Source organism: Mya arenaria, chromosome 15, assembly GCF_026914265.1.
Source record: "Mya arenaria isolate MELC-2E11 chromosome 15, ASM2691426v1".
In the NCBI taxonomy this organism is placed as follows: domain Eukaryota; kingdom Metazoa; phylum Mollusca; class Bivalvia; order Myida; family Myidae; genus Mya; species Mya arenaria.
The window spans coordinates 2,978,878-3,050,966 of NC_069136.1; positions in this window are offsets into that span (position 1 = coordinate 2,978,878).

The window sequence follows — 72,089 nt, forward strand, 5'->3', positions numbered from 1 at the left end:
TTAGTTTTGTGACAATTTGACGAGGCGTTAGGAGCCTTTTTCTGATTTTGTTTTGTATATATTTCCTAGCACTTTTTGCTTACATATACCAATTTGAAAGCAAACACTAAATTGTTTCTACATATTCAAGCATAAATGTATATCTGTTTTATACAACCTATATAAATGACGAGCAAGCGAAAGAAACGAGAAACTTAGGAAAGTTACCGACATTTTGTTCATACTACACCCTAACACATTAAAGTAATTTTCATTTTGATGGATGTATGCACTTAAGGCTAAGCACATTCGTTTTGACCTACATACAGAACATACATACACATGTGTAAGATAACATATCAGACATATATATTGGCTAGACTTATCACACGCGACCTACATATTCATCCGCATTGTTTGTAAACAAAATGGTTTAAACGCCAACAAATAATTACCACAATAATGAAGCTGTATGACTTCCGGGATACAAATGGCTAACGAATCATAGTGTCAGAAAGCATCTTGTTCGAAAACTTTCTGATAACAATATTCCGCCAACCAGATAATGCAGGCCACAGAAATATCCAATCAGTCAACAGATACAGCCACATTATTGACAAACAACACGAGAACATTTCAAACATTTCCATCTTAACAAACACATGCAATGGAATTAATGTGTTCCATGTATATGCATGTTGGAACTGAATCTGTTATCCTGGGAGACTTTAATGTTAATATACTTAATAGATGTACTCTTGTTGATCAATTATCATCATTCACAAATATGTTCCATTTAAAACAGCTTATACAAGATCCTACAAGAATCTGTAAAACTTCCTCTACATGCATAGACTTAGTCTTGGTATCAGATGTTGATAGAATTACACATAGTGGTGTCATTGACTCATCTATTAGTGACCATTCTGTTGTTTATTGCACACGCAAGAAAACTACTATGTCTATTGGTAAACATAGCAATGTTCACATCAGATCCTTAAAAAAACTACAGTAAGGAAAAGTTGAAGCTAGAGACAAAGCTTTTTATGTTTTTAAGAAAAAAAAGAACTGAAGATAATTTTAATGTTTTTAAGGAATTGCGTAATAGAACTCAGTTTCTCATTCATAAGGCCAAGAAATGCTATTTTTCAGAAAAACTTGAACAGTACAAAACCAGTCTAAATCTCTCTGGAGCACACTTAAACAATTAGGTCTTCCTTCTAAGAAATGTAACTCTTCATCAAGTAGCATAGGTCTTAAAATTGATAGACAGATTTCTTTTAATAAGCTTACAGTTGCTGAGAAGTTTAACTTATTTTATACTACAGTTGCTTCTAAACTTGTTGAAAAAATTCCAATAAGCTTGAATAAGTATGGTAAAAGTTTTGTTAGCAAATATCATATTGATAAAGGTGTTAATCATAATAGCTTCTCATTTGCTATTGTGTCTAAAAATAAAGTTTTAAAACATTTAGATAAACTGAGTGCAAATAAGGCTACAGGTTTAGATGGCATTCCTGCTAGGTTTGTTAGGGATAGTGCTTCTATCATATCTTGTCCCCTCACTCATGTTGTGAACTTGTCCATTATCCAGGGGTCTGTACCTGATGACCTCAAGTCTGCCAGGGTTATTCCCCTTTATAAGAAAAGTGACAAGACTGAGGTTGGGAACTACAGGCCTGTTTCAGTTTTAAGTATTGTTTCAAAGATATTTGAAAGGGTCATATATGATCAGATAGAAGGTTATTTAAATGATCAACAACTTCTCTACAGCTACCAATCCGGTTTTAGGCGTGGCTTCTCCACAGACACATGTCTTACCCATTTATCTGATTACATTCGTTTTAAGATGGATGAAGGTAAAATGGTTAGAATGGTTCTACTTGACCTTCAGAAGACCTTCGATACGGTCAATCATGGTATTTTACTGATGAAACTTGAGGCTATAGGTCTCCATGCTGACGCTGTTAGATGGTTTCAATCCTATCTCTCAGATCGCCATCAGATTGTCGACGTATCTGGCACATTGTCCTCCGAGGCTACTGTCACATGTGGTGTCCCTTAGGGTTCCATCCTTGGCCCTCTTCTATTTCTAATTTTTGTTAATGATATGGCCGCTGTGGTTAGCAATAAAATATTACTCTATGCTGATGATACGGGCATCTTAGTAGCTGGTAAAAGCATATCAGAAATTCAATCCATTCTTTCAAGTGACCTGGAACTCATTAGTGAGTGGCTAGTGGACAACAAACTGTCCCTACACCTTGGCAAGACAGAATCAGTATTGTTTGGTTCAAAGCCCAAACTTAAGTCTAATCCCCAGCTTAATGTGTCTTGTAATGGGGTGCCAATTACTCCATCAAGTTTGGTCAAGTACCTTGGTGCTAAAATAGATCAGAGTCTGGCTGGTGAGTCCATAGCCAAGTCCGTTATTAGTAAGGCAAACTCCAGGTTGAAGTTCATATACAGAAAAAGTAAATTCTTAAATATGCACACTAGAAAACTCTTGGTTATGTCCCTTATACAATGCCACTATGACTATGCTTGTTCCTTTTGGTATCCAGGTCTTACCCAGTCACATAAAAATAAACTCCAGACTACCCAAAATAAGATGATCAGGTTTGTTTTAAAGATGGATAACATGTCTCATGTTGGTCAAGAGCAATTTCTAAGTTGAGGTTGGCTACCCGTGTCAAAAAGGGTAGAGCAAATTATGCTTTGTCATGTCCATAAGATAAAAAATGGCCTTGCCCCTGAGTATCTTGGTGAACATTTTAAACCGCTAAGTGATGTGCACGGTTGCTGTACAAGGTCTAATAAGGTAGCTCAGCCAGTGTCTGATCATTTTGCGGATAGTTTTACCTTTGTTAACACTGGTCCTTTCTCCAAGCCTAAGGTTGGCAGTTTTGGGGCAAAGACATTCACAAATAATGGCATAAATTTGTGGAGTAGTCTTCCTCAAAATATAAGGAATATTTCAAAACCTAACCATTTCAAGTCTGCCATCAAACAGTACCTATTGCAGTTTTAAAGATCATTTTAGATTTTTATATTTAGCTATCATAATAATTTCATTTTTATTAGCATGTAGGGTTCTTATTCATACGTATTTCTTTATATCTTATCATATCTCATTGTGATATTAATAGAATAATTTTTTTATTTTTAGCTATCATAATAATTTCATTTTTATTACCATGTAGGGTTCTTATTCACACGTATTTCCTTATATCTTATCAAATCTCATTGTGATATTAATATTGCTTTACAGTATTGCCATTTTGAATGGCATTTTTTTATTCCATACATTATGACGAGTCTTCTGTTACAATACATAGGCCATGAATGCAGTGTAATAGGCTATGAATGCAAAGTAATAATGTTAATGAGTTCTGTGATATAATTTATGCAATTAATTATCTGTGATATAAGATTATAACTTGTCTAGATTTATTATCCTTGTACTTAACAATTTTGCTAAACTACATGACTATTCCATGGTTACTGCCACCAATTTTTCAAGGACCACAATGGAAATAAGTGAAAATCATTTTTCTCTTTTTTGTGTCATCCTTGGTATTGTGTGTGCATTTCATGGTTTATATTGTCTATGCATTGATAATGATATGTTATAATTTGTCTGCATTATGACGTGCCATGTAATGTTCATGTCTTTTTACCGAATAAACCAACTACTACTACTACTAATATGCTATCAATGCCATTTGCTTGCCAGATTAATCAGCTGTCGGTTACCAAAAACACAAATACGAATTCCGCAGCACATGCTTCTCATTACACATCCCATGACGGCTAGAACAGCATGTTCTCTTGAAACATACTTGGTGGAACTTTTTCAACATCATCATCCATGCAGTACAGAGTAAGGCTTCGCCGTAATCATCTGCATGTTGTGAAAATCCATGTACACTAAGAAAATGCTGCAAAATCATCGTAGAAAGCGACAGCGAATAACTTTTAAATCCGTGCACACAGTAAAACTTGTCAGACCGATGAAGGTCACATAAACCGCGTAAACGCATTTACTCTCAGTGTGACGTCATCAAATTGTGTACTTATTGTTGTTTTTTTGGTTAAAATTGTTCGTTATTCTAGTTGTTGGATATTTTACTACACATTTTTATATTTGTGACTTGTTCAGCACTTTATCAGAGTTAAAACTCGATAGCTGCTAGCTGTTTTTGTCATTTTCATTTGGAACTATTTATATTGCGCATCTTTGACATTCCACTTTAAGCACTTTGGCTGTCAAACAATGGGTTTAGAAAGTGGAACTAAATTGGTTATAAAAACACCGTTTTAAGCATGTGATAAAAAAGATCTGACACTCGTTGTCATTTATACAAGATTTTTATTAAACTCGTCCATGAAAGTTGTAAATAAGCTCGCCAGAGGCTCTCTTACTAACAAATTTCATGAACTCGTTTATTAAAATCTTGTATTAAATGACAACTCGTGTCAGATCCTATATATATACACAACAAGGTTATATACACAACAAGGTTACATTCACAACAAGGTTATACACACAACAAGGCAATATACACAACATGGCTAAACACACAATAAGGTTACATACACAGCGGGGCTACATACATTATCCGTTATAGGCCGTGTAAAAAATGTGTTGTTATTAATGAGTGTAAACGTTTAAATGTGTACTGTTATATATGGCCTAAAATTATATTTTATATTTTAAGTTTGTTATTCCAATAATAATTTCATGTCGGTATCTTGATTTTACGAAGGGTCTGATATCTTGCAAGATTTTATTTTGCGAATAATATATATTCTTAAAAATAAGGCCAAGGTTTCTTGAAGGGGTCTGTTTGTACTACTCGACAATGTAAATGAAAAACTTTTTATTGCTGTCATTTATGTTTTCTATTTTCTGATGGAATCCAAATTCAATTTACGTTTTGGTGCAATCCGGCTTTCCTAACCTTCGCATCCGTATTAGACATATGTCATATTCAGCATGCCAAAACCTTAAGATTAGATTTATCTGATAGTTTGAATAGCATTTAATGTTATAAGGATTACAAATCTTGAGAAGCCGCTCCTTAAATCGAACAGTTTGATCATTTTCTTAAGAAACCTTATCGATAAATGATGACACGTTTAAATACTGCATGGGAATAATATTTCAAGAAACCCTTAGTAATCAATCAATACGTTTTACCATGTCTTTATACAAAAGCGTTGCCTGCTCGTAATGTAAAATCATTCAAATATTCATGATAATACCGGATAATAGTAGAGCTCCCTCACAGCAGACCTATATTGCCACGAGATTCAAGTTCTGTAACGGGAATATGACTGATTAGTTGTGTCATAGTAGCATTTAACTAGTATCCGAGATTATCCTGAGATCACATAGTAAACAGTAAATTGTAAATTATGATTTAAATGGCACCGAAAATGGGTTAAATCACTTTTTTAATAATATGTTTAATTCGTAAACAATTTGAATGAAATTTGGTCAAGTAAAAGATACAGACACATCTTATTATCATAAGCCATATTAAGATTTGTATTTGTAATCATATTGTAAACCAAATATCTTAAGTCACGGCTTAAATGATGTTAAAACCATTATATGACGTCGTCTAGTGTTATTTTTGTTCTCTCTAAAGAATAATGGACTGTGTATAGTACTTTATTTTAATAAACACTTCATTGTTTTAAGAATTAACTACCAAATATGCTACCAATAAACCGTCTTTCAACAAATGTTAACAAGTGCGACAGTTCCTTAGAATTCAACATTTAAGTTCAACAATAATATTTAAATTCGCACATGATTTTTAGTACGCAAAAAATTGAATGAACTGTTCGTCTTTTCGTGACCTCTGTATGCTTTCACAAGAAAGGCCTTGGTCATGCATATGTAAAACACACGAATTTAAAAATCTGGAAACTTTTATCTGATTAACGCAAAATTGATTACAACCAATATCATTCAAAAGTATGATCGCTCAGTCGCGAGTTTGCAAATTTTCAAAATTGCGGGCCATCGTTCATACCGCATGAACGCGCGAAAAATAAAAATTAATCCTTACGTGTATGTCAGTTGAGTATTAGTTGAAACACACAACGAAAGGTACTTTAAAATTAAAGAGCAACAGTGAAATGAACAAATGTTAACACCTGTCAAAGTAAACAAACATTGTTGTCACTCTGAAATAGAACAGCACACAAGTTTATTTCCACACATTACATTACACATATATACATCAATGAAGTATACTATGATAGTCCATGATAATTTCCATTATTTAACACTTTCTTGGCGGTTAATAAATATATTTTTAACTGAGATATCTTAAATATATATATTAAAAATAGTAGCAAATGCTAATCAAAACAGTTATTACAAACGAATACTGTAACAACTATTTAACTGCTGTTACTCAAACATTTAAGTTCCATTTTATCAAACCTGCTTCTATTTCGATACACAATATGACAGTTTTTATTGTTTGGTAATATCGTTTAAATACTATACATCTGCACTCATTTAAATATTCCGAACCAGTTTTAAGAAATCAGTTTCATTTATGATTGATTATTCCGTCATTGGAGTCTGGCGAAGTGTCCGTCTTGGGAAATAAAATCGTTTTAGTTTATGTTTTGTGCCAAGTAAGTGAGAAAATGGAATCCATTTCATTGACAGCATATTCAAATATAAGGTTAACTCAGGACGAAGTATAAACAGAATCCGCATTTTTCTTAAGATTATTAAACATACTGCCTAAAGGAATATTAATTGAAAAACAACGCGTGTTGAATCTACCACATTTAAATTTTTCTCATGAATCTGACCGATGTATGAAGACTGATTACAACTTTATTTTCGGAAACTAATCGATCAATGCCAATCCATATCTATTAATGGTTTCGACAAATTAATAAATGAATTGTTAAAACTTTGCAATCTGTGTTTTATACATCAGAGCTTCAAAATCTCATCATCTGCAGGAAATTAAACATTTGTGACGGTCTGCTTTAACAAGACCGGACCGCGTTAAGTCTGGACTGTAGTCCGGACATATAATTGTCAAAGAAACAAGGTCATCAGTCTGACTAGCCCGGGTCATGCAGAAAGCCCTAGAGCTATCTAAATAAAACCGATATAAGGCATCTTAAGTAATTAATACAGACGCCTTATTGAATCTAAACAATGGGGTAGTGATTCAAATTTACAATTCCTGTTTGAATGTATGCATTGAGAATAACGTCAATGTATTACGTTGAAAAATAACGATGGTGCTGTATTATGCTGTGTGCTGACACCTAATCCTAGTAGTAGACGTTCTACTCGTTCTTACATTTATAAATTACACAATGATTGTAGAAACAGATACAGATTTGACGGATTTAGGACAGAACGGCAGGGTAGAGCTGAAGGTAGCGTGATGCCGAAATGTTACAAAGCTGTTGTTTCAAATACGTTATATAAATATTTTCATCTCGCTAATTTAGAAAATATCTGTTGTTGTATAAATGCCTCTAAACGGCCAACAGTTTGGAAGAGAATATCCTCAACATTTCATCAGTAATGCAAGGACAATTATATCGGCAATCCCAGAAGCCTATTGTTTTAACTAATATCATGTTTAAAGTAGAATAACTTATGAAGTCATTGGAATATGTAACTCATATTTATAGGATTTATTTCGAGTCGCCATTCTATACTCTCTTTTTTCAACGAGTTCAGAAAGAATATTTCAGTAAGGGAGTCTTTTTCGAGGCTACTAACATAATTTCCCGACGACTTGAAAAACATCTTTTATTTTATGATGACGAATGCCATGTTCTTTTTATCACATATTTTTCCAGAAAAAATGCAAAAACGACCTTCCAGTTTCACCTGCTCGAATGATGAGCTTAAATGCACACTTTATCGCGCTACATGCATTACATAAAGATTATATTTGTCGCTGAACCGTGCAAGTATATCTAAACTTAGTCAGATGTATCCTGCAGTAGCAGTCATACTTTAAGCTCATTTTCAATAAGGAAAGTAGTTCGTTATTTACGCTTAATAAACATATTAAGGGTATGTATCATTCTAGACAGTGTTTGATGCGTATATTGAATTTAATGTGATTATAACCTACCGAACAATATCTCACAAAGTATATGGCTTTCAGTTTACCTCAATCGGCCTTAAACAGAAGGGAAGATTCAAATATATCAGCCTATATGCATAACTTATCGGGATTTAGTGTTATGTATGTGTATGGCATATTTGTTTTGTCACTTTCTCTTGGCCAGATTGCCGAGTTGCCATTCTACCAGACAACATTTGACGTTTTACCACTTGAGTGTTACTATACGTGTTGAACAATATTACAAAATAAGACCGTGTTAGCAATGTTTTGTAGTACATACTTTTGACGTCAACAATATGATTTACTTATATTGAATTCTGTTTAAAAATTATTGTTTGTTTTAAAGTCAGCATTGTGTAATTTTATAACATGCTAAAGTTGAGAGGTTGTCAAGTGACAAACTATATCTAGTCATATATTGTATATGCATAGCGGTTTGGTTTTTTTGAAGGATTACCACAATAAGAATATCATAATAATAACTCTTACAGATACCAGTTTATCTCTTTTACAAAAAAACAGGGGCTCCAAGACAATTCACCTATCAACCTGCTTCTCCAACCAGATAATATATATGCTCTTTAAAACCATTGCTGTTTACCCTTGATTACAGAATTATCGTTTGCTTTAATGAATCACATCCCCCGTCGCATCGCAAGAGGCAAGACCGATTGTGTGTTATAATGCAACATTCAAGAGGAAAAGTCAGACTTTTATGATACTTGAGAAGGTATCAAGGAAAGTTCAATGCGCAAGATGAAAAAGCACAGAAATTATCAGGAATTCATTAACCCAGAATTGTTCAGTCAAGAAAAATTACACCCAATTTTACGCAATATATATTTTGGATGATAAAGTGTAAAGGACAAAATAGTAGTTGTATGTATCACATTGTACGATTTTACCTCACTGAAATACGGGCTTGCTAGCTTTTCCTTGGCAAAAGAGGAAAAAACTTCTGCAAGCAGTCTTCTCTGAAATATGGGGTCAAGTTTTAAAAACACAAATACACAAAGAAAATACACAAAAACATTCAGTATGTGGCCTTTTATATTACTAATAAATCTATTGAAACTATATGGACAAGCTTACTAGCCAAACGTTTAACAAAGACCCTGTTTTAAGGCATATTACAAAAATGGATTGCTCAAGTTTTTCATTACATATTTGTCGCATGTGAAAACTATTTGCCCAATATCAAAAACTATGTAATAATATGTATGCGTACTTCTTGTGCCCAACGGATCCCAGGTATGTGTATGTGATACCAGTTTAGAATGACATGCTGCAAGAAAGGCCATGGTCATGCATATGCAAAACACACGAATTTAAAAATCTGGAAACTTTTATCTGATAAATGCAAAATTGATTACAACCAATATCATTCAAAAGTATGATTGCTCGGTCGCGAGTTTGCAAATTTTCAAAATTGCGGGCCATCGTTTATACCGCATGAACGCGCGAAAAATAAAAATCAATCCTTACGTGTTTGTCAGCTGAGTATAAGTTGAAACACACAACAAAATGTAATCTAAGAATAAAGAGCAACAGTGAAATGAACTAATGTTAACACCTGTCAAAGTAAACAAACATGGCTGTCACACTGAAATAGAACAGAACATAAGTTTATTTCCACACATTACATCACACATATATACATCAATGAAGTATACTATGATAGTCCATAATAATTTCCATTATTTAGCACTTGCTTGGCGGTTAATAAATATATTTTTAACTGAGATATTTTAAAGTAACAATAATAATAGCAAATGTTAATCAAAACAATTATTACAAACGAATCCTTTAACAACTATTTAACGGCTGGTACTCAAACATATCATGTATCATATAAAGTGAAGAAAAAAAATTCTGAGCAAATGCTTCATAGTCTAAAATAAAAAAGATTCTTTAACAAATCAGTATGATCTGTGTTTAGCAACTCTATGGTTTTAAACATATTTGGATTAATACGATACTATCTAGGAATATTTTTAGATCTAATTTTTGTACACAGGCTGCATTCAACCAAGAAATAAAATTCGTCTTCTAAGACATTCCAATGTGAGCAAAGTCTTCGTTCCAAATTTGCATTATTCCACCTACCAACTTCTATATTATACCAATGCGACGATAATCTTAACATGCTTAAAACAATTCTGAATTTCTGTACATTAACACACTTTAGATAGGGTTTTGATTCAAAATCAGAAATGTTGCTATAAAACAAAGCTCTTGACGAGCCTGACAATCTGCTGTTTAAATTCTGAACATAAACGTCTCGTATTCTTTGCTTCAAAAATGACACAATACTTGAAATATCACCAACTCCTTGTGCAAGCCAGACGTGATGAAACCCCATGTTACTCAATATTGTTAAAACATGTACAGTTTGTTTAATTTGGGAATTTAACAACATCATTAATCATTTCATAATAGATGGTTCTAACATATTTATCATTCGGCATACTTCAAACTTTAAGCCAGTATTAAATAATATTTATAATGCCTTGCCACAGAATATATGTCCGTCTCGGCATATACAAAGTCATTTTGTGTTGATGTTTTAACCGAAACTACATATTGTATGAATTGGGTTTGTATCCTTTCGATTGGCAATCGTTTTGAAAATCCTCCAAACTTCTGAACCATATAATAGGATACGTCTTATAAGTTTGTCAAAATAATCCAATTTATGTTTAGATGTTATATTAGTTGATATGTTTAAATATTTTCTTAATTTAAAAATTGCTTTATGTGCTTGACCAGATAACGTTTTGGTAGCATGCATAAGTGAACCCCCTTAAACTAAATAATATACCCAAATGTGTAAATTCGTTTACAACCTCCAATGGTGATCCCTGATTGAAGATTTATAGGTAATCTACCCCTACTCTAGAAACCAGTATCTTTCTTTTGCTTTTATTAACCTTAAGTTTCCATTTGAGACAATATTCCTCTAATATATTAGTATTCGCTTGCAGTTCTGCTGCTTAATTAGCAAACATTACAATATCGTCCACATATCAGAAAAGAAAGAACTTTAACAATCCTGTGTCGGCCCCTTTGAGATATAATACTTCCTCTAGATCGTTAAATATACAATGAAAATAATAACGGCGATAGACATTCGCCTTGACATACACCTAAATGACTTCCAAAAACTGCACATAACTCAATGTGGTGTTTAACTTTATAATACACATGCATATATATAGACTTTATAACTGAAAAGAGATTGCCCCGTAGTCCTAATATATACAGTTTATACCACATATTGTCTCGTACTATGTAATCAAACATATGTACCGATATTAAAACATAAAGTGCGATATACTATCTTTAATTAACAGCTATTTGCAAAAAATACCACTTTTTGTAGAACTGTTTGATTATTATTGTGTTCTTTAAAAGTTACACAGAAATTATAAATAATGAATACGCAAAACAAATTAACAGATATATAGGATTGTCACAGTTATCACTTTCAAGTTGTGTATTATATTATGGCATCAGATGCTTTAAAACACATGTTTTTTACCGGTAAAACAACTAAAATATCTACCTGTTTCAACTGCTATGATGACCATCAAGATACCACAAACCACCAAATCCTAATGCCTACAACGGCCTGACATTTCTCTGACATAATGGATAGTTTTCGTTATTTCATATATATCAATTCAAAATGTAACCTGACGATATTTATCATTAAAGAATAAAACATTGCATGAAACAACTGCCGTGTTTTCCTTCAATAATATTTATAACATATATTTACATAAGTGTACGTATCAAATAAGAAAATAAAATATGAAAGCAAAATGAATGACATGTACAATAACAATTATAGACAAGTGTAAATACAAACCTGCATTGGCATCAAAGCATTAGCTATTGTAGCTACAAGGTAAAACCGCTAGAATACAGCAGCTTACTTAATCCTTTCTCAGATTAATGTAAGACAAATATTTATGCGCTGGCCACAATGTTTTTTGTGTTAAGAACACTCGTTACCCATAAGGCCATCAACACATGGACCAATTTAGGATTATGTTGCCATATCAACTACAACGTAAAGGTATGAGTTTAAGATGTACTTAAAGTTTCCCCAATTTAGTGTACTTAACTGATACTAATCATTCAAACTCGTGTATTATTGAAGCTCTAAACTTATAGAGATGATATAACGTGATATCCATATCGAGGCGCCTAGAAAAAATTCACTTCGTCTTGCCCGAATCTTTTTCATTTTATGTTATCTGCTTATCTTATTCTCCAACTCTTTCCTTCTGTTCTTGTTTTAAAACAGAACGAATAAAAGTCAGATAAATGAGACATTTTTCACAAGCACGACAACGGAATATACGATTTATTGGTAACTAGTATCTCAAGAGACAATATACAAACTATTGTAAGTAATTATTTTAATGGGGACCTGTGACGTTAAATAACTCCAACGTTTAAGCTATACAAGTGGATCTTTTTTACTTAAACTGGTATTGTTCCCGGTAGCTTCTATTTTTTCCGCGAGTCCTGATATCTTTGTCACGAACCAAGTGGAATGAAAATAGATATTTCTGGCGTGACTTTCATTCCCGCATTGTCATCTTATTGGTCGCAGACCTGCAGAAAGAAGGCCAAGGCAAATAATTGTTTATTTATTTACAAAAAAAAACATTCAAGAAAAGATGACATGTTCATCGTCTAACTTATTGCATACCCTACATAATACCCTACCCTGCGTTCTTCTATTGGAATATTTGTCCATCATCCGGTCGCAACAGAGAGCCGGTGTAATGATGGTCGTAATTTAGTTAAAGCTATTTGGTATTTCTTAATGTTAACACTCTTCGGCTTTGTATGGAATTCAACATTAGCAAACACTCTATAAATTGACGCTCTAGTTGAGTTCTTTAATCTACTATACCATTTTTTGACGACGCTGGAAAATATGGATGGAGGTGTTTGTATGGCACACAACTTGGGCTATCAAAACTTCCTGAAATCCATAATTATATAACAATCCTTTAACATTTACTGGCCGCTGTTGTTGTTTTATGGTGTGTTTTTTAATTTCATTTAATCATCATTTTACATAGTCTCTAGATGCCTATTTTCATCACGAAATAATATTTTGAACCAATATTTTAGAATATATATATATGTATATATAGATGCACTCTTACTCCCAAATGAGATTTACCACAAATACAAAGATTGTTTGAATATTCCAAAAATGATCAATAAATGTAGAAAAAATGTATTTATGATCGATATGGAATTTAATTTGAAAGAAATTACTATTAAACACGGTAGTTCTACCTTGAGAGACTATTGTAAACCACAGTAAATATTTTAGCATTCACCAATCATTTAATATATTTAAGCTTCCTGCTATTAAAAACACGGCTTCAATCTTGTTAACAGTAAAACGTGTTGCCCATAAATGAATTATTTAGTAAATAGATAAAGGTATATCAGTCAAATTTGATGTTTTTTTTATACATGTGTATGTATTGATTTTGTATAAAGAGTGTAACTTTAAATTCATACTGTACAAATCTATTCTTCCAATTTCACCATGATAAACAAAATCATTGTGTATCGAGGTTTTATATTCCCAACATCCTTCCTTAGTGTTCATACGTTTGTCGCAGTTCATATACAAAGTATGCTGATTGAATACTTATCATGGGAAGTTACAAGCACCTTTTAACAGTATTTTCGTGAAATAGAAGAAAGTGTATATACTTGCTTTATATAACGTTCATTTATTATCATAAGAAATATTTCAAGTACAAAGGTTTATTCCTATTGTTTGGCGAATTTGCCAAAACAACAAACATTAAAACAAGTTATTCATCCAAGTATATTGCGTGCGTCAGCAGTTCGTCGTCGATAAAACTATCAAAAGAGAAGAAAACAATATAACTATATGAATTGTTTCTAAATAAAAGTAGTGGACCGCATATGTTTGAGAGAATCACTTGTTTAACTAAGCATGCAGTGATTCCAATTTGGATCAGAGTGACACAACATACGCCCTCAATAATTTGTTTACTTTTTCTCCGCGCATTAACTCACCGGAAAAGCAACGCCGGATCACAATTTCAACTTCTGCATGCATAACTCGGCGTATAGCTAGCAGGATATATATATCCTACACGAACAGTCCCAATTCAGGTCAAACACCAATCATTATATCAAACAAGAATTGAAAGTACAAAGCGCATCATTAACTATTCAAGAATATGTTTAATGGCATTGTTTTGCTTTTTTGACCGACCGTTTGCGTTCACTCCAAGGTGCTGTTGTTCTTAAAATATATGCTATTGATACTACACGGAGAAGACGAAATACATAACAAAATGCACAACTCCCCAATTAAAATGATCACCTTACCATAAATGATGCCCTTAGGAACCGAAGAATTGCCAAAGAAATTTCTTTTTGTGGAAATCAATTGAAATAGTAGTATCATATCAGACAAGACCGGTTGTTGGATATAATGGAGCAGTCAAGTGAACCAAATAGACTTAATTGCACTCAAGATAGAATTTAACTGGAGTGCGCCGGATAACTCAGAGGAAAAAGCAGGAATTGATAACTAAATTTTCGTTTTAATTATAACTTTTTATTTCGCTTTTGCTATTCTTTATGTGTGTGAACTCAGTTAATGCTACCATCTTATTGTGATAAGCTCCAACCGTCTTAAAGGGACTGTACACCAGATTGGCACCAACAAAAGTTTTTTTCTGTAACGAATCTCAGGACAATTATTTAATAAAACGTTTTACTCTTTGATATCATAATTGTAAAGAAAATACAAAAAAAAATCGAGTCGGAGACCGGGTTCGAACCGGTGTCGCCAAAATTGCAGTTCTGTTGTAGCCACTGTGCTACGAAGGCTCACTCTAAACGGTTGGAATATTTAAGCTATATAACTAACTTGGTAATATCACGTGATAACATCGACTAGCCAATCACGCATAAGGAATGAATTCTACAAGGTTGACATACGTAGTACGACAAAGGAAAAATACGATGAAACTGCGAAAAATAAATTAATTGTATACTATGTGATACTTCAGTTAGTAAGTTTCAATGCATTGTAGACATCGATACCAACTTTATGTAAGTTTTCGACAATTTTCTTTTTTTTTTTCGCTATTTTATCATACGGAATACAACCCTTTTAAGAATTCATTATTTGTTTATCGTTTAAACCCCGTTTCGCATTTTTATAATGAAAATATATTCGAAATAACGTTCGTTAAATTAGCTTTGCCAAACTAATATAAATAACTCGCAGAGCACAATTGTATCCTTGAAACATTGAGAGAGGTGAAACAAAAATCAAAATTAAAAACGATGCCCTTAACAACGTTTTAAATAAGACATTAATGTGAACAAAACAAAAAGGAAAAAAAATAAACATTTAAAAAGAAAAAAAAAACGTATCTTTTCTGAGACAGCAATTCGTCGCTGATAAAACAATGTAAAGAGAAGAAAACGGTATAACTATATAAATTGTTTCCAAAGAAAAGGAGTGGATCGAATGTGCGTGAGAAAAATCACTTACTTAACTAAGCATGCCGTGCAGCTATTCCTTTTTGGATTGGAATGCCACAACATACGCCCTTAATAATTTGTTCACTTTGTCCCCGCGCATTAATTTTCTGAAAAGCGACGCCGGATCACAATTTCAACTTATGCAATGGTATTTAGAAGTATTGCGCAATGCGATATTTATCTTTCACAAACAGTCCGAATTGAGGTGTATGAATATCAAACAAGAAGAAAGCAGTAAAATAGCGCATCAATAACTTTTCAAGAATATGTTTGCTTTTTCGGGTTTTTTGGGTCCACTACGCGGTGATCTTCTTCCGAAAAAGCTTGCTACTGAAACTGCACGAACAGAACAAATACTAAAATGCATAAACCTCCTCCTAGAATAAAAACTGATCTTACTGCCATTGATGTTGCCCTTGGGAATCGAGTGATTGACACAGGAATGTCATTTGCGAAAATCAATCACTAGTCTCATATAAGAAAACACCGGTTATTGGATATAATTGAGCAGTCAAGTGGACCAAATACGCTTTTTCGATGAGAATCTCGATATAATAAAAGAAAGATCATGGCACCGAATTAAAACGAAAAGAAAACTTAACAGGAATTGCTAACTTAAACCATTTTCAGTTGTGATTTGTTATCACTTCAGGTCCAATACGTTCTACGACCGATCTGTTTTAAATGTTATGCCTTTAAAAAGTAAAAACATATCGAAAATATCACTGGTGAAATTAATGAGTGTGCCAAAATAAAAAAATAAAAAATTCGTTTGGAATATTTTGCAATGGAACATTTTCCCTGAAACTGACTCCTATATATATTTATATACCTAGAACATGTTTCTAATTCTTTGTATACCTGGATACCAAATGGTAGCGATAGGAGAGACTTTCAATGTTAAGGTTTACGAAGCCTTTCTGCTCCGTAATTTCACACCAAAATAGATAAAAACTGTGCTGTTTGAACTATTTATCACAATGATATATGAGCCTTATATAAAGTAGATTGATGCATTGTGTCCTATTTCACCAAACGACTGTTAATATCTCATAAAACTGATCTCATCACCTAAAACATTTAAACGACATACTTCGTATGAGAAACTTTACACGTATGCAAAGTATGAACACTTGTGAATGATGCGGCTTCTTTGATAAAAATTGACAGATCTTAATTTCATTAAAAATGCTAAACGCCGTTTCATACAACATGTAATTATTATTATAAGACAAAAAACTTTATTAATCGGTGTAAGTGGAAATAAATTATGAATTTGCATTATTTAAGGATTATAGTATTTTAAACCATATGCTTCAAACACCACAATGGTTTTGTTACTTTTGATATTTGGAAACAGTCAAGTTATCTATGGATGAAAACAAAATGTTTTAGTGATTTCCTTGAGTGTCCTTTATAAATACCGTTTGACCGTCGTTCCCAAATGCATCATTCTTATAGCAGGCACGGTTTAATTGTACCTCTTGCTGTTGCAGAACTTTTAAAGGACGCAGCAAAAAGAAAGTTTATATAATTCCAGATCACAATTTATGATCATATTCGCCCTAGTAAAACACTTGTACGCGATGATTCGTCATCCTGGTTCACTTGTTAAATCCGGTACGCTATAAATAAACATCTTCAATCGATTAAAACTATGGTTTGCGATTAATGGCGATCTTGACCATCTTTTAAAGGCACCGATACGTTATAAATAGACATATCGGCTCTGATAAAATTCCGGTACGCCTTGAATGCCCTCTTGTAAATCCCGGTTAGCAGTAGATGGCCATGTTGGCCCGTATAAAACATCACTACTCGATTTATGGCCGACTTGACTTTTCTGGCACCCAGAAATGCAATTAATGGCCATCTTGTGGACATATGGCAATTATTGCATCACGTAGCGTCATCACGAAACGGTTTTTATATAGGCCAAGACTCAAGGAGAAGTCGTTGATTGTTCTTGTCTCTGCACATGGACTTCTGTAGACGGTTCATCCGTTTTAGTGCCAATTGCCGGTTGTTTGGCAATTCAGGCCTATCTTGAAGAAATGGCAAGGGGGCTGTCCACTTTTCGCCAACCTTGTGGAAATGCTTTCCATAATTTCAATAAAAGTCTTATCATCTTGTGACATAGCAGGTTTATTGTCATTTTCAGTCCTTGCAAACACGGGGTCTTGACACACCTGGCAGGTAGGTTGTTCAGTGATGATTAACCGATTTTCACATGGTGGGAAAACCGATGTTCTGCACGTAGATTTTATTCACATTGACAGTCCGAGAGGCATGAATATTACACAGACAAATTTCACCAATAATTACACATCCAAACCTCAATTTCTGTGCATATGGTGCTCCATTAGTGCCAATACGTTGATCCAAAATGTGGTGTGCTTCGATGAAATATTGTCCAAGGAGAAGAAGAATCGGAGCATTTTCTTCAACACGGTGTATGAGATGAGCGACATCTTGCAGGTGGTTGTGGTGAGAAGCAACTTCAGGCGTAGGGATTTTTTCACGGACATTCGGAATCTGATTACATTCCAATAATGGCAGCAAGTGAAGCTGATTGGCGCCATCCCTTGATTCAATATTACAGTCCTGAGCTAAACGAGCTGAATTGACTTTGCGCATGATGTCAAAGTATATTCAATCAGATCTGAATCAAAGTTCATCAAGTCGAAAAATTGCGACTTTGCCAGGCTTCTATTGCTTTGGTCATCAATAATTGCGTATAAAGTCACATAATGCTTGGGATCACCACGCTTATACACTTTCACCAGTACTATCTTGGCACAAGATGTTGACTTTTGACTATCACAACATATCTGTGTACATTTGCTCACTGCTTCTGGTAAAATGTCATTCGTCTCCCCGCCATGAGAAGCAAAGGGTGGGGCATTCACATGAAGGGCAGTTGTATGATTGGAACTACCACAATCAGCACAAAATATCTTAGCGTAGCATTTTGAACCCTTATGTTGCGTCGACAAACAACACCTAAAACACAGATTGTTCATTTTTAAGAATGTTTTTCTCTCTTGTATATGTTTAGTCCTAAATGCTCTGCATTCATTGAGCGTGTGATTTGTTTTATGTAACGGGCAACAGATCGGTGCTCTGAATTTCAGTTTTCTTAACAGATACTTGACTCATCCCATAAGCACCCCTGACAGTGTTGGAATTTCTTGTTGCACAACTAGTCGTGCCGAGTTTAGTGAACAAGCTCGGGTCGTTCCTGGTTTTGCTCAGGTCTCCAATGAATGAAGCAAAGAAGGTAAATGGAGGAAATGTCACGTGGTAATTAGCTTTGTATGTTGACGCACGTGAAACCCATTTCTCTTGTAAATTGTATGGCAGCTTGTCCAATATTGGTGAAACACCAAAAGACGAGTCATAATAAGCAAATAAAGTGGGATATTGTTCATTTTCCTTGATTGAATCTATTTCAGACACAATGTCTACCAACTTATTAAGTGGTTTGGGATCTTTATTGGTAATTTCAGGTAAGTCGAACAGTTTTGTTTCTATAGCTTCGTGCACTAATTCTGGAGACCCGTATCGTTCATTAAGTCTATCCCACACACGTTCCATATCTTTCTGAGGGTTGAGTGGATTGGCTTCCCGTATGCCCTTTGCGTCTCTGACAGATGATGGCCCGAGCCATGGTTAACAAGAAGATCAAGTTCATCAGATGGAAATACCTTAAGCTCAGTAACAATGCTTAGAAAACTGGTTTTCCACATAAGTAAGTTCTCTGGTTTGTTATCATACTGAGAAAATCTAGTTGACAATATGTCTTTCTTCAATAGAAATTGTGTAAAGTCTGACACTGTATCATTAGTTGGAGGGGATCCTGCCGGGTTTTGTCCTGCTTGGTTTTTTACAATTATCATATTAAATGGCCGTTCCTGATCAAAGGTTGTTTTATCTATAAAATCTCGCACTCTGTCCAAAGTGTCATCAGGAAGTTCTGGTGGTCTCTCTGACCGCTGTGATCTGCTATTTACCTCAATCGATCTAAGCGCACCTAATTCAGCCCCTGCAGCGGCAGCTTCTTTCTGCTCTTGTATCACCTGAATGTCTGATTGGAGGTATAGATTTTTCCTGGCAGTGGAGGCCGTCGCAATTGCTTGTTCTTCATCTAGGAGAGCCTTATGCTTTATAAGCTCTGCTTCCCGCTAAACGAACACAACTTTTGCCTTAGCAGCACCAGCCTTTGCCTGTTTTTCTTCTAGTATCGTGCTGTGCCTTTAGTACAGGAATCAAGGTTAAGATAATTTGTTACTTGTAGAAAAACGTGCAAATCAAGTAAGGACAATGGGCGCAGACAACACACGGAGCAGGCAACATATGTAGCGGAGAACAGTTGACAACACATCCTCCATTTTACTGACCCGGGTCATTGGGAAAGCCCTTAATATATCTACATTAAACCGATATGAGGCATCTTAAGTAATCAATACAGACGCCGTATCGAATCTGAACAATGGGGCAGTGATGAAAATTTACAGTTCCTGTCTGATATGCATTGAGAATAATGTCAATGTTTCTAGTTTAAAACTAATAATGTTGCTGTATTATGCTGTGTACTAACACCTAGTCCTTTTTAGACGTTCTAGCCGTTCTTACATTCATAAATTACACAATGGTTGTAGAAACACTTGAAAAGTTAGCGGATTACGGACATAACGGCATGGTAGAGCTGAATGTAGCGTCATGCCGGAATGTTGTAAAATTTCTTTTTTTCATTTCAAAGAAATACCTATCTAATTGGTTAAATATTAAAAATAAATTATAAAGCAAACATGGTATTTGGACAAGGGACGAAGCTCTCTTGTAAATAATTGGATATAATATAGATGTATTGAGTGTCATGTCAAAACATATTGTCACCACGTTTTGTGGGAAAAGTCGGGTTATGGAGTGGACATGAAAATGTGATGCAGCTAAATACGAAGCATGGTCGGATAGATGTATTGAGTGAACTCCTACGAGATGTTTTGCCTATACATATTGGGGGCGTATTATCAACGATCGTACGAAAAATCGTATCGTAAGTGTTTACGACAGGTTTACGATTTTAGCTACGAGCGTCTTATCAAGCCTGTCGCAAGTATATCAGTATTTCGTAACCTTACGATAATCGTACGCATGCGCAGTTAAAGTTAAAGTTAAAGCGAGCTCTTCAAACGGAGGTATTTTATCTGATGTATGGTGTCTGCTGTCAGTTTTAACTTGGACGTAAGCAAGTTGTTAAAGTTCTGTCATAGGATGTCTTTAAGCGGAAAAGACCTGTTACAATTTTCAATGTACTGCACTTTTGCATAATGCTACTGTGATAATCTAAGTTGTTGACATAATTGTATATTTGTTGTGATAAAGAGGTTTTATTTAGGGTTAGGCCACTCCTTTTTTATTTTTTGGTTTACAAGAATTTTTGGAAAAAATGTCCACCGGGTGGTCGAACAAAAAAAAAAAAAAAAGGAAAAAAAGTCACAAAACATACTCTTAAAGGGTGAAAATGAGAGAACAACATAAAGACGTTGAAAATTTATATCATTTACTTGACATTTTAAATTATAAACTGCTATTAATGCATGTTTTAATACACTCAAAGTTTCAAAGTACTAATTAAAGACACAGTTTAAATCGTACATACTGTGCATATAAAACATCAATGAAATTGACTATAAAACATGTTTACATGTATGGTAAACATGTTTTAACTACACTTTTTATCAAAGTTACATTGAATATCACTCAGCAAGACATTTGTTTAGCTTTAAGGGTATGCTAAAGCAAAAGTGAATGCAGAACACTTAAAAACTGACCAATATTAAATAAAATAAAACAAAAAGAAGGCGCATTTTACACATTAAAATACACAAAAATTGCACTGTATTAAAATACATTACATTTCTTAACATTGTTTCAGTTATTTCAATATTGGAAAATGTCAATAAAGTGAAATAATTACCAATTTTGTAAATAAGGAAATAACATTTTATGAAGACATTTGACCTTTAATATTGTGAAAACAATTCCTAAACAACTTAAAACCAAACTACACCTAGATTTGAGTTTTAATAACCCTTACCATGCGGGTTCCTAGTTGTGTGTAACCCGATCCATGCTAAGTCCGAATATTTTCGGACCAGGATATTTACCATGGGATGTTCACCAAATCCATTTCAAATTCAAATCTTGCAGCAAATTACCACATCAGTACATAAAAATCACATAACAAAATAATAAATCTAGCATGTGACTTAACTTTATGTACCAATGATAGTAAACTGACAGAGAAATCCATAATTATGTATCGGATATCTTCTCCCAACTCGGCCATTGTGTGTATACATGCGTTCACAGAGCATCTATGATTCATGCTTGTTCATTTTTTTTTCATTTTAAAGAGTATTCCTTGGTTACAACAACAAATCTCATTAATAGTGAAATATCAAGTTCATTACAAATTGAAATGGACTTATTCAAAATAGTTTTCAGTGTTGTTTTATCTAAATATTTTGCACACAACTCCCGGCATTAGTAAATGTCTTTGACACATGTGTTAAACTCTTTCATTGTTTTAACTCAACTATTAACCCAAACATGAATAAACATGTAATCTAGAATAAACACAAGCTTTATATTGACTATATGACAAGTATTTCCAAACCATTCTGTGATTTAAAATTCATAAACACCACCGACTGAACTTGTGAAACTAGGTCACCGGTGTCGACTTAGCAATTTTACTTTCGATTTTACCACTCACATTTAGTGCACTGTTATTTGATATTTAACCATAAAATGTTACAAAATATTTTTCTCACACATAAGTCACAGATATTTGTGTCTACTAATTCGATGGCAGCCGCTGACACTTATTTTTTATCTATACACAACAATATTTTCATGACCTAAATTGGCGGAAAATAACAACAATCACGTGACAGTTATTGTTTGTGTCGGCTGTTAAATTTGCCATTTTTTTGCTATTGTTATTTTACCAATTTCTGCATGTTTTAATTAATTATTTCATACAAAGAATGACTGCTATCGTCAATTCCACCATTGCCAAAGGCGCTGCCATAACAGTTGACTGGCTCACATGCTATCACTATAATTTGGCGAATACAGCTACGGAACAATAAACCAGTCGAGATTTACTGCATTCGTACTCTTATCTGTTCGTTTTCCTTTCGTTTCGCACCAAATCAATACGGTCGGGAAAATAATTTTGAAAAAAAAAGTGAAATTTTTATTTTTTTTGTACTTTTCGGAAAATTAGACCCGCCGGTTTTGTAAACCAATTTATATAAAAGTAGTGGCCTAAGTAACGCTTTTAGCCATAAAACAGGATTTATGAAACCAAGCTGATTGTTTGTCATCATTGTTACATTACTGGAATACAGATATAAGCAAACAAATTGTTCATTTAAATACCAAAACAAAAATAAAGAAGTTATCAAAACGGTAAATCTGTGAGAGTGCAGCTTTAAGAAAATGAAGAAATGTTATCCCAAATTCATACATTTAAACACTTTTAGGTTATTTGAATGAACACATCTCTGATAAGTATGAAAATTGATCCTAGTTGTAAAATAATTAGCAAATTAGCTCAAATCTTAGGTTTGCAAAATTGCATGGTGGAATAAAAATTATGGCTTTAATGCGTTGTTTTAAAACGCCGTCTTGTTGTATGTTTACAAATGTGTTAACATTGCGGATATGCCAGCATTAAAAAGGGACTTTGGAAAACGAATGATTTGTTTTGGCATTTCTTTGTTCTTTGTTCCATTTTGACAATTCATATCAATTGCATAAATTACATATATGACTTTAATAACAGTTAATTGTAATACTTGTACAAAATGATCACTCTGATAATCAGGGCAACATGTTCAGTCCATTTGCAACCAATAACTTCCAGGTAAAGGTCACAATACTGAATATTTGTTGTTTACTTTTACATCACTTAGTAAGTGCACACATTCATTTGTATTATACTTTGCATCATGTATTAACACAAAGCGATCACAAACTATTTAAATTAAAGGAAATGGAATAAACAAACTACGTTCAATTTCACACAAAAGTGTTCACAACTCGTCGTCGCAGTTCTTGCACCTGCAAGCCTGGTTGTCCCTTCCAGGCCTCCATAGCATATTGGCCTGGGTCCACTACTTGGGCATCGTCCAGTGTCAGACCCCAATCCAAACACATATTGTGCAACTTGGCACATGCCATAAAAATTGCACACGACTTTTCGGGACTGTAACTCAACACACCGTCGGTTTTGTGGAGACATCTGTAAATTGTAAACATAATGGTGATGTTACGGATCGTAACAAGAAACAGTGTCGTATAAAATGCATTAGTAGATGGACGAGTAAACATGAAGAGTGTTCAAGTCTAAAATAAGGTTCAACTATAAAGTCTGTGTTCGATGAGGTATATGGTGGAAGGATTGAGATAACCCACCGAAACCTTCCTTTCAGGATTCCAAAACTCTGCTCAATAACCATCCTTCCCTTGCTCTGCGCGTTGTTATATCTTACTTCAACATGCGTTACGGGATTAGCAAGCGGAGTTAGCAGGCTGGTAGTGAGTGGATAACCGCTATCAGCCAGCAGCATCCCTGGCTTCTCACTATCCATGTGTTCCTGTGGTAGATAATGGACAAGAAGTGGTTTTAAAAAAATCAGTATGTTTTGCATTTCTAAGCAGAAAATAACGTGTGTCACGTAAACTGTCAAAATATGTGCACCTAAAAGTTTGAGGTTGGTTAATATTTAAAGGATGAACAAGTACAGTAGTCGAAAGAAATGTTCTTAGGAGATTGGTGTGCAGCTTTCATCAGAGAATTACCTTTTTCCGTCGGACCATTTCTCAATTTCAATTCAAATTATTGAAATAAGTTCCAGTATCATTTAAATATAAATGAGTACGAAATACTACTATTAAAAAATAGGAACTTTCAACCCATCAGTAAATATGCATGAAGTCATATAGTCATTACTTATACGTATTGCCTACCTACGATATTGGCAATTTTGCATCTTTTGTAGAAGCCAAGTTTCGCTTCTGCCAATTCTTGTTGTGTTCTTGGAAATCTGGCAAAAGAAAGTGTTTCATTACTACTGCGTTAAACTCAAAACTATGTTAATCTATACTGTGATTACAGAATAAAGAACTCTGTCAAATAACCTGTGATGTTTAAGGTCCATCCACACTGCATTGTGCATTTTACTAGTATGATGGCATATAACGCGCTTCGTAATTTAAGGTATACGACAAGGGTCAAAAACAAAAAAATAGACGAAGAAAGGTGGGGGGGGGGGGTATTGCACACAAATAACACAATGATTGAGTTATATCCTTTAAGTAACTTACCTTATATTGTCAATATTTCGATTTACAGCGTCTACAAACTCATGCAACACCCTTGACGCTGTTTGCTTCGATATGCCGTGCAGGTCGGCTACCTCTGATAAGAAATTTCCTTTAGACAGAACTCTAAGCCCAACCAGCACCTGTTACACAAATTAAGTAGTTTGCATTTTTACAGAAATATTAAATTTCAAAAAGAGCTTTTCGTAGCAATACATATTTACGTTCAACCCCTTTTTTCACTAACTTGTTTAGTACATCTGCTTTATATGAAATGTATTTTTCCAATACCTTATTGAAAAAGACTATAGTGTATGATTACTGAAATAGGCTATCGATGATTCTCAATACATGACGTCATTGTTATTGACCTCATTTTATCTGGAACTTTATGGCTGTATATATTTACATGTTTGAAGGATTTACGGTGCATTTCATTTCTTGTGGCGAGCCCTGCTGATGTTTGCTGGACTCGCCTTCTTACTATTACTATATTTCACAATTATCGGATAACATGGACAATGAAGGTATGTGGTTTTTGCAAAGGTTTATTTAAAATGCTGTGTCATTCTCATTTCGTTTTGAGGTATTCATTGAACTTGTTTTATTGCTCATATACATACAGTACATGCTACCTGGTGTATCTTTATATTGCTCTATTTGATACATCATTAATAATACTTATATAAATGCATTGAGTTAATTCAAGCACTCAATGAAATTTTGAATAAAGTATATTGATATAATTGACGGTCTTTTTTTAAGAGTACCAGTACAGTTTTACCTTCGTCATAGACGATACCGATTGTGACCTGTTTGTAGGAGGTGAAAGGTCATTTCTTAGGTTATCTTCCAAATAAATAATGGCGATTCGTGAGAGTCTATATCGGTCCACAACCTCCACATCTGACAGATGATCTAAGGATGAAATGCGATCCTTGAAGGTGCGTTGTTTTCTTCTTCTTTGGTCGAAAACAAACAACGCCGCCATATTTACGAAATTTACGAGAGCGTTTCACCTGTCGTAACTTTAACGCACCAGTTAAGATAATCGTAAGTTTACGAATCTTAGTAAGACGCGGTTACGATCGTAAATTTGACGTACGACAAACTTACGATAATATTTGCGCGTACGATCGTTGATAATACGCCCCCTCTGCCACCAAGTTTTGTAATAAAAAGGTAAGAAATAATCAAGTTAGAGAGTGGTCATGAAAATGTGACGCCAAAGATGACCCAGAACAACGCGGGACAAATCAGACGACATTATAAATCTTTCATATGTGAAATGTTTTTTTTTATTTAATACGAGATAAATGAAAACTAAGTCACGTTCAATACAGAATAGGAAATGTATAGCTCTAACATAGTAAGTAGAATATGCTTTTTGGAAGATAGTGTGCATATATGATAGATTTCGAGTGTAAATCGATCATTGAACGGTTTTAAATATGTGTTGATCTATGTTATATCTTCCGATCTCAAACATTATTCCTTTTTGATACTGCGTGAATGCACGAAAACAAGGGATACTAATAGGCCCAAAACTCACAAACAGTCATTACATACCTAATGACAGGATCAAGCTAAACTCATTTTGTTTTTATAATTTGTGTAATTGTTTTATTTAAAGGAGTTTTGAGACGTGATAGGAAATGCTCTTAAAGATATAAACGACATAGTCCTTTTGTCAGATCAAAATTAAGGTAAATTGGGTAAATCAACTAAGATACATAAAATAAGATATATGTTAAGATATCTAAATACATTGGGGGAAAAGACGGTATGTATATGTTACATATCCTTATCCCGATAAGATTATCTGGTGGTAGTACATCTTTGGTAAAGAGAGGTCTTGCGTGCAAGGGAGAGGTCACTAGTCTTACAAATTATACTATTCTGATATACCTTTTCATCAGAATGGTAGTACAGACGCCCTTAACATTTTGTTCAACGTATACTCACGCGGCACACCATCTCCTGATGATTATCGTTGCTGAAACCGGGCAAGTACATTTGAAAAAGTCAGATGTATCCTGCATGAGCAGTCAAAATCTAAGTACATGGTCAATCAGTCAGTAGCGCATCATAAACAGTTTAAGGGTTAAGGGTATGTATCATTGTAGACAGTGTCTGATGGATATATTGCATTCAATGTTATTATACCTTGCCACATATATCCTACAAAGTAGATGGCTCCCATCTGACATCAAACAGCCAGAACAGAAGAACGCATCTGTCAGTCGTAGGTCAAAGTCAATATTTGTTTATTGTCGGATTCCATGTACAATTTAAAACACAAGGTATGTATAGCTTTTAACCGTCAAAATCCAAAGCTTATTAATTATTTAATTAATATCTAACGGGTATGTAGGTATGTGCATTCCATGTTGCTTTGTTTGTTAAAATTGTCTTGTATTTGGTTGAAATTTTACTAAACATGTGGAATTTTACAGGCTAATCAGGAGGAACAATTCTAGATCCGTCGCGTGTGACTTGCCAGGAAATTACTATTACTATTTCAAACATTTGAATATCAGTTTTGCAATTTTTGTTGAGAGACCGTCACGTAACAAACCGTATACAGTTTACATTATTTAAGCATAGCGTTTTGATGTGTTATGAGATTTAAGTAACATTATCACCATAAGCATAATTATATAGTCGTATAAAATAAAACGACTGTAGATACCGTTGGGTATACCTTTTTACGAAAGGAATAGCGGGGGTGACAAGAGAAAATACCAACCAAACTTCCAACACTACAAGATAAATGCATACTCTCAAAATCATTGTTGTTACACTTGAAAAAAACGTATTTCAACCGCGAAAACATCACATCGCCCGTCGAACCGCATGCGAAACCGTTTGTTTGGTATAATGGAGCAGACAAGAAGACAAGGCAGCCTCTATATAATACTCGCAAAAGTATTAAGGAAGATTTTATGAGCCAAATGAAGAAGCACAGAAAGCTTCTACAGGAAGTCATTAACCCAAGATATTTTAGTCAAGCAGAATAAAAATAAAATCTAGTGCACTGTACATTTTGAAAGTTAACGTCCTTCACTAGAAAAATGTATGAATCGTTATCCGATTTAACCTCACAAGAAACGTTTGAGAAACAATTATCAGCTACCCCTGTGAAATTTGGACAATTTCAATACATACTGCGAAATTCTTTTTCACAAAATTGCTCCTCAGGTGATCCTCTTTTCGGTTTATTTAGATAAATACAATTGTTATTAGCCCTGGTTAACGGAACGGGGCGTGCTGGTTTATGTTTATATTGTTAAAGTGAAAAACAATCTGCAAACAATATTCCCTGAAGTTTGTGGTCAAGTTTCGTTAACAAATGCACAGAAATATTCCTCATATGGTAAGGTATAATTATCTCGTACACTCTTAGAAACTCTATAAACCGTCGAAATATTGCATGTAAATCATAATTGCTATCGACTATCATCTTGAAATGCTCTATAGGAGGATGCTCGGTCTTCTCTATCATTGCCTTCATTCAAGTATAACCCTAATAAGAACATAAATACAGTACTCCAGTCTGTTATGATTGTGATCGCATATCTAGAGTTCCTCGCGCAAGAATGTGTATGAGCTGTAACAGTCTTAACAAACATCTGTTCCCCATTAACATTATCGACAACCCCCAATGCGAATTTGAAGAAATGGAGGAAACATATAATTTCATCTTCATCTGTTACCTATATCATGCTAACGAAAATTATCTGTTTTATTAGGTATCCAATATCAGGCACTTGTTTCTCCAAATATTACTGTTTGGAATCAATTATTTAGACCAACAGAATAGACAAGTTTAGCACTATCCGCGACAATGTAAACGTTTTTAATTTCCTACATTATCTAGAACAAACTTGAATCCACCATTGGCCTGGTTTGGTATTAAATAATGGTCGTAATATCATCTAAGAACGATGTAGTTAATCGGGTTACTCGATATAAATAACGAAGCTATACAGTGAATGGCGTCAGTGATGCTTTATCAGAAGATTTACTTAAGCTGAATATTGAATATCAACCCCCCCCCCCCCACCCTGACCTGTCGTCATTATTTCCATATCATCACTATTTGCGTCTTATATCCCATCTCATTCATTATTTCTCATTTTGTTCATTTTCAATTACACATGGAAGCCTTTACATCATTATAAGCGGCTCGACGGAACGCCAGAAACGAGACAATGATAAGCTTTTTAAATTCCATTTTGTATTATGTATTTTAATGTTTTGAGCAAATATAAGTGTCTAATTTTCCTGAAATGCAATTCAACTGATATGACGGTTTCAATAGCATGTAATGCTATAATGATTAAAAATCTTGAGAAGCCGGTACTTGAATCGACCATTTTTATACCTTTCTTAAGAAACCTTATCTATAAATGATGAAACGGTTAAATACGCATGGGACTAAAATTTCCAGAAACCTTTAGTAATCAATCATTTCATTTTATCATTTCTTTAAATACGAGTTTGTTCCCTGCTCGTAATTTTAAAGCAATTTAATATTAGATGAATGCATTTCTAGAATCAGGATACTTGATGATAATAGTAGAGTTTTCTTACAGCACTTCTAAGTATCACGAGATCCAAATTCAGGAACTGGAATAATTTGACTGACTTACTGTGTTATGAATAGTTTTCAATTTGCATTTAAATAACTTCCAAGATTATACTGAGGTCACAAAGCGACAACAGGGCTTGAATTTGTTTAAAAGTTTGGTAGTTTCATTACATGTCAAATTATTTTTGTCAAATTCATGTTTTGTGAAACTTGCTAATTTATTTTATATTGAAATCTATATTACACGTTCCGAAGTTTTAGGGATTTGATTCTTAAAAGTATTTTAAAGGTTTCAGGTACCCGACGATAATTTATCAAAAAGGAATAAGGCTTCGAATTCGCATGCAATAAATTCCGTATATTCCTTCAATAAAGTTATGACCTATATTTGCATATAATTATGTACGTATTAATTATGATAATAATTTATGAAAGCTAATTAATTACCATAAAAATAGCTGAAGGAGAGAAGAAAGAAAATGAAATGTTATCATTGCTCTTTAATGGAACTGACGTGACGTATTTCAAATATTCATTTTTGGTTCAGCTTTTATTACAGGAACTTGACCATGGGCACAATGGTTGTCTTGCAGAAACACACTCAAACAAATACATACATATACTCGCATTAACACAGGACTAGGCTCGAATGATAACGCCGAAGAAACAACAGGGTAAAGCCAACAACCTACTTAATAAGCATTCCTTAGATTTGTTTAATGCAAGAATGACTCTCTATGCGCTGGGTTCAACGGTTGTTGTAGAGAAGCATGTTGAGAACAAATTTCTAACCATAACACCATGGACCAGTTCAGATGAATGTTGCCATAGATACTAAAATGTGTGAGTATATGAAAACCTACTCTCAGCTTGCTTAGAAACTGATCAATCAAGCTCGAATGTTAAGACAGCTATAATCTTATACTAATCCCTTTAAGTTCGCTACATAATGCTCATATCAAAACGCCTACAGAATATACACTTCATCAGGCCGACGACTTTTTAACACAAGAAATACGAGTCAATTAAATGCGAATATGTTCACTTACACGGCAAAGGAATATACGGTGATTGAACTATAAAAAAATATCCAAACAGTGTTAGGTGTATTGCAGTTATTATAATCCGAGAAAGAATATGAAGGAATTAAGTGCATTGGTAGGGATGTTTTGCATCCACACATATTACAGCAATTATTATTAAGAATATGCCAATGCATATATGGTACGGAGGTTTTGCTATGAAAATTCATAAAACACAACAAACTTTATTAAGTTCTATTTCAAACTGAACTCAATAATATTCATATAAAATTAGAGGCTTCTATATGTAAATCATACCGTCTTTCCATGTTGGAAGCAGTGCAAGCGCATGCGTAGGATTGAAGTTCCATTAAGATTTGTATCGGAAATTAAAAAGAGAAATGATTGCCAAGTACAGTTAAAACCATCTTATATTTTGTGTAATGGTTTATATATTGACTACATAACTGTTTAATAAGGTTCGTATATTTTAAATGGAAGTAAAACTGTAAAAAGTGGAACCTGAAACTATCGTCACCAGCATGTGTCATTCCAAATTTAATCGTCATATAACCATAGGCAACAAGCAAATTATTGTAAATGTGTATGCATCAGCTAACATCTGGATATAAATAACAACATTGGATACAATAATTAACAATCTTTCCCAAAACAAATAGGAAACAAACCTATTTGTCGTGCTTTTGAGGTTGTTGGTGATGTAATATTTATTGGAATTAATTCTTTATTCTGACTATAAGGTAAACAATAATTAAATTAGCAAATGTAATACTTCAAATCTAGAAAACAGCCTGACATGATACTAGAAATCCCGAGAAGATGAAATCAAATGGGTTTTTTTTTGTAAAACAAAGCTCGGAAATACTGCATATCTGATACAAGTCCGTAATTCAACTCTGTATCGTACTACTAAGTTGGAAACCCGTGCAGTTATAGAAAAGAGAAATTAAAGAAATGTTATGCTTTGTAGAAAATAAAACAAATTTTGACAGAAAGCATGATTAGCGGCCCGACCAAAACCCAATTGCACTCTGGAATTCAAATAAGTGCATACTTGTCTAAGAAACGTCGTAAAACTGACTTGCCCAGGTCAGAGACTCTATGGAGTATTCTACAAGAAACCGATATAAGCGATTATACGTTATCAATATACAGCAGACGCATTTGAAAATCTGAACAATATGACGGTGATTCAAATTTACAGTTCAACTTTGAATATTTGAATTGGGAACAATATCTATAATTGCAACGATGTTGTAAAGTTTCGTATTTTTATATCTGGCCTCTCACTCTGTTTCAGATTTTATATACATAGTGACTGTTAGCAAGTTAGATGTGGGCTGGTTGAGGGCAGAAAGGCACGATAGAGCTAGACGCTTCAAATTGCATGTATGTGATTCGAAATACTTGTCGATTTTAACCTCAAAAATGTAGGAGTTTGCTATCTGTGGATGGAATACCGCTAAACGTGAAGATTACCACACTGTTTAAAAATATCAACGTTATTTTATATTATACAATGAAACATAATGGATCAAGCCAATCCTCATAACTTCTAACAAGATCGTGTTTAAGTGAGAAAACTACATGTTCACGAAACAACAAATAAGTCAAGCCAGTATCAACATATCGTTCGCAATGGAAGTTGGAAATGCTGATACTTCCATCGGCTATCTGTGTCCTGTTGTTCTTGTATGTCTTGTATTATCACATTTTAAGCCATTTATGACAGAAACATAATTCATGCATGTTTCAATTGATTGGCTTTTTAGTTGAATAGTTTAAACTGCGTAAAGGATTTGTCATTTGGTCTTTCAAATTACACCTTCATCATTAGAAAGTAATTTTCTTCTTTTAACAAGCGTATTCGCTTTAATAATTTGCCAATAATTGCTACGTCTTTCTAACAAGATTTAAACAAGACAAGTGAACAAGTGTTACGCCATATATACATAATTGATATAATGAAACTTAGAACATAAACTGTTTAACCGTTAATATCAAGATAAGCATGAATATGTATATATATTGCCATGGCAAAGTAACTCAGTGCAATGCATGTTTACTAATAAACTAAAGGACTCTACAGTCACAACCCAGTAGCGTTGACAAACATTTCTTAATCAAAGTAAGTTACTCATTTTCGTGTTCCTGTTAATATTGGTCCGTTCAGTGAGGAACATTATATATGAAAATTTATGTTTGACTTTGAAACGATTTTACAGACATTTGATGAAACACATTTCTCTAATACAAACTATATCCAAATTTGTATTAGCATCATATGATGTTAAAGCATTTGATCTAAATGCGTGAGAAGCCTAATGCTCAGTCTTGTTGATGGCCTTGTGCGTCTGATCAGGGTTTTTATTTACATATTTCCTTCCTAGGCTTTCCCAGTAGTTCTGATCGTATAAATAAATTCGGCATCTTAATATTTCACTTTTACCAATATATCAAAGTTTAATATCGACAGACTAGCAGTATGCTAAAAATGATAACGCCTTAAATGCAAATGAAATGTACATAAAAGGAGATACTACGAGATATACATAATTCTTGTATTGGTAACAATGTGTATTCTTAAAATTGGGGTGAATAATTGGAAGCAGTATCGGTTGGTGATTAAGGAAGTTTTTTAATTCAAAGTTATAACATAAAAAGAAGGTACCAAAAATTGTTTTAACCCTTATCTTCTAAACGCGAAATATTTAAGTAAGAAACTAACATTAATGAGCACATACCTTCTGGAACACCTGTTTTCGGAGAAGGCTTGTTTTCGAGGGAAGTGTAGCGATACCTTCTAAATCTTGCATTCTCAAACGTTGTCGTTCTTAATGTTTGTCTAAATTCTCTTCTTTATAAATAAATATCCTGCCACCAACCATCAAGTTCGCTACGACAGTTTAAAGTACAAACAAGTCAGAATATAAGATATATGATAATATTAAAAGGTGAAAATAAAAAAGAATGTACAAATACGATTACAATCAATATAATATGAATAATTGATCAGTTTTAAAGAGTTAATGATCGATCGAAAAAAACACAAATGATTTCACCGTGATACTGCATGGGTTCACGATTAATAGGAATACTAGTCTGAGACGGTACGTACAGGATACATATCCCAAATGTATTTTGGCGGTACGAAAACGTCCTACGTGCAAGAAAGAGTTATCTGGTCTAACAAAATATACCATTCTGCTATTCCAATTTCCATAAGAGTGGCAGTAGAGACGCTTTGAATAATTTCTTCCCAACTTTTCTCACGCACCACACCATCTCTCGGCTAGGAGTGTCGCTTAACTGTTCATTTGGGACTTGTGAAATGGTATTCTGCATGAGTAGTCAATGTATAAGAAACAAAATTGAATAGACAGTAGTGCATTATATAGTTTTCATTTAGTATATATTGCATTTAACTTGATTATGCTGCACCAAACAGAATCCTTAAAAGTACATGGCGTTCGTCTGACATCAATCCACCTTAATCAAGACTCAAACTTGCAATATAATAATTTGAAGTTAAGCTGCATCCATACCAGTCGTAGGTAAATGTCCATACTGCTAAGTTGATATAATTATTAGTACTTATATTTCTATACTCGGTGAGAATGAAGAATATTGTGTTGAAACTGTTTGCTTTGTCGCTTTTTCGTACCTGTTTGCCGTTTTCAGTGTTAGACCCTTCTTGAAGAATAATTGAATTCAAAGTGAAATAGTATTTACGTGAAAATGCTGTTTTCGCCCATCGTTTCGACATCGGAATCTAAGATTGACATGTCATTAAGAAACACTTAACTTTTCCGGATTTGATTTATTATATGCTTAGTATATTTCAGATCGTTCGTTGGTTGTGAGGCTGTTTCGTGACAAACCATTGTAAACCATATACCGTTGTATGGACCACGATGAGATCACGCAACGAATAACCAAACATCATGCATCTACTTTCAAATGAACAAATGCTACAACTACCATTGTGCTATTGTTGGGATATCGAGAGATGGGCATAAGAAACTAATCTGTAGAAATCAATAGAACAGTCAGTCGCATCACACCAGGCAGGCCCGATGTTGGTTTTATTCGAAAAGTCCAGCTGACAAGTCAGGCTTTGTATAAGACTCGAGATAGTATTGAATAACGTTCAAGGTGGCAAATGAAGTAGTACAGAAACTGTTAACAGGGTTTGATCATTAAAACGGTTTCATCGGTTATGTTCATCAATTTCTTCTCTAAAACCACTGGTCCGGTTTCAATAATTACAACTCGTTTGATTTAGTTTGAATTACGTTCACTAAAATTTGACAATGTTTGCAGTATTTTAATACAACTAATACAGGGCGCATTTCAAAAATAAATTCACACAGATGTTTCTGATGTTATCTTCTACGAAATTTGGCTAAACTATAATAACCTTCTAAAACACATGGCAGTCAAACGGCTTGTCTTGATTTTCTCACCTGTCCAAAGTGTTCATTTTGCAAACATACTTCTCTAAACCCTTGGTCAAGTAACGAAATAAAATCAGAGAACAATTCATATGTAAACCTCTACAAAAATATACCGGCAACTACATGGACAAGACTAGAAGCCAAACATGCAACAAAGACTCGGTAAACCGGCAAATTCAGTCAAACCAACGTCTTTGTTAAGAAACGTCGCCGCTAAGGAGCGGTATTGACATTTAATATACGACGTACGTGAAAGCTATTTGCTCATGTTTATCTTTTTACATCTCTAGTTTAGTATAGAGGCTGCAAAACACCTGGTGCATGTCTGATCTACTTTTAGTTCAGTACTAAATCTAGATATGAATATATGTTACAAGTTAATAATGAAATGCAGAAAAAAGAGTTTCATGGAAGAATCAGCGAGACTAAATGTTTAAGTGGAATTTCGGAAACGATTTCTAAACATAACTGCATATTTTATTGATAAGTGTAACTACACGGGCAAGTACCGGTTAAAGTCGTTTTCGCATTCTCTCAAACGTCTGTTTTGCCTTATCCTTTACCGTGGGTTACCTTTCCGATGGTACTGTGACATGTAATTAACAGGGTACTTGGATTGTTTCTGAAATATCATTGGATTTACATATAAGTTTATTTGATTGATTGAAATATGTCTATAAAGTAGAATTTTCAGCGACATCAAATCTGATTTCAAATGAGAGGATGAAGTCCTATAATTAGTGTAAAAGTACCCTTGTCCTTTCTGCGACATTGACACCACGGAAACGCCTCCCTAATTTGTCAACCCATGCATAAACAAACAAATGTACCGAGAATAGAACACGTGTCTTCTCAGATTGATTTGCTTTATCTAAATAACTGGAAACAAATTGTATCTGAAGACGCAAAGCAGGAAAGCTTTTTGCTATAGAATATCATACAAAATCAGACTCCATACATGCGGCTTCTACCTTGTACATGACCTTGTAATCGCCAGGTATTGAGATTGAATGCTTGCTTCGTAAATATTATTGAATCTCACTTAAGTTAAAATTAAACTATATTGTTACTTTTTTGACATTGATTTCCATCCATCTAATTCCGAGAAGTAATTCTAATGATAGGAATGTAATTCAAAATAATTGAAACCTAGTGTGTATGCTGACTTCTGTATTGACCAACAGTGGTAGAATACCCTATCACAAACCTTTATTAAAGTCATCATAGAAATGATTTGTAAGGCTGATAAGAAGGCCTGCTCTTATCGGCGTATTTTGAACTTGCAACGGCCAGGTATTGAATGAGAACTTAGAAACACTAACAAAACGAATTTATTTGTGAATAGTAAGAAAAAATATCCAAATTGACGTGACGGAGAAGTGCAATTGCTTATTTCTGTAGCTATCATTGATTGTTTACATACATGTTTATTTGAATGACTATTATACCATCATGGATACAACTTCGACTTGTACCTCACAGAAAATATTCAGGCTACACCATTAAATATTCAACTATGTTTCACGGTTTGACAACATTTTCGGTATTCACCTTTAATCCCATTACGATGACATTTTGTTGTGGACCTTTTATTTTCCTCGTACATTAATGGTATCCGTTGCTCGGAGCATACCACAGGAACATACGTCACAAAAAGTTTTCATATGTCCAGAAATATAGGGAAATTTCTACATACTAGTGTATTGAATTTTCAATTATATCAATATGATATCATCTAATACAAAATATCATCTAAAAGTTGAATTTTTATATAACGTCCTTATCTCATTATTTACATAACAGATGTTAAAAGAAGTATGACATAACTAATAAGGTGAACACACATATAATTATATATTAATAAACAAAGAAAAGAAGTGAAAAAGTAAAGAAAATATAAAAAATATAAACAGTATATTCTTTAGAAACGTATGTGGTTTAGATAAACATTTTAGCAACTGACCAAAAACTAAGTTCTTTATCTTTAATATTTGATTTTCCATAAATATTCCAAGCAAGTTTTAAACTACTCTTTAACCAAATAAAGGAAGGTCTTATTTTTCTTAATATACAAAGATAAATGTATTATTTTAATTTCATAACTTAGTATATTATATTTAATTGAAATTTTAGAAGTGGTTCCCAACAAAATTGTTTAGCAATTTATTAAAAAATAATCATCTACGGCAGATAAATAAAATATTAAACACAGTTTATTAAGGTTTGAACAATCTCACAATTCTAGAAAATATGAATCAAAGTTTCTTCTTCAGACACTCAGAATGTACATAATCTATCATTAACAATATTCATTTTAAACAAAAGTTAGTTTGTAGCTAAAATCCTATGTACACTTCCTGTTTGAAACCACTGAATATATGTATCTCTTTTAATACTAAATAGCAATCTATAGATCTTTTTTTTGTTCAATTTACATCTTTGAAAACAGTGTTTCATTTAGCCTGACAGGTTGGAGTATCGTTGTTTATATTAATATATATATATTTTTTATTTCCTTACTTTCAAACAGAATACCCTTAACATAACATGCCATTGATGGGTTTTGAGTTCTATCTTTAATACCAAACGTTATCGTTTGTCCCAGTACCATTCTCTAAGTATGTCATTATCTATATTACGATTTTTGATTCGTTTGATGATGGTTGATCACTTTTGCGTCAACATTTGCCTGATTATATTCTTTTTATGCGGACCTTGTTTCTGTAGTTAAAATTAAAGTAGGCCTGGTCGATATTCGACTCTAAATTAACGTATATGTACTTACCAAAGTGTATGCAATCTGCTGATTTTAACTGTTTGATGATTACTTTTAAGCTTAACATGTTGTTAATAGTCAATATCCGTTTCATGAAAGCTGTATTATGTATGGTGGCGGTATTTATCAATGGAGTCTGTCAACCATACTAAGTTCTAGCTGACATTAAAGAAAGAGGCACAATAAAACATTTCCGCGTTTGACCCTCAGTGTAAAACTGAATTGTTTTTTTCTGACAACATGTAAACATAACATGTACAATATAACCAGCTTGAATAAAATCAGATTTTTCTAAGATATTTCATTGGAAAGTGATGTTATAAGGGTTATCAATATTGAGAAACCAGCCATACATGAATCAAGCACTTTTATCATTGTCTCAACAGATCTTACCGATTAATGACGACAATATTCTTGCTTACCTGCCGTGTGTTTCCGGTTATGTGACCAGTGCTGGAAAAAACCGTCTTTCACCTCCCTATGTAAAATGTATCGTTGTTGAAAAGAACATTATGTCATTTTAAAAAAGAACGCGAAACAATGTTTACGTTTGCCAAACTGTTAAATTAAAATTGAAAATAAACATTAATCAAAATCGTGATTTTTAGAGGTACTATTAGATGTAAATATTACTAAAAAATGATCTAAAGTTTCTACGCTTCATGGCGTAAGTAAGTATATTTAGGGAAGTGCATAATAGAGAACATTTTATAGACATACACGGACTTCCAACTCAGTCATACGAAACATAATGGCTGTATTAAACTATCTCAAAGAAGCATAAAGATAAGTTATCAGATAATGCTGAGCTCACATAGGGTCAAACTGGTTTGAATTTGTTTAATTTGTGTTTAACATTATCATGTGGCTCAGAACTGCATTCAATGTCTCTTTTCATTTAGTGAATACGTGCTCTTATTTGCATAATTCTATTTTTAGTTTATGGAAAGAAAGATCCTTTAGCATACGTTATATGCATTGATATGTCTAGAACATATACCCTAAATAATGTTTGTGACCTCAAACAACAAAGAAACAGCAACAAAATTTAACATCAACATATTTAATTTACGTACAGTTTTACAAAAGAAAATTCAACTAAACAAAGTCCAAAATGTCGAGAAATATATTTCACTGATCCTTATATTTTATGTCTACAGAATTTAAACCACATGGAATACTGAACACACTTTATAAGTAATATTTAAATCCAGCAACTCTTTCAAGGTAACTCCAACAAAATGTTGAAATGTAATCCTCAGCATCTAATTAAATGCAATATTTTTGAAATGTTCTTGACCTGTTTTATAATTTTTATAAAAGTTTAACAGTTAACCAAAAGACCAATGATCAGAGAAGTATTCCCTTTTATACCAAATACACGTGATCAAGAGGTTTCTAAAATATCCTCAAGAACATTTCAGTTTCTATAACAATCATGTTATTTTCTAAACTTCTATAATGTATTTTTTTCCAGAATATTCTTCGACAATCTACATTCAACAAATCCTGATGGATTTTCTAGTATCATAGGGGTAAACGTAGTTTACTACCATGAATCTATGTCATCTAGCAATGCAATAAGATTATTCATCAATGACATACTGAATTTAAAATACATATACATTCACCGTAGTAATTTTATATAAACATAGCAGAGTATAGTTTCAGATTTAATGACGGTTAAAACCAAAAACATCTCAGCAATATGTTATCGTTAATGGATATGGCATCAAATATAGCAAATTTTGTATTTTCCTTAAATAAAGTAGTGTATTATATGTATATCTATTGTTTTACAATAATATAATTTGCAGACAAATTGCACATGTAAAACAAGATGAAAGAGATAAATAAAAAAGTAAAAATAGAAAAGGAATGCTTCAACAATAATGAAATATCACGACTTTATAACTCGCAACAACTACAATATGCTAAGTCGTGGCCATGAAATAAACAAACAATTTAAACATGTCACCTCTATCCAAACGAAAAGTGCAGTTACTATTACTAAATAGATTAAACCAATATAAGTAGGAATGCAGACATTTTATGCGTGTGTATTTTGGCTTATGGACAGGCTTTAACCATAGTTGAATTAAACAAGTACAAGCAGGTTCGCCGGTGTTTTTGTTTATGTTGTGTTTGCTAGAACAGGGGTTCTAACAACTGCTTGTTGTCAAACTGAAAACAAAATTTGCCGGGAGGGGAAGGGGGTGCTTGAGTTTGAACAATTAATGCCTTAAGCAGAGTGAAGGTATTAAGAAATTGATTCCACATTGATTTATATTCATTTCAAAGTACTTCCAATTGTTTTGTGCCCAATGTCCGAGCAAAAGCAATTATTACAACTGTACAATAGCGTATAGGTAAAATCTTCAATTCTGATATAAATATTAATCTTGATCTTTAGAAACTCTTAACTACCTGTATTTGTCAACGTTTTATTAAGCTTCTCATAGCGGCGTACTTAATTAATAATAAAATAACGCGAAAATACCGCGCTGTTATAAAATTTACTGCTTAAAATTTTCCACGTGAAAAAGCATGAAATCTTTTAAAAGACAATCGATAAAACCTACTTGTTTGTGATATCGAGTTTCAATAACCTTTAGCAGCTATTATGTTTAAAGGAATTTCTTTAATTAGCATGATATATTTTTGCAAAAGTAGTCGTATAGGTCGATTAACATGTATTTAAGTCACTGTTCATGAGTACGTATCAAAAGAATATGTTACCATATTTAATTGACATGTTAACATGTTAGCCCCAGCTTGTAATATTTACAACCTGAAATCAGGTTACCTTTCTAGATATTTAATATCCCTTTGAACATATTTATGTTCTGAGAAACAACTATTTCTAGAATGCTGTTCCTTAATCGACGTGCTTGTTTCTCTCAGTCTTAAGCATCCTTAGATATGCCAATCAAATGTAGCAGTTACAGAACAGCTCATATAGATTAAATTCAATGATTATAGAACATTCAAAGAGATATTGTAGTTTTACAAAAAGGATAAAAAAACCTGTTTTAAAATGGAAGCAATGGTCTGTAATTATGAGTGGAAAATAAATAATGAAACTTGATGTCACGTTCAACTCTTTACTCCTGTTATTTATGGCTGAAAACATACATAATCTTTGTCTTAGTTAATGCCTTCGGGAATCCACAGGCGTCTGCAGCAATCAATAGATCTCAGCCATCTCTGCAAATCTCTACAATGGGGCAATAGGGCAACGTTAAAGACTCCTAAAACAAGAAACGGTGCAAGGGAACGGTGTCTCACAAAAGTATGATTTTTTAAAGTATAAAATCTGATATAATCGAAATAAATGAATTTAAACAATAGAATGTAGCATACAGCACTATATATTATGTGTGATATACCACTTTCGATAAAACATCAGTTCATTTATCTAAGGTTGTGAATTTCTTCTCATTGTTTCGCATCGGGATGTGACAAGAAAGGCAATTATCATAAATGCATCACTAAATGTCGTTTTGTTGTTAAGTTATGATTGTTTACAAACTCCTATGTCCAAGGTTTCGTTATAGATCGACAATCATTTCCTTGTCCTTGTAAGATTATTTCTGGTCTGGGTCCTTGAGAGGTATTTAAAGCCGTCCTGGTAATGGATGGAATGGACGAAACATGGGAGAAGTGTTATAAAAATGCTGTTAACAATAAGGTAGAACATTGATAATGCAAAACAAATGTGTCATATTTTGATTAGTTCAATGAACTACGAAAAAAGAAAAATATATATGTTTATTTTCATTATATTTACACACTTGAGTATGCATTAATAACTATTGTTGAACTAGTTTACTTATATCAACATACATACACAACAAGGCTACATATACAACAATGCTACATACACAACAAGGTTACATACACAACAAGGCTACATACACAACAAGGCTACAAGCACAACAAGGCTACATACACAACAAGGCTACAAGCACAACAAGGCTACAAGCACAACAAGGCTACATACACAACAAGGCTACATACACAACAAGGCTACAAGCACAACAAGGCTACATACACAACAAGGCTACAAGCACAACAAGGCTACAAGCACAACAAGGCTACAAGCACAACAAGGCTACAAGCACAACAAGGCTACATACACAACAAGGCTACAAGCACAACAAGGCTACATACACAACAAGGCTACAAGCACAACAAGGCTACAAGCACAACAAGGCAACAAGCACAACAAAGCTACATACACAACAAGACCGCATACACACCAAGTCTGCATACACAACAAGGCCACATTCACAACAAGGCAACATACACAACAAGGCTACATACACAACAAGGCAACATACACAACAAGGCTACAAGCACAACAAGGCTACATACACAACAAGGCTACAAGCACAACAAGGCTACATACACAACAAGGCTACAAGCACAACAAGGCTACAAGCACAACAAGGCAACAAGCACAACAAAGCTACATACACAACAAGACCGCATACACACCAAGTCTGCATACACAACAAGGCCACATTCACAACAAGGCAACATACACAACAAGGCTACATACACAACAAGGCTACAAGCACAACAAGGCTACAAGCACAACAAGGCTACATACACAACAAGGCTACATACACAACAAGGCTACATACACAACAAGGCTACAAGCACAACAAGGCTACATACACAACAAGGCTACAAGCACAACAAGGCTACATACACAACAAGGCTACAAGCACAACAAGGCTACATACACAACAAGGCTACAAGCACAACAAGGCTACAAGCACAACAAGGCTACATACACAACAAGGCTACATACACAACAAGGCTACATACACAACAAGGCTACAAGCACAACAAGGCTACATACACAACAATGCAACAAGCGCAACAAGGCTACATACACAACAAGACCGCATACACACCAAGTCTGCATACACAACAAGGCCACATTCACAACAAGGCAACATACACAACAAGGCTACATACACAACAAGGCAACATACACAACAAGGCTACATACACCTCAAGGCAACATTTACAACAAGGCCTAATTAACAACAAGACAACATACACAACAAGTCTGCATACACCTCAAGGCAACATACACAACAATGCGTAATTCACAACAAGGCAACAAACACAACAAGTCTGCATACACAACAAGGCCACATACACAACAAGGCCACATTCACAACAAGGCAACATACACAACAAGGCTACATACACAACAAGGCAACATACACAACAAGGCTACATACACCTCAAGGCTACATACACAACAAGGATACATACATATCAAGGCTACAATCACAATCAGGCTACAATCACAAAAAGGCTACAAACACAACCAAGCTACATCCATATATCGCTAAACCAAGGCAACAATATCCGTTATAGGTCGTGTAAAATTCCTGTGTTTTGTATTTTATGAGTGTTAACGTTTAAATATGTGCAGTTATTTTTGCTTATAATCTTATTTTATTTTGTGGTAAATTTGTAATTTCAATAATAATTCCCTTTTTGGTCCTAGATTTTCCGAAGAGATTGATATCTCACAACATAGACATTTTTATGTGCGAATAATATTTAATCTTAAAATGAAACAGGATCAGGGTTTCTTGATGGTGTTTGTATTGCTCGAAAATGTTAATGAAAAACATTTTATTGCTGTCATTTATGTTTTCTATTTTTCGATGGAGTCCAAATTCAATTTACTCTTTTAGTGCAATCCGCTTTACTTAACGCTAACTTCCGTATCGGACACACGTCCTATTCACCATGATAAAACCTTAAGTATTTCGACTTATCTGATAGTATAAATAACATAAAATGTTTTGAGGATTATAAATCTTGAGAAGCCGCTCCTTGATTCGGCCAATTTTATCATTTTCTTAAGAAACCTTACCGATGAATGATAAAACGTATGCATACCGCATGGGAATAATATTTCAAGAGACCTTTAGTCGTCAATCAATATTTTTACCATGCTTTATATAAAAGCGTTGCCTGTTACTAATCTTACAGCATGTATGACTCGATAACTGCGTTTCTAGAATAAGGATAATACGAGCAAATGAAATTAGATAATTTTCAACAGCATATCTATATTGTCACGAGATTCAAGTTCAGCTATGGGAAAAGTTTGAGTGACTAGCTGTGTCATTGTAGCATTTAAATAGTCTCCAATATTATCCTAAGGTTACAAAGCATTAATAAGCTTATACTAATCCTTATTGAGTTCGTTTCATGGTGTCCATATCGGCCTAGAGAATTTTCACTTACTCTGGCCCGAACCTACGACCTTTTTAGATTAGATGATATCTGAGTATTGTATAATCCACTCTTACCTACTGAATTTGTTTTATAACATACCAAATATAAGTCAAACAAATGATACAATGTCCACAAACCCGACAACAGAAAACACGGAATATTGAAATATTTTAAATGGAAAAAAACAGTGACGAAATCGACACTAGTTTAACCAGAGACAATAAGCAATTTATGAAATATTTGTATGTAGCAGTTAAGATAATGAAATCAGACAAAAACACTGTGTACAATAATGAACTATAATTATCAATAAGAAAACAATATAATTTTAAACAAGTATGCATAATTTTGTCTGTAAGGACTATAGTAAATAAGTTAGCAGAAGTAATATTTCAAATCAAGAAAAAAAAACTGACATGATGTTAGAAATTGTGAGAAGATTCAGCAAGTAGGCTATTATGTATACTGCATATTTCAATCACACTCATAGTTCAGCTTTGTATCGTATAACTAAGGAAACCCGTGGTGTTATAGAAAAGTGAGAGTGCCGAAATAGTTTGTTTTGCTGGAAATAACAGCTTTGACAGAATGCTTCAAGACCATTGGATCAATTAAAATTCAGTCAGAAAGTTGTAATAATGACAAAAATGGTAATAAACGTCCTCAATCTAACTAGCCAGGGTCCGTGAAAATTCCAAAATTTATATATACGAAAAACTGATAAAGTGACTAATCAAACACTGCAATTGAATTATCAAATCTGAACAATGGTATACTGGAAATATTACAGCTCCTGTTCGAATATATGTATGTGGGAATAATGTTTTTTGTATCAGATGTACATGGAGAAAGTTCGTTTCGAGTGTTTACATTATACGTATTGCCCACGAAGGCAATCGACATTTATAAAATAGGTTTTTTAAAGCCACAGACAGAAATGTTTATAGAGAATAAAATGAAGACATTCTGCAGTAAATGTTGATAGTTTGTGCATTTATGAACCAGATGATACTCTAGGGCTTCAAGATATTTTACATATGATTTTGGTTGACAAGCTTGTGATGGACAAATATGTTAACATTTTTATGATGGAGTTTTTTTATTTTGTTCAAAAGGTTATTGCTTTGTTTGTTTGTTTCATAACAAGGTTTATATTCTATAGAAGTAAGCATAAATAGTGATAGATCACGGGTCCGTTTTGATAAGGATTTTAGTCCTATCTTCAACAATCTTAGATCTATATAGACGTCACAAATGTTTGTTTTTTTCTAAACTGTGTGTGCTTCTTACTACCTTTTTATGTTAAACTTACACAAATATATGTAACAAAATAATCATGATATGACGTTTTGGTATTTTCAGTTTAAGACTCAAAAAAGCCCCCAATGATCCGTGACCCGTGATCATATTCATAAAATAAAATGGGTTAAATATATATACAAAGAGCGAACAAATATAAATAAGTTTGTTGTTTTTTATATCGCAGTATTAACAACTATATCTATAGAATTTGATATATATATTATAAATGATTAATCATTTATGCATTATGCATATGAACTGAATAATTTTCGCACAATATTGCGATTTTTTTCCATGTTTTTAAGTATTAAACGAAGTTAATTATGCACACGCTATGCACAATAACTCAAATATAACATAATTTAGTACTGGGAAAGGAATATATAGTAACTGCACATTTAAACTGGTAATATGCAGTTTGACCATATCTTTTACAATGATATGATTTTGTTATTGTGCCTTAATCCGTCTGAAAACAAAATATAATAATATTGCTATGCACCGAATGTGCTATATTTTAAAATTTCTAATAACGGACTTCTTTATCTAAATCTCACAAGTAATAGATACCTGACTTACTTTAACAACATTGTCTCATTCCCACAGCATTAAATGTCGAAAACGAACAATAAGAACGGTTTATAGGGAAGAACCGTTCTTTATGCATAGCTGTATATTAGTAAGCAATACTTTATATATTAGGAAAGAGAAGGAAACAAATGACAGAAGCAAGCATATTTTCTACTCGCTCGATAAATATGATTGAACATATGTATTTCTAATTCCAAATGCATTAAATATGTAAACAGCTATTTTGTACCATAGTCCATTTTCAAACTAGGTAGGTAGAGAGAGAGAGAGAGAGAGAGAGAGAGAGAGAGAGAGAGAGAGAGACAGACAGACAGAGAGAGAGAGAGAGAGAGAGAGAGAGAGAGAGAGAGAGAGAGAGAGACAGACAGACAGACAGACAGACGGGCAGCTATTAGCTTTCAACTTTTGATTGGTGGAATGGAAAAATCAGCCACCAAAATTTGTGAATTTATACGTTGTAGGTTAATGGAAGGGATAAAACTATTCCAATACAGTTTAACTTTTATTATAAAAGATATAGTGTAAATATTAGCTGTGTATATAGATGCTTATTCCCGAGAGCTGAATATCGTTTTTTATACACTATTGAAAAGAGAATACAGTACGAGTTGATAGGTTTACAAGCAATTTATTTTTACAATTATGATTTTGAACTAGAATTTATCACTTATGATATATATATATACATAAACCAATGTGAAAATGGTATGTATAAGTAAATGTATATTCGTCGTTGTGCTATATACATTGATCTGTTTGATCAAGGGTCATTTTGAACTATGTTAAACACATAGTTAGCATATACTCTTTCATGAATAATATAGTTCGCAAATAATTTAATAACACTATAGGGCACAAGCCCAGTAGCATAACCTTTAACAATGACCCAGCTTTAAAGCAAACACCGAAATAACATTATATCATATTCATGTTAGTATTGGGTGATCATTTAAGAACATTGTTTACTTAGAGACACTGGTTAAAGTGTATGCTTGAATGTTAATAACTAACTTACGTATTGGGTGACTGTCATTGTTTACATTTCCACAAACTTATATTTTTCTGTATTCCTTCCAAAGATGCATTACAATTAAATTACCATTTTTATTTGATAATTATCGTATTCAAATGCCTGCAGTCTAATGTTCAGCGATGTTAAATACCTTGTTTACTCGTCTATTTCCAAAAGTCCAAAAAAAAATAAAAAATTGTGGCACTGCAAATTTTCAAAACATCAAAGCCTGTGTGTGTGTGAAACGTTAATATAGACTACAAAACACAAATAATTTTAAGTCATACTTTTATTTTCCCTTTCACCCAATAACAAGATGTTTTAATTATGACATATACATTTGTATGAAGTTGCGTTTTCAGCATTTTCGATAAAATTAAGACCTAGTTTTCTATCAAAGTAACCGAAGCATTCACTTGTGTTCGCGTTTCATATATGAAGTATGTGGTTTTAAACAATCTTCATTTTTATCAATTATTTACAGTTTTTGTTAGGGTAAAGTATGACAAACTGAATATGTTTGCTTTATATAACGCTCATATATTATCATAAGAATTATTTCAAGTGTTTTGAGTGAGTCAGCAGTTCGTTGCTCAAAACTTTATTAAAAGAGAAGAAAACATGTGAACTATTTGAATTGCTTCCAGAGAAAAGTAGAGGATCGAATGTGCGTGAGAAAAATCACCTTTTTAGCATGCCGTGCAGCTATTCTGTTACACAACAGCTAGACGCCCTTAATAATTTGTTCACTTTGCCCCCGCGCATTAACTTTCCGCAAAAGCGTCGCCGGATCATAATATCAACTACTGCAAGCATATTTTGGAGTTTTGCTTAACGGGATCATTATCCTATACGAACAGTCCAAATTAAGGTGTATATATTTCAAACAAGAAGTAAAATTACAATATCGTATCATCAAATATTGAAGAATATGTTAAATAGTAAGCATTTTTATCGGTCCGATTGTTTAGGATCACTACGCGGTGCCTCTTGCTATCAATGTTTATACTACTGATACTACACAGACAAGACAAGATACTTAAATGCAGGTTACTCCTCCCAGCTTAACAAATGTTCTCACTACCATTGATGTTGCTCTTGGGAAACGAGGAATTGACACAGGAATTTCATTTGCAGAAATCAATCGAACCACTTGTAACATCATATCAGAAGAGACCGGTTGTTCGATATAATTGAGCATTCAAGTGTGGACCAAATTGCCTTTATCTTAGACTTTAGATAGAATTAAGGAAGCTCAAGGCACCGAATGAAATAGAAGAGAAAACCACAACAGGAATTTCTAACTAAAACTCTTTGTCAGTTGTGATGTGTGTTTTTATTTTACATTTGTTTTTCTTAATCTATTTGGACTCAATTAATTTTACGATAAACCTGTTTTAAGCTCCATCAATCTTAAGAATGAATTATTTGTTTTGCGGTTAAAACCTGTTTTGCATTTTGCTAGTGAAAACATATTAGAAACAATGCTGACGAAATGAATGAGAGTGTCAAAATAGTATAATTAACTTCCGTTCCATATTTGAGAACAATAATTTAATCTAAAGTAATCTATGGATGCAAATAATCTTACATCAATCATCTGCTTTGAAATGTGTTCATGTTTTAGGGCGATATGCTTATGATGATATGGCCATACAATCTAAAGACTGTATGTTCTGAACTTTGTACAACTTAAAAATGGTGATGACGTCATCGTTTTTAACTTTAAAAGTCCTCACTTCCCTCAACGTTTCATGGACACTATTATGCTCTGCAATATATACGTACGGGTAATATATTTTACACTCATCATTTGATCCAGTTTTAGGTCAAGTTGTTCTTTACGACAAATTTTGCCGTTGTGTGAAGTACGCAGTGTAATATGCACCGCCCGACATTCGTCGTGTACCGTCCATCATTCACCTTTGCTTTAAACAACGTCTGTCGACAACCACTTGACCAATTTGAATCAAACTTTCCTGGAATTACCTCTGTGTGGTCTTCCTTCAGATTTTGTCGGTTTAATTGGTTCCAGGCAGAACTTTTTACAGGAAGCTTTGTTGATTTTTCTTATATGACTTTAACGTAAAATATTCATCTCTGAAACCGCTAATCAAACCTCGAATTAGTTTAACAGAAACGTTTCTTTGCTGGTCCACGTTCAAAATCCTAAATATATTGAATTAATCCGGAACTGTGCAAGCCACTCTAAGCGAAAAAAGGGGTGAGGAATATTTCTCCTCAGAAATTATTTATGCAATAAACATTTTACAGTTTTCAAATTACACGATGGATTTTAAACTAATTTTAGTTTTCCTAAGGATATACTTAAGCCATTTTAACAAGTCAAACAAATATAATTAAGGACATGGCTTGCTTTTCGTAAATGTATTTAGTGGATATTTTGGCAATTATTAATCTCTAAAAAAAATATTCATAAAAGTCGAAATGAAATCCTAGAAAAAATATGATTGTTCAAGTTGTAGGCAGTTGTTACCCTCAGAGAAACTATTTCTCCGGAATTTATTTAACCGTCTTATTTTTTAGAAAAAATGTTTTTGGCGTTTACACTGTGCCATTTAAGGGGGTTATGTTTAAACGTTTGGCTACTGAGCTTGCTTCTGTAGTTTTTCACGTAAGTATTGGACCTAGTTAAAAGAATCCAGAGTGTCTTTATATAATTGTGCACACGATATGTTGACCTATCTTCTTAGTTTTGATGCTTACAATTTTGCAAACAAATTTTAGTGATTTCCTTGAATGTCATACATAAATGCATTTTGATCTATTGCCGTTTCCAAACGCAATTTCAATTAAACAAAGATAAAATTTATGCGAAAAGCTACAGAAACAAGCTCGGTAGCAGACGTTTAAACATAAACCCGGTTTAATGGCACTGGGGAAACGCCAAAGACATAGAACATAAAATCACAAGCAAGAAACATACAAACCAGTTTAAGTGCACAAACCTCCTTCATATCCCAACAATCCTAAATAAAGATAAAACGCAAAAGGTGAATCTTATCAAAGTATGCATTGACTTGAGGAAACTTAACAATAAAACAAATAATAATAAACTGATAGGTAAACCCCAAGTACTTCTATGATTAGAGATCCCAACTCTATCTGCAGACGGAGGAATACAATTCAGAGCACCTAATGCAAAAACATTTCAAAGATACGATGCAGTCATTGTTTTAAACTATAAACATCACACACAGTCTGCCTTATAAAATATAAGGTTTAAAATGTGTGATCATAGAGTTTCATGATAAAAAGCATCATTGTACTAAAACTTGGAACAAATAAAGAAAACAATATTAAAAATAAAAGCGACATGTATTAGCTAATATTTCCTTTCAAATGATTTGAAAATGTAAAATATTTGAAGAAAATGAAGTCACATGCCAAAACACTCCGAGGTGGCCAAACAAGTTTTAGCCAAAAATGTTTTTAAAGATAACATGAATTAGCAAAATCTTCATAAAATCAATCTGCCTAACTACCTGTTGGAAACATTTTAATTTTACGAATTTTCTTTAAAACATCACCATAAAAATCAAAGAGTCAAAAGGTAAAAATAAACCATGTATAGAAACAATGGGAAAGGGCCGAACGATTCATATCAACTTGTTAAATCACGCACGGTTTAATTTTGGCAATTCTTAAAGCCGAAATTTTAAGGTGTGCAGTAGAAAGAAATTTTTAAAATTCCAGTACGCGATTTTTGCTCATCTTCGCTCTTATAAAACTCTAGAACACGATTAAGGACCATCTTGGTTCACTTGTAAAATCCGGAAAGCGATCAAAAAACATTTTAACTCTTATAAACTATTGTTCTCGATTAATGGCCATCTTGAACATATTTTAAACACTTGTACGCGATAAATAGACATCTCGGTTCGGGTAAAAGTCCGGTACGCGTTTAGTTGTTACGATGCCCTTTTGTAAAACTCCGATACACGCTTGATAAATATATATGCTCTAACACATCTCCGGCTAGTGATAAATGACCATGTTTGCCCTCTTGTAGAACTCCCGTACGCGCTTTATAAACGTAGTTGCTCTTATACAACTGGTAAGCGATAAATGATCGTGTTTGTCCTTAAAATACACCGGTACGAGATGTATTGCCAACTTGACCCATAGAAAAATCCGGAAAGAGATAAATGGCTATCATGGCCCTTATAAAACACCTGTATGCGATTAATAGCTATCCTTACCCTTATAAAACACCGGCATGCGATGACTTGCTATCATGGTCCTTATAAAACTCATTTATGCAATTAATGGCCGTCTGTACCCGCATAAAACTCTGGTACCCCTGAAAAGATATCTTGACCCTTATAATAAAATTCAATACGCTATGAATTGCCATATTTGCTCTTATAAAACTCATACACGCGATAAAAAGCTGTATGTGCCTTTTACTCGATGTATGACCGTCTGGCCAACAAGTGTTGGTTAATCACGTGTGTGTTTGCTCTTATAGGTTTTTGTTATTTTGCTGAATTTACATTTTATCAAACCTCCTTGAATTTCGACTTTGAATTATAGTATATTTCCGTATCCCAGAGAACACAATCTGCCAGTTGTATTGTGAGGTAATATCGTTAAAATACATCTGGACTAATTTAAATATTCTGAAGCTGTTACAGGAAATCTGTTTCATGTATGATTGAATATTCCGTCGTTTGAGTCCGTTCGCTTTGGGAATTAAAACACTTTTAGTTTATGATTTGTGTCAATCAGTGAGTAAAGGGATTCGTTTGTATTGACAGCATGTATAAATAACAACACGAAATTAAAAAGAATCTGTATTTTCTGAAGAATAGAAAACATAATGCTGTATTAAAAATTTTTGATGTTGACAAAAGACCGCGTGATGAATCTATCACATTTAAAATTTCACATGAATCCTTACCGATGACTGGAACAACTTCATTTTAAACAACTAATCGATCAACGCCGTTCTTTATCTATTAATGTTTTCGACAAAAAGGTAAATGAATTGCTAATAATTTGCAGTATATGCCTTGCAAAACAGAGCTTCAAAATATCATTATTTGTGGGAAATTAAACATTTGTGACGGTCTGCTGCAACATGACGGGAAAGTTTAAGTCCAGACATATTTAAGTCCGGAGACATATTTGTCTAAGGAACAACGTCCTCAATCTGACTAGCCCGGGCCATTGAGAAAGACCTTGAGCAATCTACTAACCCTTAACCGATATGTGGCATCTTAAGTAATCAATACAGACGCCTTATCAAACCTCAAACGTGGGGCAGAGTTGCAAATTTACAATTCCATTTGGGCTGTATGCATTGAGTGCAATGTCAATGTTACAGGTTTAAAAATAAGAGTGTCACTATATTGAACTATGTACTATTACATAGTATTGTATTAGATCTTATCGTTCTTACATTTATAAATTAGACATTGAGTGTAGAAACAGTTAAAGAATTTGCGGATTTAGGACAGAACGGCAAGAGAGAGCTGAAGGTAGCGTGATGCCAGAACGTTGCAACGCTGTTGTTTCAAATACCCCAAAACATTTCATCTCGCTAATACAGAAAATAGTTGCTGTTGTATAAATACCTCTTAACTACCGGCGTAAGAAACATGCCACGGTCCTTTTCGAAAAAAATGGCATAACGACCTACCTATTTCACCTACTCTACTTATGAAATGAATTGCAGCATTGGTGTACCCAGAATAAATGAAACAACAGATAAATCCGATCATTTGAATTATTTTTATAAACAGAATGAATACATAGACAATAAAAGTAAAAACTACAACAAAAAAAACTATACTCAAGAAAGTATTAAAGAATGTTGTATGTATCAATGAAGAAGCACAGCAATCAACAAACAGAAATTCATCAACAAAGGATATTCTAATCGGGAATCCCACTAAAATAAAGTGCAACGATATTTTGGGTGATGAAGTCTAAAGGCTATATGGAAACTTTTTGTATGGCATTAAACGCTTTTACCTTAAATGAAACTGTTGATAAACAATTATGATGGTAATTATTTTCGCTGTATAGCGTACCTCGTGCATCTTACATTGTTCATTGTCTTCTCTCCTTTCAATATTTATGCGAAAAGCTAATACTCGGCTAGTTTTAATTAAACTTCAATGGAATGTTCCTATGCTAGTCCTCTTGCAGATCCCGTCAGTTTATGTCGTACCGTGTTAAAATATTTGCAGGAATAAACTACTTATCCGCTACACCTGTAATATTATAACAATGTTAAACAAATACAAATTTCATTTCAAAATATTTTTCAATGATCCTTTTTGGAATAATTTAGTCAATTCAGTTGTTTTAACCCTAGTTCCAGGCACGGGGCTTGCTTGCTTATTCGTATGTTTCATAAGTGGAAATATAATTATGCCAAAAATATTCTCTGAAGTTTGTGGTCAAGTTGCATTAACAAATGTATAAAAGTGTTTCTCATGTGACGTTCTACTAATTAAACAATTCGAAATATATGGTTACATAGATAAATCTCTTTCGTTCTTAAAAACTCTACATACCGTCGGAATATTTTATGTTAATCATAATCACTATCGACTATCATCTTGAAATGAGCTATAGGAAGATGCTAGGTCTTCTCTAGCATTGCCTTCAGTCAAGTATAACCCTAACAAGAACATATCTACAGTACTCCAGTCTATTATGATTGTAATTGCATATCTAATGTTGCTCACGCAAGACTGTGTATGCACTGTAACAGTCTTAACGAACATCTGTTCTCCATTAACAATATCGACAAACCCCAATGCCAATTTGGAGAATGGAGGATACATATCATTTCTTCTTCATCTGTTAACTATATTGTAACATCTTAGAGTTTCAAGGAATGAAGATTCAACACAGGACTATATATTAATACTTCTAAAATTATATGCTTGCTACGATGCTATCAGCAGAGCCAATATAGCTAGGCGTGGTAGACAGGTTGACATTTAAATAACAATAAACATTACATATTTAATGCTAAAATAAATCTGTTTCGTCAGGTATCCAAAAGAAGGCACATGTCTATCCAAATATTACTGTCTGGAACGAATTCCTTAGACAAACAGAATAACATCCAGTGTGGCGGTGTTTTTATTTTAGCCACATTAGAGTTTAGGTCTTAACTTTATGAAAGACCACAAACACAATTTTTCACTGTTTCTTTCTTTATTTATACAGTTTTAACAATTTTAATTCCAATAACAATTCACAGTAAATGTCCTAAATAGTGAATAGTAAGTAATGAATTTATTTCCAGATGTTAACACTTTCTAACTATTATAATCCAACAATTTGTCATATATCCAATTTATAATTGATAGTCCGATGTTATAAACCTTTATAAATTCTTTTTATTTAACTCCTTTTAAATCACGTGTAACTCTTTTTAATTATAATTCCTTTTAATTCACTTGTTAACTCTTTTTTATTCTAACTTTTTCAACTCTTTCCTAAACGCCCAACAAAGGCCTTTTATACTATTATTTACCGCCAAAAACAAACATGAAGTGCACGAGTATTGTGAGTAGCACGAATTCCTGTGATATTCGTGCGACTCCGCCGGAGCAATGACACCGTTGAATAACACCGGTAGACTCATAGCAATTAGTTACAAGGTCAACGGTGCAAATGAAAGAATGTTATACTTAAACGATTAAACTGTAATATTGTAAAAAAGCTTAAGGTAATACAAATTAAAGTTTAAACAAATGATAACCATATAACATCTGTATAACATAAGAATCAATCTCAAAAGTATTGTATATTTAACTAACTCATATTAGAATAAAAGTATGTTATTTCGCGATGTTCGCGACATCCAGACAGACCTTTTCTTATTTTTTTCCTACATAATCTAAAACAAACTTAAATTCACCATTGACCTGGTTTTGTTTTCAATAGTGGTCTTAATATCATCAAAGAACGATGTAATTAATCGGATTGCTCGATATACCTAACGGAACTATACAGTGAATGGAGTCAATAATGTTTTACCAGAAGATTAAACTAAGCTGTATATTGAATACCACCCCTGACCTGTTCACATTATTTCCATATTTATTTATGACTGACTGCACGTCACTATTTGCCTGATATTCCCCATCTGATTCATCATATCTCATTTTGTAAATATTCCTTTACACATGACAGCCTTCACACCATTGTAAGCAGCTTGACGGAATGACGGAAGCGAGACAACGGATAAGCTTTTAAGCTTTTTTCCTGTTTTATGTATATTTAATATGTGTGCATATATCACCCTTCTAATATATATCGTTTAAATCAAGGCATTCACAAAAACATGTTCATTACAGATATGACCCATGTGAAAATCATTGCCAAATTTTAAAATATGTTTTCAGAAAGTTGTGTAGTTCTTTGAAGTTGTATATCACTCGTAGATGAAATGGTAAAGAATTAACAAATAAATATATGTAGCGTACGTGTGCCCTACGCATTCCAGGTGTATATGGTACGCGTTAAGAATGCCATGTACAGCAGGGAGAATCAGCGAGCTTCAAGTGCAAGTTTAAAGTGAACGTTCATAATTTTAACTGCACATTTGTACGTGTAGGTGTCATCCGGCTTTTTTAAAAATTGGAATCCGCACTGAACACATGTCCTATTCAGCACGATACAACCTTAAGCAATTCAATTAATATGAAGGTTTTAATATCATGTTATGCTACAAGGATAATAGTTCTTGAGAAGCCGGTCCTTTAAACGACCAGTTTTATCATTTTCTTAAGAAATCTTACCGATGAATGATGAAACGTATAAATACCGCATGGGAATATTATTTCACGGAAACTTTAGTAGTCAGTCAATAAGTTTTTACCATTTATTAATACAGGAATGTTGCCTGCTCGTTATTTTAAACAAATTTAGTGTTAAATAAATGCATTTCTAGATTCAAGGTAATATCCGAAAATAATAGAGTTTCGTTGCAGCATTTCCAGATTTCACGCGATTCAAGTTAAGTAACGGGAAAATTTTGACTGACTTATTGTGTTATGAATATTTCCATTTCGCATTTTAATATTATCCAAGATTATCTTGAGGCCACAAAGTGTCAACAGGGCTTGATTTTTTTAGATTGTATAAAACTGGTTAACTATTTGGTTTGGCCTAAGTTAGACAAACTGTAAAATGATTGATCCGTATTTGTTAACAAATATGTTTTCATATGCCAACCAACCAAGTTCTATACAATTGACCACCGAAACTTCAAATAACGTTACCCAATACTACAACCTACAAACAAAGCGAACAATGGATGACGTTGAAGACATGTTTTAAATATCGTTAAACCGAAACGAATGAGATTTAGGATCGTAGTTTTTTATTAAACATGCTAACTTATTTTATGTTGAAATCGATAGTACACGTTTCGTAGTTTTGTGAATTTCATTCTTACATAGTATTTAAAAGGTCTCAGGTACCCGACGATATTTTTTTGACAAAGAATAAGGCACCGCATGCAACAAAATACCTATTTTCCTTCAATAAAGTTAAGACCTGTATTTGCATATATGAACGTATTAATTTAGATAATAATTTATGAAAGCTAAATAATTACCATTTAAATAACTTAAGACAGAAGTGAACGAATTATGAATGGTAATCATTGCTCTTAAATGAAGCTGACATTACGCAATTAAAATATTAATTTCTGGTTCAGCTTTTACTACAGGAACTCGACCCTTAACACAGTGGTTGTCTTGCATAAACACACTCATACACATACTTATCTATACTCACATTAACACATGGACTAATGATATCACCATAGAAACTTCAGGGTAAAGCTAATAGTAGACAACAACCTACTTAAACATTTCTTAGATTTCTTTAGATGCAAGAAAAACTCTCTGTGCGCTGGGTACGATGGTTGTTGTAGAGAAGCATGCTGAGAAGTTTTTCTAACCATAACACATTGGACCAGTACAATATAATGTTGCTATAGAAACTTAAACGCAAACGTGTGAGTTTATGAAAACCAAATCAAAGCTTGCTAAGAAACTGATTAATCAAGCTCGAATGTTAAGACAGCTATCAGCTTATACTAATCCCTTTTGAATTCGCTACATGATGCTCATAACAAGACGCCTACATAATATACACTTAATCAGGCCTGGACCGACGACATTTTAACACAACAAATACAAGTCACTGAAATGAGAAAATGTTCACTAACTCGGCAACAGAGTATACGGTTATTAGAATATAAAACATCTAAAAAGGTTAGGTGTATTACTGTCCACTGCGGAAAATGGTTTAATATACGGGAATGTACTGAAAACCGTTCATCCAACGTGTACGGTAAGTGTGCGGGATGTTCCATAAACGGGTGTGTTCGTACCCGTATATTCATAAAACTCGCACATCTTGAGTATACGGGATTCGATGTACGGGCGTGTACTAACCCGTACATCCGTGTTATAATAAAAAATGAATTCTGTAATCAATTAAGGTCTTTGGGTGTTTAATTTGATAGCATATATGATATGAATGACATTTATACCATTGACTGAAAAATAAATGACTGTAACGTAGAAAAACAGGATGGTGTCAGTAAAAATCCCCTTTGTAAAATTAATTGCTTTAATTAGGGTTTCGACAGCTTTTGATGAACTAAAATGGGTGGGTGGGTGGGTGTATAGGTAGGTGGGTAGGTTGGTAGGTGGGTATGTGGGTAGGTGGGTAGGTGGGTAGGTAGGCAGGTAGGCAGGTAGGCAGGTAGGTAGGTAGGCAGGTAGGTAGGTAGGTAGGTAGGTAGGTAGGTAGGTAGGTAGGTAGGTAGGTAGGTAGGTAGGTAAATAGATAGATGGATGGATGGATGGATGGATGGATGGATGGATGGATGGATGGATGGATGGATGTATAGATAAATAAATAAATAAATATATCTATAAAAAAAACATATTATACTACTGGAGTGCAGATTGTCGGAGGTCATGGCGGATAGCAAAGCGAACTGATAAGCCATGCCTAATTTGGACGCTGATTGGTCAGTCGGGTATTGGCCGGCTTGTTTGACTGACAGCCCGCGTCATGTCAATTAGTGACATGATCATTTGCTATGAAAAATCACATGGCCAGTGGGTCATAAAACTAGACGAAATACAACTATAACACACACATTCTAAAACTTATTAATTAATTCGACAGAATGCTGGAAATTTTATGACCGAATTAAATATATATTGAAATAATGAAAACGAAATTAATATATAAATAGCCAGCTTCCTTATCTCACTAATAATTGTATTTAAACAATTGTGACAACTGTTTTGAAGAATGCTGATAAAATCCGCTCCGAGGTCATATCTAAAATAAGAGGCATTTGTTTTTTTAAGAAATTAGACTAAATACTTATTTAAATCAAGAACAATAATTATTAATTTCAAGTTTGCATGATATTGAAAGTTCTGAAATGAAACTTATTGTTCATCTTCGTGGTTAAAAAACAGTTTAACAATTAAATCAAAATTTAAGAAGCAACAAACCAGCTTTTTTTTCTATTCCTAAATTTATTTAAAACGGATGCAATTGTTACCTTACTTTTTCATAATTTGTTACCCATAATTAACTTTGTTTTCATTGAAAGCGGTTGACCCTAACCCATCCATTGGTATGAGGGAGTTGCAATAAAGATGCCCTATCTTTTAAGTTGCACTCTCTCAAGTTTGACAATTTTTACTAATTTGAGTTTTGTCTCAGAATTAGCTAATTTTGGCATCAATGTATTCAATTTAGTTATTAAGGTAACTCACAATCATGATCTCCACTATTTGGAAATCTGCTTTGGAAAACTTTTTTTTTCTTTTTTGCTTTACATACTTATGCGACTATAATAATTTCAATTTACTATAATAATAATAATAATAATAATAATAATAATAATAATAATAATAATAATAATAATAATAATAATAAAAAATAATAGTAAATATTTTTTTTTTAGTATTTTGTTTAAATTTTCAAAAAATGCGTAAGTTTCAGCTAATATTTAGCTGCTGGTCATTAAACCAATCAAGAGCGTATAATCAATAGCCAATTGTAACAGCGGGATGAAGAAGAAAGAAGAAGAAAGTTTATTCAAAAGCAACATACAACACACTACATATTTTAAATAGGCCAATATGACCCTTGATCAAATTATTACATAACTTAATACAATAGCTCATGTATACATGTATGGCGAAGCATATTTAATTATTTATAAATAGGTTTATCTATATCGCAATGTTAACAACTGTATCTGTTTGATTCTATATACTTTACTAAGTACATCAACTTTCAAATATTTCCTCTGTTGTATACCCATTATAGGGAATACTTCCGCTTGTATATACATATTTAATTACGAGCAAATGGCCCATGATCGAAATTAAGAAAAATAAATAAAATCAATTAAATTCTTAAACAAATGGACAGATCATAAGACAACAACTGTATTCAGCATACCAATATGACAATAATATAATGTTTATAACCTTAATAGTGAATAAAGATTTGGATGAAACTGGTTAAATATCTTGGTCGAGCAGCATTAAGAAAAAGAAAAAACAACAACAACAATTTAGGTCTCCCTTAATTGGCCTGGATTAGGGTGTGTTTCTTTCTAATTTCAAAAGCATTAAAGATAAATACAGCTAATTTCCTAACAACATTTGCGTTGTTGGATTTTAACAACTGAATAGTTTTGAACATACTTGGTCTTTCTCTATAGTAACGCTTGATATATTTACATCGTATATCATTATACAATATGCATTCAAATAAGAGGTGATACTCGTCTTCTAATTTATTACACGTAAAGCATAACCGTTCTGCTCTTGGCACGTTTCTCCAGCGACCAGTCTCAATACCGAGCCGGTGTGAAGACGAACGTAATTTTGTAAGTGCTATTCTATACTTCTGAATATTGACTTGGTTAAGATATGACTGCATTTCAAAATTTGCGAATACTTTATTAAAAGTTGCTCTAGTTGAGTTTTCTAATCTGCTATACCAAGGTTGAATAAAAGTATTCTTAACTCGACGCTTAAAAATGCTAAGAAAATTATTATTGTTACCAACACCCTGTGCAATCCAAACGTCTTGAAAACCGAATGTGCATAATATGTTTTTCACCATAACCGCCCAGTTGTTTTTACCAGGATTATTTTCAATTTCAATTAACATGCTTTTATATATAATACTTATGTATTTTCGTTCACTACAGTGTAATATCTTAAAGCAATATTTCAATATAATTGTTAATCTCATCGAATAAAAATCAATCCTGCCTAGGTCTCCATATATAAAATCGTTTTGTGTAGAAGTTTTAACACCAAGTAAATTTTTGCAAAACATAATATGTATTCTTTCTACGTTGTGTGCACGGAAAAATCCCCAAACTTCACATCTATACAATAAAATAGGCTTAACTAGTTTATCAAATAAATCTAAAACATGTTCAGTCGATATGTTAACAAAGCCTTGAAGGTATTTCTTCATTTTAAAAATTGCCTTATTTGCTTGTCCTGACAATGTTTTCAGGCATTCAATAAAGGAGCCTTCTGACGTAAACACAATTCCCAAATAACAATATTTTGGTACAATTTCAATTTCTGAATCACCATAATGAAAATGAATATTTTGTGCTAATCTACCGCCTTTTCTGAAAACAACAATTTTAATCTTATCTCTATTTACAGAAAGCTTCCATCTTCTACAGTAGTTTTCTAAAATGTTAATATTAGTTTGCATTTCAACACTGGTCTTTGCAAAAATTACGATATCATCTGTATACATCAATAAAAAGAGTTTAACCATGTTTAGATCAATACCTTTGTCTCCATTTAGAAACAACTCGTGTTCTAAATCATTAAGATACATAGAAAATATAAAAAGGGCTTAAACACTCCCCTTGCCGGACACCGAGAAAATTTTCAAACATTTCACCAGTTTCACCATGAAGTTTAACTTGTGTTTTAACACTGTTATATATGCCTTTTATAACACTAAACAATTCTCCTCTTAGGCCTAATTTATATAATTTAAACCATATATTTGGCCTAACCAAATAGTCAAAGGCTTTAGAATAATCCACAAATAAACAATACAGTTGTTCATTCATATTTAAAACCTGATTTATCAAACTATGTAAGACAAATATATTGTCAGTTGTTCCCATTTTGGAGCGAAAACCTGCTTGAGCTTCAACATATATGTAATTAGTTTCGGCCCACATTGCCAAACGTTCACTACGACCAAGATTTAAATCTTTGATATTTCTGCTAATATCTTCGACAGTGAATGGTACATCCAATTCATTAAACATAATCTTCATTTCGCTATCTAAAATTGCTTCATTAAAATATATGACATCTTCATCCGCCTGAAAAAACCTGTCATCTGGATTGTTAATCGCTTTAAAATAATCCGTGAAAGAATTTAAAGAAATATTTTGAGGTGAGTTAACACCAGAAGATTGTTTTAATAATCGCCAATACAACTTTGCATTCTTAAAACGTGCATGTAACAACGTATTTGTTTTAGTTTTTGCCTTTTCATAATTAAAGGTCCGTACGCTTTTCTTATAAATGCTCCTAGCTCGCACCATTTCTAACCTATTTGATTCATTATTATCTTGCCTAAATAAATTAAGCTTATAGTAAAAATCCTGTCTTTTATCCCGCACAACATGCAGAAAGCGCGAGAATCGATATCATCTGTGTCATTAATTGAGCCAAATAGCAACAAGGAATAATACCCAACAATAATGAGGTAAGACTACGAGCTAGCATATTATAAGATATTATTGTTTTTTAATTTTTGATTTTGATGGGCGAGTATTAGTTAGTTATTATGTCTGTGAACCGTGCATTGAAATTTATAATTCGAACCTGAACAATTGAACGACCGGATAAACTTTAATTCTGATGAAATGTGGGTTTGTTATTTTAAATAAGGTACGGCATTGTGAGCTTAAAATAATGTTTAAGTTAAATAACTGCACATCAGAAGAAAGATGGAGATCTAAAAGGTTTAGACATTTTGACATTAGGCAATTTTTGGCTCGCTGGTACAATTTTGAGGGGACACAAAATAATAAATATGTATGGCTTTATGAATTAATACAGGCTATGTATTGAATTTACTTTGATTAAATATAAGTTGGCATACATTGACAATCATTCATAGAAATGTCCAACACAGATTTATGTTTATGTATTATCATCACATCTGGGAATGGACTGGTTGAATTATTTAGAGCTGCACTCTCACAGATTGAACGTTTTGACATAAATATTTTGTCTCAGATTTAGCTAACTTTTGTATAAATTCCTTCAATTCAAGCACGAATATCACAGTAAACTACTAAAAAAATGCCAAAGATTACAGTTTTTAATGCTTTGAGAGTGTATCTTTAACAAGTCTAGACTTACTAGTATATAGGTTGTGTCACATTTGCTAATGGTTTTTCTATCACGGGATTTTCTCACTTCATGGTGATTAATTTGCCATATTGCTGTATTATAACAAATCTATTAATTTCTTTTTTCAGTGACCTGATGTCCGTGCGCAATTTGACCTAATGCCTGAAGCCAAGAAATCGCGGAATGGAACTCCTAGTTGTGGAATGTTTTCCTGATGTTTGTTTTAACAGCCTGTATACATTGTTGCTTGACAAGACAGTGGAATTTTAATCATACAACATTTTGTTTGAGCAAATGCCACAATGAAATGATTATGTTAGGCAGATCTAGAATTACATTTAACATTGAATTCTCAAACATGCCATTTTTAAATCTTATGAATTTATATAAATAATGGTTTTTCCTATGTCTATAAATAATGTTTTATAAAAAAACAGCATGTATTTGTTATTTCTTATCATCCGTGTCAAACACGGTCAACCCCTATTTAGGTTCATCCCGTATAAGGTCCGTCCATTCATCCGTGTACGGGTTTCGTATTCCAATCCCGTACATGTTGCGTGTACGTGTCCGTATATCCATTCCGTACACGTTGCGTGTACGGGGTCCGTATTTCCATCCCGTACATGTTGCATGTATGGGGTCCGTATATTCATCCCCTACACGTTGCATGTACGGGGTCCGTATATCCATCCCGAACATGCGAGTGTACGGGCTCCATACATCCATACATATATTTTTGCAAAAAAATGCTATGCTGAAAATATGAAGTTCTTCAAAAATACGTGAAAGAAATAAAAAAAATATTTTTAAACATTGATAACTCCGTATATTCACGAATACGGGATGGATATACGGAAGTCCGTACACGTGGTGTTCCGTATACGTATTAGTGTACGGGTCCCGTACACGTTGGGTGTACGGGTCCGAACACGCCGGTATATTCATGATGTACGAGACCGTTCTTTCCCGTATATTCAACCATTTTCCGCAGTGGTTATCCGAGAAAAATTGTGAGGGATTAAGTTTAGGGATGTTTTGCATCCACACATATTGCAGCGGTTATTATTAACAATATGCCAATATATATATGGTGTTAAGGTGTTGCGTTTAAAATTTGATAAAACATAACTTAATTTAATTAGTTCTAATTCAAACCGAATTTATCCTTTAATATCCATAACAAATTTTAAGGCTTCTAAATGTGAATTATACTGTCTTTCACTGTTGGAATCAATACAATCGCATGTATAGGATTGGTCCCTTAAGCGCAGTCACGCCTAAACAGTAATTTCTAAAAAGTATGAAAAATAATAAGCATCCTTATAAACAAGGTATGAATAACTTGATACTTGAATTGTTAAAATATTTTAAAATTACATGTACTTCATTGCAAAGACATGAAATGACCATTTCTCGGAAACTGTTTTATTAGGTTCGTCTATCTTAAATGGGAGTAAATCGTGATTCTATCACCACCAGCATGTGCCATTCCAAATTGAATCGTCATATAACCATAGGCAACAAGCAAATTATTGTAAATTTGTATACATCAGCTGAAATATGGATATAAATAATAACATTGGATACAATGATTAACAGTATTAACAAAAAAAGTAGAAAACAAACCTATTTGTTGTGCGTTTGAGGTTGTTGGTGATGAAACATATATTACCAAGTAATACATTATTCTGACTAAAAGACAACAATAGCTGAATTAGCAATTGTAATATTTCAAATCTAGAAAACAACCTGACATTATATTAGAATTATCGAGAAGATGAAATCAAATGACTTTTTGAAACACATAGCTCGGAAATATTACATCTCTGATACAAGCCCGTAATTCAACTTTGATTCGTATTACTAAGTTGGAAACCCGTGATGTTATAGAAAAGTGAAATTAAAGAAATGTTATGCTTTGCAGGACATAAAGCAATTTATTTTGACATAAAGCATGATCAGAGGCCCGACCAAAACCCAATTGCACTCTAGAATTCAAATAAGTGCATATTTGTCTACGAAACGTCGTACAACTGACTTGCCCAGATCAGAGCGATGTCCATAAAAGTAGACTAGTCTACAAGAAACCGATATAGGTGATCGTAAGTTATCATTATACCGCAGACGCATTTGAACATCTGAACATTAGGACAGAGATTCAAATTTACATTTCAAGTTATAAATATATATATTTTGGGAACAATGTTTATATATAAAATTTGCAAATTCTTCGTGTACAATACCATTTAATAATACCTTTCCCGTCATCATTCTATCACTCTAGTTCAGATTTAATTAACAAAATGACTGTTCAACCAAGTTGGGGAAGGGCCGTTGAATGGCAGAAAGGCACGATAGAGCTCGACTCTTGCCAGGCAAGTTGCAAGGCTGTGATTCCAAATACCTGTCAATTTTAATCTAAAAATAAAAGGAGTATGCTTTCTGCTGATGGAATACCGCTAAACGTCGACATTATCATCCCTGCTAAGAACATATCAACGTTACTTTATATTAAACAAAGGAACATACAAGAAGAGTCAATCTATTGTCATAACATCTAACCAATATCATGTTTAAACGGGATAATTACCTGTCCACGAAACAACAAACAAGTCACAATAGTACCAACATGTCCGTCGAAATGAAAGCTAAAAATATTGAATGTTCCATCGGCTTTCTGTATCCGGTTGCTCTTGTATCTCTTGTATTATCACATTTTTAAGCAATTAATGACAGTAAAATAACGCAGGATTGTTTCAATTGATTTGCATTTTAGTTGAATAGATAAACTTACGTTAATGGTTTGCCATTTGGCTTTTCAAATAACCCCTTCATCATTTGAAATTAATTTCTTTTTTTAACAAGCGTTTTCGCTTTAATATTTAGCCAATGAATACTGCATCTTTCTTAAAACATTTTTAAAAAGTCAAGTGAAGAATTTATGCTCCTTAAACTCGAAATGGAATTTATTGATTTATTGTAATTGGTAATGCATGTATATTACATAATATTATGTTGGCAAAGTAGCTCAGGGCAATAAAGTTTTACTAACAAAATGGAAGCCAATACATTCACAAGCCCAGTAGCTTAAACCTTATCCCCGATCCAGTTTATAGACACGCTCCTTAAGTACAAACTAAAACTAACCTCACAAACATTTCTAAACTAAAGCAAGTGACACAATCTCGTTTTCCTGTAAGAATACAAACCAAATTGTATTTTAAAGCTGTTTTACCATCTTATGATGATGAAATTATCTTTATGCATGTAAAGTATAATGCTCAGTCTCGTTGAGGATCTTGTGCCTCCAGTCAGGGTTTTTATTTAAATATTTCCTTACTAGGGTTTCCCCGTAGTTCTGATCGTATTAAAAGTGGGATCTCAAAAATTTAATTTTACCAATATATATCAAAGTTTAATATCAAAATACTAGCAGCATGCTAGAAATGACACTGCCTTAAATGCAAACACTATGGACATAAAATGTGATGCTACGAGAGATACATAAGTCTTGTATTGGTAACAATGTGTTTTCAGAAAACTAAGGCTTTTCACTGAAAGCAGTATCGGTAAGTTATTAAAGAAGTTGTTTAATGCAAAGTTAAAACATAAAATGAAGGTACCAAAAATTGTTGTAACCTCTTACCCTCTAAACCAGAAATTATTAAGTAAGAAAATAACATAAAAGAGCACATAACGTCATAGGCGTTGAGAAGCTTGAATGCGCAAACCGCGTTTGAAAATACGAAACGGTTATCGAGAAATCAAACTTGATCGCAGGATGACTCAGGTCGAGGCAGACGACAATGCACGAAGTATGATTCGTATACATGTGCTGCATAACAATAATAAATGAGCACGTACCTTCTGGAACACCTGTTTTTGTGGAAGGCTTGTGCTCAAAAGTTGTTCAAGGGAAGTGTAGAGTTTGCAATTAATTTATGTTTTTTTTCTAATTGAAAAAAATCAGGTTTATTAGGCAAATGGTAGAAACGGTATTCTAAATGTAAGGATTGATTGCGGTTTTTCGTATTGTTATTCGTGTGGTCGAATATAATTAAAAACGTAAACATCGACGGATATTGACAGTCCTATATTGAGCATGCATTCTTAATCGTGTATTCTCAAACGTTGTCGTTCCTAAATGTTTTTTTATTTCTCTTTTTTTAAATATATACCCCTCCCCCACCATCGATAAAAAAACAACAGATTCCAACGTGATACTGTATGGGTTCACGATTAATAGAGGTACTAGTCCGAGACGTAGTATATACAGGTTACATATCCCAAAGAGTTTTTTTTCATTTATTTTTAACATATATCATATTTACCTAATATATCAAGAATATACATATACTTAAACATAACTATGTCGGATAGGAAATATTCAAACACACACACACACACACACGCGCACGCACGCACGCACGCACGCACGCACGCACGCACGCACTCACACACGCACGCAGGCTCGCCTTCACACACGCACGCTTGCACACATACACACAAATGTACACACTCTCATACACAAAGTGATGTCCCTTTTTGGGTTAAAAAAACCATGATGTGATATGCGTTGTTTAGGCATGATGTGTCTTTCCATGTATATAGAGTTGTTAAGATTATTGAGTACTTTCCATTTATTTTTGTGGGTTTCATACTTATCATTGTTAAATGCTATTTGCTCTTCAATTTTGTTTCTCAATTTCAGATAATGCAAAAATGCATCGAAAGACACTTGTCTGTCATAACATTTTGTTAAGTTGATATAAAATTTCATTCAAATAATTAGATAATTACAGAAATATTATTGTATTTGCTTTTCTTGACATGCACAATAGGGCTTCGTGTTCGTAAACTGTTACATTCATTGACGTCAATGCCATAATGTTGTTTAATTTATTCCATAATTGTTGTGTTTTTGCGGTACGGAAATGTCCTATGTGCAAGAGGGAGGTCTCTGGTCTAACAAACTATACCATCTTGCTATTCCAATTTCCATTAGAGTGGCAGTACAGACGCATTCAATAATTAGTTCAAACTTTTCTCACGCATCACACCATCTCTCGGTTAGAAGTGTCGCTTAACTGTTCATTTGGGACTTGTGAGTGGGTATTCTGCATGAGCAGTCGAAATATTAGAAACAAAATTGAATAGACGGTAGCGCCGCGTAATAAGGATAGTTTTCATTTTAGTGTTTATTGCATTTAACTTGATTATACTGTACCAAACAGTAGCCTTAAAATAACATGGCGTTCGTCTAACATTAATCCACCTTTATCAAGACTCAAACATGCAATAAAATAATTCAAAATTAAGCTGCATATATACCAGTCGTAGGTTAATGTTCATACTGATAAGCTAATTAACTTATTAGTATGAATTATTCTATATTCGGTGAGAGTGTAAAAAGTGTGTTTACACTGTTAATTTTGTCGCTTTCTCGTAATTGTTTGTTGTTTTCAACGTTCGACCTTTCCTATTAGTATAATTGAACTCGAAGGGAAATAGTATTTACGTAAGAATGCCTTTTTGCAAATCATTTTGACATCGATAACTAAGATTGACTGTTACTAACAAACCCTTAGCTTTACTGCATTTGATTAATTACATGCTTAGAATATTTCAGATCGGCTCGTTTGTGGAGAGGCTGTCAAGTGACAAACCCTAGTAAATCATATATCAGCGTTGTATAGACCACCATTGGATCACGCTACGAATAACCAAATATCATGCATCTCCTTTCAGATAAACAAATGCTCTAATTATCAGTGTTGCTATTGTTGGGATATCGAGGGTTGGACACAGGAAATTAATCTGCGAAAATCAATAGAACCCTCAGTCGCATCACATCAGGCAAGACCGGTTGTTGCTTTTAATCGAACAGTCAAGTTGACAAATCAGGCTTTATACGCGACTCGAGATGGTATTAAAGAACAGTCAATTTGCCAAATGAAGAAGAACACAGCAACTTTTAACAGGATGTGATCATTAACATTGATGAAGTGTGTTCATCAATTTCTACTCAATATATTTATGCAAAAAGCTACAGAAACCAGCCCAGTAGATTTTTTTTAAACATAAATGGCGCTGGGTAAACGCCAAAGACAAAGAACATTTAATCATAAAAAAAAAACATGGACGAACAGCACACAACACCACAAACAGCACAGTGCAAACACACTATATATAAAAAAAAACTAGGTATGTTTATCAAGAATTGTTAGGTACCGCCTTGGAACGGTCAGTAAAATGCAAATTTACTGGGTTTAAACCAGTGTATGTGCACAAACCTCACTCTTATCCCAACAATCTAAAACCACTTGTCCAATTTCAATAATCATAACTCGTGAGATATAGTTTGAATTACGTTAACTAATTTTTTACAATGTTTGCAGTATTAAAAAATATGTAGTATGTTAAAAGCAACAAAACTAAAACTAGGCGCATTTCAAATAAGAATTCACACAGACGGTTCTGAGGTTTTCGTCTAAGAAATTTGGCTTAGCTAAAATCACTTCCTATAACACGTGGCCACCAAACGGCTGGTCTTGATTTTCTTACCCGTCTAAAGGGTGCATTTTGCAAACATTCTTTTCTGAACCGTCTTGTCAGAGAAAATTCATCTACGACAATCTAAAAAAATAATAACGGCAAATACATGAACACGCCCAAAAGCATGCAACGGAGACTCGGTAAAAACTAAAAAGGCAAATTTATTCAAACCATCTTTTTTGTAAAACGTGGCCGCTAAGGAATTGTATTGATTTTTAATATATGTTAAAGCTATTTGCTCATTTACGTTTTACATCTCTTGCTAAGTATAGAGCCTCCATAACACCTGTTGTATGTTTGGTCTATCTTTAGTTCAGTACGTAATCTAGGTATGAATATATTTGACAAGTTGAAAATGACAGGCACCATAGCACAAAGAAAGAGGTTCATGCGAGAATCAGCGAGCTTTAAAGATTTTTGGTGGAATTTCGATAACGGCTTCCCGACATAACTGCATATTTTACTGATATATGCGAGGCGAAAGGATTCGGTGGAATTTCTGCATATTTTACTTGAAAATATAACTACACGAACAAGTATAGATTAACCTCGTTTTCGCAATCTCTCAAGCGTCTGTTTTGCCTGATCCTTACCTTGGGTTACCTTAACGATATAATTGTGACATATGATTAAAAAGGTACTTGGCTTATTTCTGTAGCTATCATTGAATTTTACATAAATGTGTGTTTGATTAACTAGGCTACCATCATGGATATAACTTAAACCTGTGTCTTAAAAGAAAGTGTTTAAGCTGCATTAATTGACGTTTAACGATGTTTTCGATATTAACCTTTGGTCCCATTACGGTGATAGTTTGACCTTTTTTGAAACTTCAACATTGAAAATTGGACTTTTGTACCCAAATGCAATTGTTGTCCTTGATCAGATCTTGTCATTTCAACTTGCAAAAATATTAATTACAATAGGCATGGTTTAAGTTTCATTTTACTATTTGATTTATTTGATGTTGGTTGATCTCTTTTGTGTTAGAATTTGCCTGTTGATATTGCTTTTGTGGTAGTCTTGTTTCTGTAATTCAAAGTATAGGAAGCCTGGTCGATCTTCGACTCTGAATTAACTTATATGTACTAACCAAATTGTATATATCTTCCGGTTTAACTGTTGGGTGATTTCTCTTAAACTTAATGTGTTGTAAATAGTCAATAACCGTTTCAGTAAAGCTGTATTATGTATGATGGCGGTATTTGTCAATGGAGTCTGTCAACCATGCTTAGTTCTAGGTGATATTAGAACGAGGCACATAAAATATTTCCGCGTTTAACCCTCAGAGTAATTGAAAGAAACTTATTTTTTTCCGACAACATGTAATCATACAAGATTCAGTATGTCCAGCTTGAATAGAATCAGATTTTTCTAAAATGTTTCATTGGAAAGTGATGTTAAAAGGGTTATTGATATTGAGAAAACAGCCTTAAATGAATCAAGCAGTTTTATCATTGTCTAATCAGATCTTACCGATAAATGACGAAAATATCTTAGTTACCTGCCGCGTGTTTCCGGTTATGTGACAAGTGCTGGAAAAACCGACTTTCACCTCCCTATGTAAAATGTGTCGTTGTTAAATACACCATTAAGTCATTTTAAAAAAAAGCGAAATATAATGTATAAATTTGCAACACTGAATTAAAATCGAAAATAAATATTAATCACAAACGTGATTTTTAGAGGTACTATTTGATGTTTATAGTGATCTAAAATTTCAACGCTTCATGACGTTAGTAAGTTTGTTTAGGGAAGTGCATAATAGAGAACCCTTTTTAGACATACACTGACTTCCAACTCAGTCATACGAACCATAATGGCTCTATTAAACTGTCAAAGACGCATATAGATACAGTCTCAGATAATGCTGAGCTCACATAGCATAAACGGGGTTTGATTTTGTTTAATTCATGGTTAACAATAGCATGTGGCTCCGAATAGCCTTCAATGTCTAATTTCATTTAGTGAGTTGGTGTTTTAATTTGTATAATTCTGTCTTCGTAATGTTTGTTTAGTTTATAGAAAGAAAGATCCTTTAGCATATGATATATGCATTGATATGTCTAGAACATACACCCTAAATATTTTTTGGATCTCAAAAGACAACAGGGACACAGCAACAAACTTAGACATCAACACATTTTATTTACTTACAGTTTTACAAAAGAAATTTCAACTAGGCAAAGTCCCAAATGTCACGAAATACTTCCTTGACATTTTAAATGTCTACATAATTAAACCACATGGAATACTGAACACACTATATGAGCACTATTTAAATCCAGCAACGCTTTCAAAATAACTCCAACAAATGGTTGAAATTTGATCCTCAGAGAATATTTAAATTCAATGCAATATTTTAGAAATGTTCTGGAACTGTTTTATAACTTTTATTAAAACTTAAATTTTACCCAAAAGTATAATGATCTGTAAAATTTGCCCTTATATAGCAACTAATAATGATCAAGAACATTCTACAAATATACTAAAGAACGTTTTATAAGATTCTTAAAGAATCATGTTCATCTTAAAACGTCTAGAATAGAAAATTCTATAACGTTCTTAAAAATCCTGATCGATATTCCAAATATATCATAGGGTTAAACATTTACTTTACTGAAACTAGGTCACCCAACAATGCAACTAGATTGTCTCATAAATAAGTACTACATTTAAAATACATAAAACATTCAACGTAACAATTTTGTAAAAACATAGTTTCTGATTTAATGACGAACAATTTCAAAACATCTCAGCCATATGTTATTGATAACTTATACAGCATCAAATATAACAATTTCTGTATTTCCTTAAATAAAGTAGTACTATACATTAAAAGTTACGAATTGTTTTACAATAATAACATATACAAACACATTGCATATGTAAAACTAGCTGAAAGAGATGAATAAAAAAAAT